At 52.2% G+C, this 62,420-nt stretch overlaps 3 protein-coding genes across 3 annotated transcripts; all 3 read right to left on the bottom strand.

Annotated features, from left to right (window-relative positions):
* Nucleotides 1–1,791: 1,791 nt before the first annotated feature.
* On the bottom strand, nucleotides 1,792–9,479 carry DEDD (death effector domain containing). The gene is made up of 5 exons (XM_075283317.1): nucleotides 9,350–9,479; nucleotides 4,358–4,764; nucleotides 3,796–3,903; nucleotides 3,559–3,705; nucleotides 1,792–3,453 (listed from the first exon to the last, which is right to left on the bottom strand). The coding sequence occupies exons 2-5, from the start codon at nucleotides 4,680–4,682 to the stop codon at nucleotides 3,077–3,079; spliced, it is 957 nt and encodes a 318-aa protein (XP_075139418.1). The 5' UTR covers nucleotides 4,683–4,764; nucleotides 9,350–9,479; the 3' UTR covers nucleotides 1,792–3,076.
* Nucleotides 9,480–37,139: 27,660 nt separating this feature from the next.
* FCER1G (Fc epsilon receptor Ig) lies at nucleotides 37,140–41,985 on the bottom strand. The gene is made up of 6 exons (XM_075283322.1): nucleotides 41,890–41,985; nucleotides 40,211–40,305; nucleotides 40,055–40,105; nucleotides 39,911–39,979; nucleotides 39,051–39,071; nucleotides 37,140–37,752 (listed from the first exon to the last, which is right to left on the bottom strand). The coding sequence occupies exons 2-6, from the start codon at nucleotides 40,295–40,297 to the stop codon at nucleotides 37,696–37,698; spliced, it is 285 nt and encodes a 94-aa protein (XP_075139423.1). The 5' UTR covers nucleotides 40,298–40,305; nucleotides 41,890–41,985; the 3' UTR covers nucleotides 37,140–37,695.
* A 382-nt stretch (nucleotides 41,986–42,367) lies between these two features.
* NDUFS2 (NADH:ubiquinone oxidoreductase core subunit S2) lies at nucleotides 42,368–54,036 on the bottom strand. Its single transcript, XM_075283316.1, has 14 exons — nucleotides 53,892–54,036; nucleotides 51,607–51,710; nucleotides 50,860–51,050; nucleotides 45,173–45,293; nucleotides 44,967–45,079; nucleotides 44,792–44,866; nucleotides 44,631–44,708; nucleotides 44,020–44,105; nucleotides 43,408–43,527; nucleotides 43,199–43,328; nucleotides 42,889–42,984; nucleotides 42,733–42,816; nucleotides 42,599–42,656; nucleotides 42,368–42,524 (listed from the first exon to the last, which is right to left on the bottom strand). Exons 1-14 carry the CDS (start codon nucleotides 53,975–53,977, stop codon nucleotides 42,487–42,489), a joined length of 1,380 nt encoding a protein of 459 aa, XP_075139417.1. The 5' UTR covers nucleotides 53,978–54,036; the 3' UTR covers nucleotides 42,368–42,486.
* Between the last annotated feature and the right edge of the window lie 8,384 nt (nucleotides 54,037–62,420).

The raw sequence follows: 62,420 nt of genomic DNA, 5'->3' as shown, positions 1-62,420 counted from the left end.
GTACAAGAATATAACTACTATAATACTGCTCCTATGTACAAGAATATAACTACTATAATACTGCTCCTATGTACAAGAATATAACTACTATAATACTACTCCAATGTACAAGAATATAACTACTATAATACTGCTCCTATGTACAAGAATATAACTACTATAATACTGCTCCTATGTACAAGAATATAACTACTATAATACTACTCCAATGTATAAGAATATAACTACTATAATACTGCTCCTATGTACAAGAATATAACTACTATAATACTACTCCTATGTACAAGAATATAACTACTATAATACTGCTCCTATGTACAAGAATATAACTACTATAATACTACTCCTATATACAAGAATATAACTACTATAATACTACTCCTATGTACAAGAATATAACTACTATAATACTACCTCCTATGTATAAGAATATAACTACTATAATACTACTCCTATGTACAAGAATATAACTACTATAATACTACCGCCTATGTACAAGAATATAACTACTATAATACTATTCCTATGTACAAGAATATAACTACTATAATACTACCTCCTATGTACAAGAATATAACTACTATAATACTGCTCCTATGTACAAGAATATAACTACTATAATACTATTCCTATGTACAAGAATATAACTACTATAATACTACCTCCTATGTACAAGAATATAACTACTATAATACTGCTCCTATGTACAAGAATATAACTACTATAATACTATTCCTATGTACAAGAATATAACTACTATAATACTGTTCCTATGTACAAGAATATAACTACTATAATACTGCTCCTATGTACAAGAATATAACTACTATAATACTACTCCAATGTACAAGAATATAACTACTATAATACTGCTCCTATGTACAAGAATATAACTACTATAATACTGCTCCTATGTACAAGAATATAACTACTATAATACTGCTCCTATGTACAAGAATATAACTACTATAATATACTGCTCCTATGTACAAGAATATAACTACTATAATACTACTCCTATGTACAAGAATATAACTACTATAATACTGCTCCTATGTACAAGAATATAACTACTATAATACTACCTCCTATGTACAAGAATATAACTACTATAATACTGCTCCTATGTACAAGAATATAACTACTATAATACTATTCCTATGTACAAGAATATAACTACTATAATACTACTCCTATATACAAGAATATAACTACTATAATACTACTCCTATATACAAGAATATAACTACTATAATACTACTCCTATATACAAGAATATAACTACTATAATACTGCTCCTATGTACAAGAATATAACTACTATAATACTGCTCCTATGTACAAGAATATAACTACTATAATACTGCTCCTATGTACAGGAATATAACTACTATAATACTACTCCTATGTACAAGAATATAACTACTATAATACTGCTACTATGTACAAGAATATAACTACTATAATACTACTCCTATGTACAAGAATATAACTACTATAATACTACCTCCTATGTACAAGAATATAACTACTATAATACTACCTCCTATGTACAAGAATATAACTACTATAATACTACCTCCTATGTACAAGAATATAACTACTATAATACTACCTCCTATGTACAAGAATATAACTACTATAATACTACTCCTATGTACAAGAATATAACTACTATAATACTACCCCTATGTACAAGAATATAACTACTATAATACCGCCCCCCATATACGATTCCCTACAGGATAAACCAGGACACAATTATACAGGTTCTGGGGATCAGTGACCCGCCTGTTGCGATGTTTTATTTGCAGTAGAAATAGTCGCCGTTCCTTCGGCCGTTGTCCGTTGAGGGTTCTCAGGAGATAAATAACATTTCTTATTATTTATAATTTTTCCTTTTCCAAAAATTTCAAAAAAAACCCCCAAAACTCGATAACACTGCGGAGACAGATCATGACATACAGAGAACGGCGCCATTTCTAGGTAAGGTTTATTGTGCGCTCACACGGTACAATCAGATCTTGATTGAGGAGGTCCCGGGTGGGATCATCGGGGTGGCAGCCGCACCCCCACAGTCTCACATGCTGCCAATTATAAGTGCCCAAAGTTTCGAAGATGGGGGGAGGAGGGGGGGGGGGTTAGAAACCAAAATGGCAGCTTCTTCTTTGTCCATTTGGAGTCAGGTAAACACATGATAGAACATTTATAGTCACGACACAGGTGAGGACATGAAGAATATGTAAACTTTACCTCATAAAAACAAAAAAAATTTAGAATTTTTTTTGCATCGAATCCGATCTACAGGAGGGAAAAAAAAAAGAATTTGTTTTTAGGTCGTGCGTGGTCGCCCGGGATCTCGCCCTGACACCCGCAGATGACATCAACATGGATGATTTCCGCCCCGTGGGTGCGGCGGAGGGGGGTTACACACGAGGTGATGATGGTCACAGATTATTAAGGCCGCGCTTTTTGCTACAAAATATGCTGGAAAAATTTGCTTTACGAAAAAAAAAAAAAAAAAAATGGCGGACACCCGGCGACCACACACGACCTCTCCTCCGCAAGAGGGCGAGAATTTTAACATCTTTTGACCCCGCCCTAAACAAAAAAAATTGCACAAAAGATACAAATACACGACACAGTGTCCGGGAGGAGGGGCCAGTTCAGGTGACCTGTAGGGGGCGATGCCAAAGGGAAGGGAGGGGGGGGGGAGGGGGTGTAAATTGCGCTTTCGATGCCAGTACTCGTGTATAGTCCTTTATGGGGACGGCGGCGTCCGCTTTATATATATATATCTATATACGTACATAAATATATATACCGTTAGGATATAGGCGCAGTATTCGCAGCTCGCCACCGCCACACAGTGCTCACCTCATATCTCATACATTTATACAGCTCAGTTTTTTTGTTTTTTTTTTTCCATAATTTTTAATTATATATAAAAAAAAAAAAAAAAACCATAATGGGGTCGGGACGAGGGGGGTCCATGATGATCGGTCGCCATGTTTCCGAAACACAACCTGAAGAGGTTTTTTTTGTGTGTGTGTGTGTTTTATCTCCGGTCCCTCCCGTCACAGGGAGCTCTGCACTATTAAGTTTCGTAGCAGTTTCTGGCGTCCGATTTCATAGTCTTCCTCGTCCACGTTGACCAGTAGTTTGATGGCCTCGTGGCCGACCGCCTGCTTGAGCGAGTCCGTGATGAAGACGCCTTTGAGCGCTTCCAGCAGCGAGCCGTTGATGTAGTCGCGCCAGAAGGCGTCCAGGTAGGTGAGCTCGGAGAACTTAATGTCGCAGATTATGGAGCCAAGGTCTCTGGATTTTAAGATGGTGTTGGCCTGGTTGAAGCGCTCGAACTGTCGCTCTAAAGGGTCCTGCTTGTTGGAGAAGACGTTTCCTTGCAGGGCTGTCTCGTGCTGGCAGTACTCCGCTCGGACCCGCAGCCGGATGTCTAGGGGGAGGAGGAAAGGGGCGGAGTCAGTAGGGGTGAACCAATCACAAACAAGCCCATCGTCCGTGCAGAATTAGGAATGCAGCTCTGGAGGTCAGGACTCACCGCACGTCTGTTTCTCCTTAGGGTCCGGTGTGATGGATTTCCTCCTCTTCCTCTGACTGCTGAGGGGTGGTCGCCCCCGGCCGGGCCTCTTTGTGCAGATCTGGGGTCCGGAGGGGGAGGAGCAGACCATGGGATGATGCGGCGTTGCTGGGTAGGAAAGAGATGAGAAAGAAAGTTAAGAAAATCAGGTATGAAATGCCGAAATGGGCGACAGCGGGGGTGGATGCGGCGTCATACCGGCTGTGCGGGACTGTTCTGTGCCCGGCTCCGAGCTGCTGTGCGTTCGCGGCGTGACGTAGTGAATGGAGGTCTCCTCGAGGTATTTATCTACAAGGTCCGGGCAAACTGCAAGACACAAGGGGGCAGCACAAGTCACAAAGATGTCTCCAGTACAGATACGGGACCCAGGAGGAGGATACCCCCAAAAAATGCAATAGAATACGGTCGAGCCCGCCGATTTGGGGCTGCAGATGTCTAGGAAAACTGCAGCACCACCTGGTGACATGTTTGGGTACTACAAGCTGAGCCAAGGTTACGACCATCATTAGGGCGTCTCTACGAATAGGACACCCCTCTCCCCAGGACTATAGCTGGGATCGGGTCAGGACACACAGTCCGTGTATTTGCCATATTAACTGTCCCGACCGCGGCTCCGGCCAGTAAACGCGACCTAAGGACCTGCACAAGAGGAGAAGACAGAGATCACCCCCATCTCATAATTGGATTGACCCATTTCTAGTACCATGGAAGAAAATAGGACAGCGCCATTATGAAAATAGGGGGGAACGGGAGCACTCACCGGCCTTCCTCCTCTTCAGCGTTACGTAGGGGAGCAGGTCGTGCCGGGTAATGATCCTCAATAGCTGTAGCACCTGGCGGAAGTTGGTCTCGTCGCAGCGGCCCTGTCTCTCCAGAGCAAGCAGGAAGTCCCGGCCGCTGCGGATCATGCCCCTCTCATAGTCATCAATAACGTCCACAAAGAGAAAGGAGAGGACCCGCACGTCCCGGTGCGTCAGGTGAGTGCCCACTATGTCAAACATCCGGTGCAGGCTGTACAGTCCATGCTCCCGATCCCACTCCTCCTCCGACCAGGCCTCCTCCCAGCTCCGCTTCAGGTGGGCCATGGCTGGAACGTCAAGGGCTGGGGCTGCTCCTCCTCCTCCTCCGCGCCGCCTGCCTCCAACACAAGGAAATATCAATGTCCTCCTGCAGGGGGAGGAAGAGAGAAAAATCAGATAAAAGACCCCAGTGATATAGGTCACATCTATACGGTCAAATGTAATAGTAGGTGAGAAACACGGCCCGAGAAAAGATACCACATTGTAAGGTCCTTCCTGCGGGACCCGACAGAATATACCACATTGTAAGGTCCTTCCTGCGGGACCCGACAGAATATACCACATTATAAGGTCCTTCCTGCGGGACCCGACAGAATATACCACATTGTAAGGTCCATCCTGCGGGACCCGACAGAATATACCACATTGTAAGGTCCTTCCTGCGGGACCCGACAGAATATACCACATTGTAAGGTCCTTCCTGCAGGACCCGACAGAATGTACCACATTGTAAGGTCCTTCCTGCAGGACCCGACAGAATGTACCACATTGTAAGGTCCTTGCTGCAGGTCCTGACAGAATATACCACATTGTAAGGTCCTTCCTGCGGGACCCAACAGAATATACCACATTGTAAGGTCCTAGCTGCGGGGCCCGACAGAATATACCACATTGTAAGGTCCTTACTGCAGGTCCTGACAGAATATACCACATTGTAAGGTCCTTCCTGCAGGGCCCCACAGAATATACCACATTGTAAGGTCCTTACTGCAGGTCCTGACAGAATATACCACATTGTAAGGTCCTTCCTGCAGGACCCGACAGAATGTACCACATTGTAAGGTCCTTGCTGCAGGACTCGACAGAATATACCACATTGTAAGGTCCTAGCTGCGGGGCCCGACAGAATATACCACATTGTAAGGTCCTTCGTGCGGGGCCCGACAGAATATACCACATTGTAAGGTCCTTCCTGCAGGACCCGACAGAATATACCACATTGTAAGGTCCTTCCTGCGGGACCTGACAGAATATACCACATTGTAAGGTCCTTCCTGCAGGCCCCGACAGAATATACCACATTGTAAGGTCCTTGCTGCAGGTCCTGACATAATATACCACATTGTAAGGTCCTTCCTGCAGGGCCCCACAGAATATACCACATTGTAAGGTCCTTGCTGCGGGACCCAACAGAATATACCACATTGTAAGGTCCTTCCTGCGGGACCTGACAGAATATACCACATTGTAAGGTCCTTCCTGCAGGCCCCGACAGAATATACCACATTGTAAGGTCCTTGCTGCAGGTCCTGACATAATATACCACATTGTAAGGTCCTTCCTGCAGGGCCCCACAGAATATACCACATTGTAAGGTCCTTCCTGCGGGACCCAACAGAATATACCATATTGTAAGGTCCTTCCTACGGGACCCAACAGAATATACCACATTGTAAGGTCCTTCCTGCAGGGCCCCACAGAATATACCACATTGTAAGGTCCTTGCTGTGGGACCCGACAGAATATACCACATTGTAAGGTCCTTCCTGCAGGTCCTGACAGAATATACCACATTGTAAGATCCTTCCTGCGGGACCCAACAGAATATACCACATTGTAAGGTCCTTCCTGCGGGTCCTGACAGAATATACCACATTGTAAGGTCCTTCCTACGGGACCCAACAGAATATACCACATTGTAAGGTCCTTCCTGCAGGCCCCGACAGAATATACCACATTGTAAGGTCCTTCCTGCAGGCCCCGACAGAATATACCACATTGTAAGGTCCTTCCTGCAGGGCCTGACAGAATATACCACCCTGTAAGGTCCTTCCTGCGGGACCCAACAGAATATACCACATTGTAAGGTCCTTCCTGCGGGACCAAACAGAATATACCACATTGTAAGGTCCTTCCTGCGGGACCAAACAGAATATACCACATTGTAAGGTCCTTCCTGCGGGACCAAACAGAATATACCACATTGTAAGGTCCTTCCTGCGGGACCCAACAGAATATACCACATTGTAAGGTCCTTCCTGCGGGACCAAACAGAATATACCACATTGTAAGGTCCTTCCTGCGGGACCCAACAGAATATACCACATTGTAAGGTCCTTCCTGCAGGACCCAACAGAATATACCACATTGTAAGGTCCTTCCTGCAGGGCCTGACAGAATATACCACATTGTAAGGTCCTTCCTGCAGGGCCCGACAGAATATACCACATTGTAAGGTCCTTCCTGCGGGACCCAACAGAATATACCACATTGTAAGGTCCTTCCTGCGGGACCTGACATAATATACCACATTGTAAGGTCCTTCCTGCAGGGCCCGACAGAATATACCACATTGTAAGGTCCTTCCTGCAGGGCCCGACAGAATATACCACATTGTAAGGTCCTTCCTGCAGGGCCCGACAGAATATACCACATTGTAAGGTCCTTCCTGCAGGGCCTGACAGAATATACCACATTGTAAGGTCCTTCCTGCAGGGCCTGACAGAATATACCACATTGTAAGGTCCTTCCTGCAGGCCCCGACATAATATACCACATTGTAAGGTCCTTCCTGCGGGACCCAACAGAATATACCACATTGTAAGGTCCTTCCTGCGGGACCTGACATAATATACCACATTGTAAGGTCCTTCCTGCAGGGCCCGACAGAATATACCACATTGTAAGGTCCTTCCTGCAGGGCCCGACAGAATATACCACATTGTAAGGTCCTTCCTGCAGGGCCCGACAGAATATACCACATTGTAAGGTCCTTCCTGCAGGGCCTGACAGAATATACCACATTGTAAGGTCCTTCCTGCAGGGCCTGACAGAATATACCACATTGTAAGGTCCTTCCTGCAGGCCCCGACATAATATACCACATTGTAAGGTCCTTCCTGCGGGACCCAACAGAATATACCACATTGTAAGGTCCTTCCTGCGGGACCTGACATAATATACCACCCTGTAAGGTCCTTCCTACAGGGCCCGACAGAATATACCACATTGTAAGGTCCTTCCTGCAGGGCCCAACAGAATATACCACCCTGTAAGGTCCTTCTTGGGGGTCCTGACAGAATATACCACCCTGTAAGGTCCTTCCTGCAGGTCCTGACAGAATATACCACCCTGTAAGGTCCTTCCTGCAGGTCCTGACAGAATATACCACCCTGTAAGGTCCTTCTTGGGGGTCCTGACAGAATATACCACCCTGTAAGGTCCTTCTTGGGGGTCCTGACAGAATATACCACCCTGTAAGGTCCTTCTTGGGGGTCACACAAGAAAATGCCGCCATCATATTACTGTAATTGACATGTATTTAGTTATGCCAGCTGCAGTACCATCTTTGACCACTGCAAGAAGCAAATGGTCTAATGGAACAGCGCCACCACTACATCAACAATGGCAGCGCACTCATCTCCTGAAACACTCTGTGCTGCCGAGGACCCTGCTCCTTCCCTATCAGCACACTCTTCTCCTGAAATACTCTGTACTGCTGGAGACCTTGTTGTTTCCAGGAGCAGTGAGGGCCATGCTGGATGGGGCCCCTCTTCCGGGGAGACACCCCCACATATCCCCCTTCTTACACCCTCCAGGTCTCCCCTCTCGCTCAGTGAATGGGAATATCCTGCACTTGTCACAGCTGAGGGTTTGTTACATGGTTCCAGTCTGGACAACCCTGCGAGCACTGCAGACTGATACACTGTAACAAACATGTGCTGCGGATGTGTTACCTCACAGAGGATGGCCTGCACTGATACACTGTAACAACCCTTCAGCTGTGGCCTGTGGATGTCAGCATGTCACCGGCAGAGACCTGGAAAACAGTGAAGAAGTGAAAGAAGAGTGACAGCAGCGGGAGCGGGCACCGGGGTATATACAAGGGTGGGGCAGAACTGGGGTGACTACACATGGTGGGGAGAGGCTGCCCTGAGGGGGGGCACAGAAAGGTATGGGCAGCGATCCGGGCTCTGCTATATGGGGGCACAGAAAGGAGGCAATGAGGGCACTTGGGCAAGGTTTGTAGGGTTCAGTACCCCTGGATCCAGGATGATGGGCAGGGAGTAGCAAGCACATAAGCAGGTGGTAGGGGGTAACTCATCTGGGGTGCAGTGGTGCCAAGCACCTGGGCAAGAGGTTCAGTAATATAGGGCACTGAACAAGGGATGTGGCATCACTGGGACAAGGGGGGCACCAGGCAGGAGAAGGCGGGTACTGAACACATAGTAAGGGGTACAGTTGTGGGGTGGCACTGGAGAAGGGATACTAGGCTCCGGGGCAGGGGGCACAGGGGTGCCAGGCTCCGGGGCAGGGGGCACAGGGGTGCCAGGCTCCGGGGCAGGGGGCACAGGGGTGCCAGGCTCCGGGGCAGGGGGCACAGGGGTGCCAGGCTCCGGGGCAGGGGGCACAGGGGTGCCAGGCTCCAGGGCAGGGGGCACAGGGGTGCCAGGCTCCAGGGCAGGGGGCACAGGGGTGCCAGGCTCCAGGGCAGGGGGCACAGGGGTGCCAGGCTCCAGGGCAGGGGGCACAGTCACTCCAGGCCCCTGCACAGTCACTGTACACAGAGGTGGAGGGCACAGGCAGTCAGGCTACCCCTGGGCACACACATAGTAGGGCAGAGCCAGGCATGCAGGGGAGGCCGGGCACCAGGCTGCTATGGCAGGGAGTATACACGGGGCCCGGGGAGGAGGAGGGGAGCACCAGGCCCGGACATGGCCGCTGTCTCTTACCCGCAGGCGCTGCCACACAATGACACCCCACCGCCGCCTCCTCTCCGCGCTCTCAGGACGGAGCAGCCATTACGGAGCCGTCAGCTTCTCTATCAGCAGCAGCTCAGGGAGACGGGAACATCCGGGCACCGCTGCCGTTGGAAGAGGCGGAGCTCAGCCGGGGATTGGTCCTCACTACGTTCCGTAAGCTCGGCTTCAGTCCCATAGCGAACAATGACAGCCAGTAAGACATCTTAACTGAGGGCGACGTTAAGGCACGCACAGGGAGTGAGTATGCGGCTTCACTGCCATTAGTGTACATAGAGCGGCGGCCATCTTGAAATTGGGCAACCTGGCACCATAAGAGCTGTGTCAGGGGAATACGTGCGAGAGATAGAATGACAAACTGAGATTACTGACAGCTATGTCCGCACCGGGCTTCCGTAGTAACCTCTGACCTCCCTGCAAAACACTGCTGTTACCTATAGCAACCTGCATATACCCACTCCCTTGAGTGTTACACTTATTACTGTCCCCTCATCTCCCCTGTGTCACAGTCATTACTGTCCCCTCATCTCCCCTGTGTCACAGTCATTAGTGTCCCCTCATCTCCCCCTGTGTCACAGTCATTAGTGTCCCCTCATCTCCCCCTGTGTCACAGTCATTAGTGTCCCCTCATCTCCCCTGTGTCACAGTCATTAGTGTCCCCTCATCTCCCCCTGTGTCACAGTCATTACTGTCCCCTCATCTCCCCTGTGTCACAGTCATTAGTGTCCCCTCATCTCCCCTGTGTCACAGTCATTAGTGTCCCCTCATCTCCTCCTGTGTCACAGTCATTAGTGTCCCCTCATCTCCTGTGTCACAGTCATTAGTGTCCCCTCATCTCCCCCTGTGTCACAGTCATTAGTGTCCCCTCATCTCCCCCTGTGTCACAGTCATTAGTGTCCCCTCATCTCCTCCTGTGTCACAGTCATTAGTGTCCCCTCATCTCCTCCTGTGTCACAGTCATTAGTGTCCCCTCATCTCCCCCTGTGTCACAGTCATTAGTGTCCCCTCATCTCCCCCTGTGTCACAGTCATTAGTGTCCCCTCATCTCCTCCTGTGTCACAGTCATTAGTGTCCCCTCATCTCCCCCTGTGTCACAGTCATTAGTGTCCCCTCATCTCCCCCTGTGTCACAGTCATTAGTGTCCCCTCATCTCCTCCTGTGTCACAGTCATTAGTGTCCCCTCATCTCCTCCTGTGTCACAGTCATTAGTGTCCCCTCATCTCCTCCTGTGTCACAGTCATTAGTGTCCCCTCATCTCTATGTGTCACAGTCATTAGTGTCCCCTCATCTCCTCCTGTGTCACAGTCATTAGTGTCCCCTCATCTCCCCCTGTGTCACAGTCATTAGTGTCCCCTCATCTCCTCCTGTGTCACAGTCATTAGTGTCCCCTCATCTCCCCCTGTGTCACAGTCATTAGTGTCCCCTCATCTCCTCCTGTGTCACAGTCATTAGTGTCCCCTCATCTCCTCCTGTGTCACAGTCATTAGTGTCCCCTCATCTCCTCCTGTGTCACAGTCATTAGTGTCCCCTCATCTCCTCCTGTGTCACAGTCATTAGTGTCCCCTCATCTCCCCCTGTGTCACAGTCATTAGTGTCCCCTCATCTCCCCCTGTCACAGTCATTAGTGTCCCCTCATCTCCTGTGTCACAGTCATTAGTGTCCCCTCATCTCCCCCTGTGTCACAGTCATTAGTGTCCCCTCATCTCTATGTGTCACAGTCATTAGTGTCCCCTCATCTCCTGTGTCACAGTCATTAGTGTCCCCTCATCTCCTGTGTCACAGTCATTAGTGTCCCCTCATCTCCCCCTGTGTCACAGTCATTAGTGTCCCCTCATCTCCCCCTGTGTCACAGTCATTAGTGTCCCCTCATCTCCTGTGTCACAGTCAGTAGTGTCCCCCCATCTCCCCCTGTGTCACAGTCATTAGTGTCCCATCATCTCCTCCTGTGTCACAGTCATTAGTGTCCCCTCATCTCTATGTGTCACAGTCATTAGTGTCCCCTCATCTCCCCCTGTGTCACAGTCATTAGTGTCCCCTCATCTCCCCTGTGTCACAGTCATTAGTGTCCCCTCATCTCCTCCTGTGTCACAGTCATTAGTGTCCCCCCATCTCCCCCTGTGTCACAGTCATTAGTGTCCCCTCATCATCTCCTCCTGTGTCACAGTCATTAGTGTCCCCTCATCTCCCCCTGTGTCACAGTCATTAGTGTCCCCTCATCTCCCCCTGTGTCACAGTCATTAGTGTCCCCTCATCTCCCCTGTGTCACAGTCATTAGTGTCCCTTCATCTCCCCCTGTGTCACAGTCATTAGTGTCCCCTCATCTCCCCTGTGTCACAGTCATTAGTGTCCCCTCATCTCCCCCTGTGTCACAGTCATTAGTGTCCCCTCATCTCCCCCTGTGTCACAGTCATTAGTGTCCCCTCATCTCCTCCTGTGTCACAGTCATTAGTGTCCCCTCATCTCCCCCTGTGTCACAGTCATTAGTGTCCCCTCAGCTCCCCTGTGTTACAGTCATTAGTGTCCCCTCATCTCCCCCTGTGTCACAGTCATTAGTGTCCCCTCATCTCCCCTGTGTCACAGTCATTAGTGTCCCCTCATCTCCCCTGTGTCACAGTCATTAGTGTCCCCTCATCTCACCTGTGTCACAGTCATTAGTGTCCCCTCATCTCCCCCTGTGTCACAGTCATTAGTGTCCCCTCATCTCCCCTGTGTCAAAGTCATTAGTGTCCCCTCATCTCCCCTGTGTCACAGTCATTAGTGTCCCCTCATCTCCCCCTGTGTCACAGTCATTAGTGTCCCCTCATCTCCCCCTGTGTCACAGTCATTAGTGTCCCCTCATCTCCTCCTGTGTCACAGTCATTAGTGTCCCCTCATCTCCCCCTGTGTCACAGTCATTAGTGTCCCCTCATCTCCTGTGTCACAGTCATTAGTGTCCCCTCATCTCCTCCTGTGTCACAGTCATTAGTGTCCCCTCATCTCCTGTGTCACAGTCATTAGTGTCCCCTCATCTCCTCCTGTGTCACAGTCATTAGTGTCCCCTCATCATCTCCCCCTGTGTCACAGTCATTAGTGTCCCCTCATCTCCCCCTGTGTCACAGTCATTAGTGTCCCCTCATCATCTCCCCCTGTGTCACAGTCATTAGTGTCCCCTCATCTCCTCCTGTGTCACAGTCATTAGTGTCCCCTCATCTCCCCCTGTGTCACAGTCATTAGTGTCCCCTCATCTCCCCCTGTGTCACAGTCATTAGTGTCCCCTCATCTCCCCTGTGTCACAGTCATTAGTGTCCCCTCATCTCCCCCTGTGTCACAGTCATTAGTGTCCCCTCATCTCCCCCTGTGTCACAGTCATTATTGTCCCCTCATCTCCCCCTGTGTCACAGTCATTAGTGTCCCCTCAGCTCCCCTGTGTCACAGTCATTAGTGTCCCCTCATATCCCCCTGTGTCACAGTCATTAGTGTCCCCTCATCTCCCCTGTGTCACAGTCATTAGTGTCCCCTCATCTCCCCTGTGTCACAGTCGTTAGTGTCCCCTCATCTCCCCTGTGTCACAGTCATTAGTGTCCCCTCATCTCCCCCTGTGTCACAGTCATTAGTGTCCCCTCATCTCCCCCGTGTCACAGTCATTAGTGTCCCCTCATCTCCCCCTGTGTCAGTCATTAGTGTCCCCTCATCTCCTCCTGTGTCACAGTCATTAGTGTCCCCTCATCTCCCCCTGTGTCACAGTCAATAGTGTCCCCTCATCTCCCCCTGTGTCACAGTCATTAGTGTCCCCTCATCTCTATGTGTCACAGTCATTAGTGTCCCCTCATCTCCTCCTGTGTCACAGTCATTAGTGTCCACTCATCTCCCCCTGTGTCACAGTCATTAGTGTCCCCTCATCTCCCCCTGTGTCACAGTCATTAGTGTCCCCTCATCTCCTCCTGTGTCACAGTCATTAGTGTCCCCTCATCTCCCCCTGTGTCACAGTCATTAGTGTCCCCTCATCTCCTCCTGTGTCACAGTCATTAGTGTCCCCTCATCTCCCCCTGTGTCACAGTCATTAGTGTCCCCTCATCTCCCCCTGTGTCACAGTCATTAGTGTCCCCTCATCTCCTCCTGTGTCACAGTCATTAGTGTCCCCTCATCTCCCCCTGTGTCACAGTCATTAGTGTCCCCTCATCTCCTCCTGTGTCACAGTCATTAGTGTCCCCTCATCTCCCCCTGTGTCACAGTCATTAGTGTCCCATCATCTCCTCCTGTGTCACAGTCATTAGTGTCCCCTCATCTCTATGTGTCACAGTCATTAGTGTCCCCTCATCTCCTCCTGTGTCACAGTCATTAGTGTCCCCTCATCTCCCCCTGTGTCACAGTCATTAGTGTCCCCTCATCTCCTCCTGTGTCACAGTCATTAGTGTCCCCCCATCTCCCCCTGTGTCACAGTCATTAGTGTCCCCTCATCATCTCCTCCTGTGTCACAGTCATTAGTGTCCCCTCATCATCTCCCCCTCTGTCACAGTCATTAGTGTCCCCTCATCATCTCCTCCTGTGTCACAGTCATTAGTGTCCCCTCATCATCTCCCCCTGTGTCACAGTCATTAGTGTCCCCTCATCTCCCCCTGTGTCACAGTCATTAGTGTCCCCTCATCTCCCCCTGTGTCACAGTCATTAGTGTCCCCTCATCTCTATGTGTCACAGTCATTAGTGTCCCCTCATCTCCCCTGTGTCACAGTCATTAGTGTCCCCTCATCTCCTCCTGTGTCACAGTCATTAGTGTCCCCCCATCTCCCCCTGTGTCACAGTCATTAGTGTCCCCTCATCTCCCCCTGTGTCACAGTCATTAGTGTCCCCTCATCTCCCCCGTGTCACAGTCATTAGTGTCCCCTCATCTCCCCGTGTCACAGTCATTAGTGTCCCCTCATCTCCCCCTGTGTCAGTCATTAGTGTCCCCTCATCTCCTCCTGTGTCACAGTCATTAGTGTCCCCTCATCTCCCCCTGTGTCACAGTCATTAGTGTCCCCTCATCTCCCCCTGTATCACAGTCATTAGTGTCCCCTCATCTCTATGTGTCACAGTCATTAGTGTCCCCTCATCTCCTCCTGTGTCACAGTCATTAGTGTCCCCTCATCTCCCCCTGTGTCACAGTCATTAGTGTCCCCTCATCTCCCCCTGTGTCACAGTCATTAGTGTCCCCTCATCTCCTCCTGTGTCACAGTCATTAGTGTCCCCTCATCTCCCCCTGTGTCACAGTCATTAGTGTCCCCTCATCTCCTCCTGTGTCACAGTCATTAGTGTCCCCTCATCTCCCCCTGTGTCACAGTCATTAGTGTCCCATCATCTCCTCCTGTGTCACAGTCATTAGTGTCCCCTCATCTCTATGTGTCACAGTCATTAGTGTCCCCTGATCTCCCCCTGTGTCACAGTCATTAGTGTCCCCTCATCTCCCCTGTGTCACAGTCATTAGTGTCCCCTCATCTCCCCCTGTGTCACAGTCATTAGTGTCCCCTCATCTCCCCCTGTGTCACAGTCATTATTGTCCCCTCATCTCCCCCTGTGTCACAGTCATTAGTGTCCCCTCAGCTCCCCTGTGTCACAGTCATTAGTGTCCCCTCATATCCCCCTGTGTCACAGTCATTAGTGTCCCCTCATCTCCCCTGTGTCACAGTCATTAGTGTCCCCTCATCTCCCCTGTGTCACAGTCGTTAGTGTCCCCTCATCTCCCCTGTGTCACAGTCATTAGTGTCCCCTCATCTCCCCCTGTGTCACAGTCATTAGTGTCCCCTCATCTCCCCCGTGTCACAGTCATTAGTGTCCCCTCATCTCCCCGTGTCACAGTCATTAGTGTCCCCTCATCTCCCCCTGTGTCAGTCATTAGTGTCCCCTCATCTCCTCCTGTGTCACAGTCATTAGTGTCCCCTCATCTCCCCCTGTGTCACAGTCAACAGTGTCCCCTCATCTCCCCCTGTGTCACAGTCATTAGTGTCCCCTCATCTCTATGTGTCACAGTCATTAGTGTCCCCTCATCTCCTCCTGTGTCACAGTCATTAGTGTCCCCTCATCTCCCCCTGTGTCACAGTCATTAGTGTCCCCTCATCTCCCCCTGTGTCACAGTCATTAGTGTCCCCTCATCTCCTCCTGTGTCACAGTCATTAGTGTCCCCTCATCTCCCCCTGTGTCACAGTCATTAGTGTCCCCTCATCTCCTCCTGTGTCACAGTCATTAGTGTCCCCTCATCTCCCCCTGTGTCACAGTCATTAGTGTCCCATCATCTCCTCCTGTGTCACAGTCATTAGTGTCCCCTCATCTCTATGTGTCACAGTCATTAGTGTCCCCTCATCTCCTCCTGTGTCACAGTCATTAGTGTCCCCTCATCTCCCCCTGTGTCACAGTCATTAGTGTCCCCTCATCTCCTCCTGTGTCACAGTCATTAGTGTCCCCCCATCTCCCCCTGTGTCACAGTCATTAGTGTCCCCTCATCATCTCCTCCTGTGTCACAGTCATTAGTGTCCCCTCATCATCTCCCCCTCTGTCACAGTCATTAGTGTCCCCTCATCATCTCCCCCTCTGTCACAGTCATTAGTGTCCCCTCATCATCTCCTCCTGTGTCACAGTCATTAGTGTCCCCTCATCATCTCCCCCTGTGTCACAGTCATTAGTGTCCCCTCATCTCCCCCTGTGTCACAGTCATTAGTGTCCCCTCATCTCCCCCTGTGTCACAGTCATTAGTGTCCCCTCATCTCTATGTGTCACAGTCATTAGTGTCCCCTCATCTCCTCCTGTGTCACAGTCATTAGTGTCCCCTCATCTCCCCCTGTGTCACAGTAATTAGTGTCCCCTCATCTCCTCCTGTGTCACAGTCATTAGTGTCCCCTCATCTCTATGTGTCACAGTCATTAGTGTCCCCTCATCTCCCCTGTGTCACAGTCATTAGTGTCCCCTCATCTCCTCCTGTGTCACAGTCATTAGTGTCCCCCCATCTCCCCCTGTGTCACAGTCATTAGTGTCCCCTCATCTCCCCCTGTGTCACAGTCATTAGTGTCCCCTCATCTCCCCCGTGTCACAGTCATTAGTGTCCCCTCATCTCCCCGTGTCACAGTCATTAGTGTCCCCTCATCTCCCCCTGTGTCACAGTCAACAGTGTCCCCTCATCTCCCCCTGTGTCACAGTCATTAGTGTCCCCTCATCTCTATGTGTCACAGTCATTAGTGTCCCCTCATCTCCTCCTGTGTCACAGTCATTAGTGTCCCCTCATCTCCTGTGTCACAGTCATTAGTGTCCCCTCATCTCCCCCTGTGTCACAGTCATTAGTGTCCCCTCATCTCCCCCTGTGTCACAGTCATTAGTGTCCCCTCATCTCCTCCTGTGTCACAGTCATTAGTGTCCCCTCATCTCCCCCTGTGTCACAGTCATTAGTGTCCCCTCATCTCCTCCTGTGTCACAGTCATTAGTGTCCCCTCATCTCCCCCTGTGTCACAGTCATTAGTGTCCCATCATCTCCTCCTGTGTCACAGTCATTAGTGTCCCCTCATCTCTATGTGTCACAGTCATTAGTGTCCCCTCATCTCCTCCTGTGTCACAGTCATTAGTGTCCCCTCATCTCCCCCTGTGTCACAGTCATTAGTGTCCCCTCATCTCCTCCTGTGTCACAGTCATTAGTGTCCCCCCATCTCCCCCTGTGTCACAGTCATTAGTGTCCCCTCATCATCTCCTCCTGTGTCACAGTCATTAGTGTCCCCTCATCATCTCCCCCTCTGTCACAGTCATTAGTGTCCCCTCATCATCTCCCCCTCTGTCACAGTCATTAGTGTCCCCTCATCATCTCCTCCTGTGTCACAGTCATTAGTGTCCCCTCATCATCTCCCCCTGTGTCACAGTCATTAGTGTCCCCTCATCTCCCCCTGTGTCACAGTCATTAGTGTCCCCTCATCTCCCCCTGTGTCACAGTCATTAGTGTCCCCTCATCTCTATGTGTCACAGTCATTAGTGTCCCCTCATCTCCTCCTGTGTCACAGTCATTAGTGTCCCCTCATCTCCCCCTGTGTCACAGTAATTAGTGTCCCCTCATCTCCTCCTGTGTCACAGTCATTAGTGTCCCCTCATCTCTATGTGTCACAGTCATTAGTGTCCCCTCATCTCCCCTGTGTCACAGTCATTAGTGTCCCCTCATCTCCTCCTGTGTCACAGTCATTAGTGTCCCCCCATCTCCCCCTGTGTCACAGTCATTAGTGTCCCCTCATCTCCCCCTGTGTCACAGTCATTAGTGTCCCCTCATCTCCCCCGTGTCACAGTCATTAGTGTCCCCTCATCTCCCCGTGTCACAGTCATTAGTGTCCCCTCATCTCCCCCTGTGTCAGTCATTAGTGTCCCCTCATCTCCTCCTGTGTCACAGTCATTAGTGTCCCCTCATCTCCCCCTGTGTCACAGTCATTAGTGTCCCCTCATCTCCCCCTGTGTCACAGTCATTAGTGTCCCATCATCTCCTCCTGTGTCACAGTCATTAGTGTCCCCTCATCTCTATGTGTCACAGTCATTAGTGTCCCCTCATCTCCCCCTGTGTCACAGTCATTAGTGTCCCCTCATCTCCCCTGTGTCACAGTCATTAGTGTCCCCTCATCTCCTCCTGTGTCACAGTCATTAGTGTCCCCCCATCTCCCCCTGTGTCACAGTCATTAGTGTCCCCTCATCATCTCCTCCTGTGTCACAGTCATTAGTGTCCCCTCATCTCCCCCTGTGTCACAGTCATTAGTGTCCCCTCATCTCCCCCTGTGTCACAGTCATTAGTGTCCCCTCATCTCCTCCTGTGTCACAGTCATTAGTGTCCCCTCATCTCCCCCTGTGTCACAGTCATTAGTGTCCCCTCATCTCCTCCTGTGTCACAGTCATTAGTGTCCCCCCCATCTCCCCCTGTGTCACAGTCATTAGTGTCCCCTCATCATCTCCTCCTGTGTCACAGTCATTAGTGTCCCCTCATTTCCCCTGTGTCACAGTCATTAGTGTCCCTTCATCTCCCCCTGTGTCACAGTCATTAGTGTCCCCTCATCTCCCCCTGTGTCACAGTCATTAGTGTCCCCTCATCTCCCCCTGTGTCACAGTCATTAGTGTCCCCTCATCTCCCCCTGTGTCACAGTCATTAGTGTCCCCTCAGCTCCCCTGTGTCACAGTCATTAGTGTCCCCTCATCTCCCCCTGTGTCACAGTCATTAGTGTCCCCTCATCTCCCCTGTGTCACAGTCAGTAGTGTCCCCTCATCTCCCCTGTGTCACAGTCATTAGTGTCCCCTCATCTCCCCTGTGTCACAGTCATTAGTGTCCCCTCATCTCCCCCTGTGTCACAGTCATTAGTGTCCCCTCATCTCCCCTGTGTCACAGTCATTAGTGTCCCCTCATCTCCCCTGTGTCACAGTCATTAGTGTCCCCTCATCTCCCCCTGTGTCACAGTCATTAGTGTCCCCTCATCTCCTCCTGTGTCACAGTCATTAGTGTCCCCTCATCTCCTGTGTCACAGTCATTAGTGTCCCCTCATCTCCTCCTGTGTCACAGTCATTAGTGTCCCCTCATCTCCCCCTGTGTCACAGTCATTAGTGTCCCCTCATCATCTCCCCGTGTGTCACAGTCATTAGTGTCCCCTCATCTCCTCCTGTGTCACAGTCATTAGGGTCCCCTCATCTCCTCCTGTGTCACAGTCATTAGTGTCCCCTCATCTCCTGTGTCACAGTCATTAGTGTCCCCTCATCTCCCCCTGTGTCACAGTCATTAGTGTCCCCTCATCTCCCCTGTGTCACAGTCATTAGTGTCCCCTCATCTCCCCCTGTGTCACAGTCATTAGTGTCCCCTCATCTCCCCCTGTGTCACAGTCATTAGTGTCCCCTCATCTCTATGTGTCACAGTCATTAGTGTCCCCTCATCTCCTCCTGTGTCACAGTCATTAGTGTCCCCTCATCTCCCCCTGTGTCACAGTCATTAGTGTCCCCTCATCTCCTCCTGTGTCACAGTCATTAGTGTCCCCCCATCTTCCCCTGTGTCACAGTCATTAGTGTCCCCTCATCATCTCCCCCTCTGTCACAGTCATTAGTGTCCCCTCATCATCTCCTCCTGTGTCACAGTCATTAGTGTCCCCTCATCATCTCCCCCTGTGTCACAGTCATTAGTGTCCCCTCATCTCCTCCTGTGTCACAGTCATTAGTGTCCCCTCATCTCCTGTGTCACAGTCATTAGTGTCCCCTCATCTCCTCCTGTGTCACAGTCGTTAGTGTCCCCTCATCTCCCCTGTGTCACAGTCATTAGTGTCCCCTCATCTCCTCCTGTGTCACAGTCATTAGTGTCCCCTCATCTCCTGTGTCACAGTCATTAGTGTCCCCTCATCTCCTCCTGTGTCACAGTCATTAGTGTCCCCTCATCTCCTCCTGTGTCACAGTCGTTAGTGTCCCCTCATCTCCCCTGTGTCACAGTCATTAGTGTCCCCTCATCTCCTCCTGTGTCACAGTCATTAGTGTCCCCTCATCTCCTGTGTCACAGTCATTAGTGTCCCCTCATCTCCCCCTGTGTCACAGTCATTAGTGTCCCCTCATCTCCCCTGTGTCACAGTCATTAGTGTCCCCTCATCTCCCCCTGTGTCACAGTCATTAGTGTCCCCTCATCTCCCCCTGTGTCACAGTCATTAGTGTCCCCTCATCTCTATGTGTCACAGTCATTAGTGTCCCCTCATCTCCTCCTGTGTCACAGTCATTAGTGTCCCCTCATCTCCCCCTGTGTCACAGTAATTAGTGTCCCCTCATCTCCTCCTGTGTCACAGTCATTAGTGTCCCCTCATCTCTATGTGTCACAGTCATTAGTGTCCCCTCATCTCCCCTGTGTCACAGTCATTAGTGTCCCCTCATCTCCTCCTGTGTCACAGTCATTAGTGTCCCCCCATCTCCCCCTGTGTCACAGTCATTAGTGTCCCCTCATCTCCCCCTGTGTCACAGTCATTAGTGTCCCCTCATCTCCCCCTGTGTCACAGTCATTAGTGTCCCCTCATCTCCCCCTGTGCCACAGTCATTATTGTCCCCTCATCTCCCCCGTGTCACAGTCATTAGTGTCCCCTCATCTCCCCCGTGTCACAGTCATTAGTGTCCCCTCATCTCCCCGTGTCACAGTCATTAGTGTCCCCTCATCTCCCCCTGTGTCAGTCATTAGTGTCCCCTCATCTCCTCCTGTGTCACAGTCATTAGTGTCCCCTCATCTCCCCCTGTGTCACAGTCATTAGTGTCCCCTCATCTCCCCCTGTGTCACAGTCATTAGTGTCCCCTCATCTCTATGTGTCACAGTCATTAGTGTCCCCTCATCTCCTCCTGTGTCACAGTCATTAGTGTCCCCTCATCTCCCCCTGTGTCACAGTCATTAGTGTCCCCTCATCTCCCCCTGTGTCACAGTCATTAGTGTCCCCTCATCTCCTCCTGTGTCACAGTCATTAGTGTCCCCTCATCTCTATGTGTCACAGTCATTAGTGTCCCCTCATCTCCCCCTGTGTCACAGTCATTAGTGTCCCCTCATCTCCCCTGTGTCACAGTCATTAGTGTCCCCTCATCTCCTCCTGTGTCACAGTCATTAGTGTCCCCTCATCTCCCCCTGTGTCACAGTCATTAGTGTCCCCTCATCATCTCCCCCTGTGTCACAGTCATTAGTGTCCCCTCATCTCCTCCTGTGTCACAGTCATTAGTGTCCCCTCATCTCCTCCTGTGTCACAGTCATTAGTGTCCCCTCATCTCCTGTGTCACAGTCATTAGTGTCCCCTCATCTCCCCCTGTGTCACAGTCATTAGTGTCCCCTCATCTCCCCTGTGTCACAGTCATTAGTGTCCCCTCATCTCCCCCTGTGTCACAGTCATTAGTGTCCCCTCATCTCCCCCTGTGTCACAGTCATTAGTGTCCCCTCATCTCTATGTGTCACAGTCATTAGTGTCCCCTCATCTCCTCCTGTGTCACAGTCATTAGTGTCCCCTCATCTCCCCCTGTGTCACAGTCATTAGTGTCCCCTCATCTCCTCCTGTGTCACAGTCATTAGTGTCCCCCCATCTCCCCCTGTGTCACAGTCATTAGTGTCCCCTCATCATCTCCTCCTGTGTCACAGTCATTAGTGTCCCCTCATCATCACCCCCTGTGTCACAGTCATTAGTGTCCCCTCATCATCTCCTCCTGTGTCACAGTCATTAGTGTCCCCTCATCATCTCCCCCTGTGTCACAGTCATTAGTGTCCCCTCATCTCCTCCTGTGTCACAGTCATTAGTGTCCCCTCATCTCCTGTGTCACAGTCATTAGTGTCCCCTCATCTCCCCCTGTGTCACAGTCATTAGTGTCCCCTCATCATCTCCCCCTGTGTCACAGTCATTAGTGTCCCCTCATCTCCTCCTGTGTCACAGTCATTAGTGTCCCCTCATCTCCTCCTGTGTCACAGTCATTAGTGTCCCCTCATCTCCTCCTGTGTCACAGTCATTAGTGTCCCCTCATCTCCCCTGTGTCACAGTCATTAGTGTCCCCTCATCTCCCCCTGTGTCACAGTCATTAGTGTCCCCTCATCTCCTCCTGTGTCACAGTCATTAGTGTCCCCTCATCTCCTGTGTCACAGTCATTAGTGTCCCCTCATCTCCTCCTGTGTCACAGTCATTATTGTCCCCTCATCTCCCCCTGTGTCACAGTCATTAGTGTCCCCTCATCATCTCCCCCTGTGTCACAGTCATTAGTGTCCCCTCATCTCCTCCTGTGTCACAGTCATTAGGGTCCCCTCATCTCCTCCTGTGTCACAGTCATTAGTGTCCCCTCATCTCCTGTGTCACAGTCATTAGTGTCCCCTCATCTCCCCCTGTGTCACAGTCATTAGTGTCCCCTCATCTCCCCTGTGTCACAGTCATTAGTGTCCCCTCATCTCCCCCTGTGTCACAGTCATTAGTGTCCCCTCATCTCCCCCTGTGTCACAGTCATTAGTGTCCCCTCATCTCTATGTGTCACAGTCATTAGTGTCCCCTCATCTCCTCCTGTGTCACAGTCATTAGTGTCCCCTCATCTCCCCCTGTGTCACAGTCATTAGTGTCCCCTCATCTCCTCCTGTGTCACAGTCATTAGTGTCCCCCCATCTTCCCCTGTGTCACAGTCATTAGTGTCCCCTCATCATCTCCTCCTGTGTCACAGTCATTAGTGTCCCCTCATCATCTCCCCCTCTGTCACAGTCATTAGTGTCCCCTCATCATCTCCTCCTGTGTCACAGTCATTAGTGTCCCCTCATCATCTCCCCCTGTGTCACAGTCATTAGTGTCCCCTCATCTCCTCCTGTGTCACAGTCATTAGTGTCCCCTCATCTCCTGTGTCACAGTCATTAGTGTCCCCTCATCTCCTCCTGTGTCACAGTCGTTAGTGTCCCCTCATCTCCCCTGTGTCACAGTCATTAGTGTCCCCTCATCTCCTCCTGTGTCACAGTCATTAGTGTCCCCTCATCTCCTGTGTCACAGTCATTAGTGTCCCCTCATCTCCTCCTGTGTCACAGTCATTAGTGTCCCCTCATCTCCTCCTGTGTCACAGTCGTTAGTGTCCCCTCATCTCCCCTGTGTCACAGTCATTAGTGTCCCCTCATCTCCTCCTGTGTCACAGTCATTAGTGTCCCCTCATCTCCTGTGTCACAGTCATTAGTGTCCCCTCATCTCCCCCTGTGTCACAGTCATTAGTGTCCCCTCATCTCCCCTGTGTCACAGTCATTAGTGTCCCCTCATCTCCCCCTGTGTCACAGTCATTAGTGTCCCCTCATCTCCCCCTGTGTCACAGTCATTAGTGTCCCCTCATCTCCCCCTGTGTCACAGTCATTAGTGTCCCCTCATCTCTATGTGTCACAGTCATTAGTGTCCCCTCATCTCCTCCTGTGTCACAGTCATTAGTGTCCCCTCATCTCCCCCTGTGTCACAGTAATTAGTGTCCCCTCATCTCCTCCTGTGTCACAGTCATTAGTGTCCCCTCATCTCTATGTGTCACAGTCATTAGTGTCCCCTCATCTCCCCTGTGTCACAGTCATTAGTGTCCCCCCATCTCCCCCTGTGTCACAGTCATTAGTGTCCCCTCATCTCCCCCTGTGTCACAGTCATTAGTGTCCCCTCATCTCCCCCTGTGTCACAGTCATTAGTGTCCCCTCATCTCCCCCTGTGCCACAGTCATTATTGTCCCCTCATCTCCCCCGTGTCACAGTCATTAGTGTCCCCTCATCTCCCCCGTGTCACAGTCATTAGTGTCCCCTCATCTCCCCCTGTGTCAGTCATTAGTGTCCCCTCATCTCCTCCTGTGTCACAGTCATTAGTGTCCCCTCATCTCCCCGTGTCACAGTCATTAGTGTCCCCTCATCTCCCCCTGTGTCAGTCATTAGTGTCCCCTCATCTCCTCCTGTGTCACAGTCATTAGTGTCCCCTCATCTCCCCCTGTGTCACAGTCATTAGTGTCCCCTCATCTCCCCCTGTGTCACAGTCATTAGTGTCCCCTCATCTCTATGTGTCACAGTCATTAGTGTCCCCTCATCTCCTCCTGTGTCACAGTCATTAGTGTCCCCTCATCTCCCCCTGTGTCACAGTCATTAGTGTCCCCTCATCTCCCCCTGTGTCACAGTCATTAGTGTCCCCTCATCTCCTCCTGTGTCACAGTCATTAGTGTCCCCTCATCTCCCCCTGTGTCACAGTCATTAGTGTCCCCTCATCTCCTCCTGTGTCACAGTCATTAGTGTCCCCTCATCTCCCCCTGTGTCACAGTCATTAGTGTCCCCTCATCTCCCCCTGTGTCACAGTCATTAGTGTCCCCTCATCTCTATGTGTCACAGTCATTAGTGTCCCCTCATCTCCTCCTGTGTCACAGTCATTAGTGTCCCCTCATCTCCCCCTGTGTCACAGTCATTAGTGTCCCCTCATCTCCCCCTGTGTCACAGTCATTAGTGTCCCCTCATCTCCTCCTGTGTCACAGTCATCAGTGTCCCCCCATCTCCCCCTGTGTCACAGTCATTAGTGTCCCCTCATCATCTCCTCCTGTGTCACAGTCATTAGTGTCCCCTCATCTCCCCCTGTGTCACAGTCATTAGTGTCCCCTCATCTCCCCCTGTGTCACAGTCATTAGTGTCCCCTCATCTCCTCCTGTGTCACAGTCATTAGTGTCCCCCCCATCTCCCCCTGTGTCACAGTCATTAGTGTCCCCTCATCATCTCCTCCTGTGTCACAGTCATTAGTGTCCCCTCATTTCCCGTGTCACAGTCATTAGTGTCCCTTCATCTCCCCCTGTGTCACAGTCATTAGTGTCCCCTCATCTCCCCCTGTGTCACAGTCATTAGTGTCCCCTCATCTCCTCCTGTGTCACAGTCATTAGTGTCCCCTCATCTCCCCCTGTGTCACAGTCATTAGTGTCCCCTCAGCTCCCCTGTGTCACAGTCATTAGTGTCCCCTCATCTCCCCCTGTGTCACAGTCATTAGTGTCCCCTCATCTCCCCTGTGTCACAGTCAGTAGTGTCCCCTCATCTCCCCTGTGTCACAGTCATTAGTGTCCCCTCATCTCCCCTGTGTCACAGTCATTAGTGTCCCCTCATCTCCCCCTGTGTCACAGTCATTAGTGTCCCCTCATCTCCCCTGTGTCACAGTCATTAGTGTCCCCTCATCTCCCCTGTGTCACAGTCATTAGTGTCCCCTCATCTCCCCCTGTGTCACAGTCATTAGTGTCCCCTCATCTCCCCCTGTGTCACAGTCATTAGTGTCCCCTCATCTCCTCCTGTGTCACAGTCATTAGTGTCCCCTCATCTCCCCCTGTGTCACAGTCATTAGTGTCCCCTCATCATCTCCCCCTGTGTCACAGTCATTAGTGTCCCCTCATCTCCTCCTGTGTCACAGTCATTAGTGTCCCCTCATCTCCTCCTGTGTCACAGTCATTAGTGTCCCCTCATCTCCTGTGTCACAGTCATTAGTGTCCCCTCATCTCCCCCTGTGTCACAGTCATTAGTGTCCCCTCATCTCCCCTGTGTCACAGTCATTAGTGTCCCCTCATCTCCCCCTGTGTCACAGTCATTAGTGTCCCCTCATCTCCCCCTGTGTCACAGTCATTAGTGTCCCCTCATCTCTATGTGTCACAGTCATTAGTGTCCCCTCATCTCCTCCTGTGTCACAGTCATTAGTGTCCCCTCATCTCCCCCTGTGTCACAGTCATTAGTGTCCCCTCATCTCCTCCTGTGTCACAGTCATTAGTGTCCCCCCATCTCCCCCTGTGTCACAGTCATTAGTGTCCCCTCATCATCTCCTCCTGTGTCACAGTCATTAGTGTCCCCTCATCATCACCCCCTGTGTCACAGTCATTAGTGTCCCCTCATCATCTCCTCCTGTGTCACAGTCATTAGTGTCCCCTCATCATCTCCCCCTGTGTCACAGTCATTAGTGTCCCCTCATCTCCTCCTGTGTCACAGTCATTAGTGTCCCCTCATCTCCTGTGTCACAGTCATTAGTGTCCCCTCATCTCCCCCTGTGTCACAGTCATTAGTGTCCCCTCATCATCTCCCCCTGTGTCACAGTCATTAGTGTCCCCTCATCTCCTCCTGTGTCACAGTCATTAGTGTCCCCTCATCTCCTCCTGTGTCACAGTCATTAGTGTCCCCTCATCTCCTGTGTCACAGTCATTAGTGTCCCCTCATCTCCCCCTGTGTCACAGTCTTTAGTGTCCCCTCATCTCCCCCTGTGTCACAGTCATTAGTGTCCCCTCATCTCCCCCTGTGTCACAGTCATTATTGTCCCCTCATCTCCCCCTGTGTCACAGTCATTAGTGTCCCCTCATCTCCCCCTGTGTCACAGTCATTAGTGTCCCCTCATCTCCTCCTGTGTCACAGTCATTAGTGTCCCCTCATCTCCCCCTGTGTCACAGTCATTAGTGTCCCCCCATCTCCCCCTGTGTCACAGTCATTAGTGTCCCCTCATCATCTCCTCCTGTGTCACAGTCATTAGTGTCCCCTCATCTCCCCTGTGTCATGGTCATTAGTGTCCCCTCATCTCCCCTGTGTCACAGTCATTAGTGTCCCCTCATCTCCCCCTGTGTCACAGTCATTAGTGTCCCCTCATCTCCCCCTGTGTCACAGTCATTAGTGTCCCCTCATCTCCCCCTGTGTCACAGTCATTAGTGTCCCCTCATCTCCTCCTGTGTCACAGTCATTAGTGTCCCCTCATCTCCTCCTGTGTCACAGTCATTAGTGTCCCCTCATCTCCCCTGTGTCACAGTCATTAGTGTCCCCTCATCATGTCCTCCTGTGTCACAGTCATTAGTGTCCCCTCATCTCCCCTGTGTCACAGTCATTAGTGTCCCCTCATCATCTCCTCCTGTGTCACAGTCATTAGTACATATATCACAACTTTTGAAGAACCGAAAGAGGGATAAAATGTGCGGCGCGCGTAGCAAATTTAGCCCCGCCCACTTTGTGTTGACTCCGCCCACTCGTTAATTTTTCAGGTGCCCCCACACAGTATAATCCTCCTACAATCACCCGTAAATTATATGTCCCCCCTCTATCTCTCCCCCAGTTTCATATACACCCTTCATCTGCCCAAGATTCATGTCCCCTCCATCTCTGTCCCCAGTTTCATGTCCTCTCCATCTCTTCCCCCAGATTCATGTCTCCTCCCTCTCTGCCCCCAGATTCATGTCCCCCCACCTCTGCTCCCAGATTCATGTCCCCCACCTCTGCCCCCAGATTCATGTCCCCCCACCTCTGCCCCCAGATTCATGTCCCTTCCATCTCTGCCCCCAGATTCATGTCTCCACATCTCTGCCCTCAGATTCATGTCCTCTCTATCTCCGCCCCCAGATTCATGTCCCTCCATCTCTGCCCCCAGATTCATGTCCTCTCCATCTCTGCCCCCAGATTCATGTCCCCCCATCTCTGCCCCCAGATTCATGTCCCCCATCTCTCCCCAGATTCATGTCCCTCCATCTCTGCCCCCAGATTCATGTCCCCACATCTCTGCCCCAGATTCATGTCCCTCCATCTCTGCCCCAGATTCATGTCCCTCCACATCTGCCCCCAGATTCATGTCCCCCCACCTCTGCCCCCAGATTCATGTCCCCTCCATCTCTGCCCCCAGATTCATGTCCCCCCATCTCTGCCCCCAGATTCATGTCCCCCCACCTCTGCCCCCAGATTCATGTCCCCCCATCTCTGCACTCACATTCATTTCCCTCCATCTCTGACCCCAGATTCATGTCCCCCCACCTCTGCCCCCAGATTCATGTCCCCCCACCTCTGCCCCCAGATTCATGTCCCCTCCATCTCTGCCCCCAGATTCATGTCCCTCCATCTCTGCCCCCAGATTCATGTCTCCACATCTCTGCCCCCAGATTCATGTCCCCCCATCTCTGCACCCAGATTCATTTCCCTCCATCTCTGCCCCCAGATTCATGTCCCTCCACATCTGCCCCCAGATTCATGTCCCCCCACCTCGGCCCCCAGATTCATGTCCCCTCCATCTCTGCCCCCAGATTCATGTCCCCCTCCATCTCTGCCCCCAGATTAATGTCCCTCCATCTCTGCCCCCAGATTCATGTGTCCACATCTCTGCCCCCAGATTCATGTCCTCTCTATCTCCGCCCCCAGATTCATGTCCCTCCATCTCTGCCCCCAGATTCATGTCCCCTCCATCTCTGCCCCCAGATTCATGTCCCCTCATCTCTGCCCCCAGATTCATGTCCCCCCATCTCTGCACTCACATTCATTTCCCTCCATCTCTGACCCCAGATTCATGTCCCCCCACCTCTGCCCCCAGATTCATGTCCCCCCACCTCTGCCCCCAGATTCATGTCCCCCCACCTCTGCCCCCAGATTCATGTCCCCTCCATCTCTGCCCCCAGATTCATGTCCCCCCATCTCTGCCCCCAGATTCATGTCCCCCCATCTCTGCACTCACATTCATTTCCCTCCATCTCTGACCCCAGATTCATGTCCCCCCACCTCTGCCCCCAGATTCATGTCCCCCCACCTCTGCCCCCAGATTCATGTCCCCTCCATCTCTGCCCCCAGATTCATGTCCCTCCATCTCTGCCCCCAGATTCATGTCTCCACATCTCTGCCCCCAGATTCATGTCCCCCCATCTCTGCACCCAGATTCATTTCCCTCCATCTCTGCCCCCAGATTCATGTCCCTCCACATCTGCCCCCAGATTCATGTCCCCCCACCTCGGCCCCCAGATTCATGTCCCCTCCATCTCTGCCCCCAGATTCATGTCCCCCTCCATCTCTGCCCCCAGATTAATGTCCCTCCATCTCTGCCCCCAGATTCATGTGTCCACATCTCTGCCCCCAGATTCATGTCCTCTCTATCTCCGCCCCCAGATTCATGTCCCTCCATCTCTGCCCCCAGATTCATGTCCCCCCATCTCTGCCCCAGATTCATGTCCCCCATCTCTGCCCCCAGATTCATGTTCCCACATCTCTGCCCCAGATTCATGTCCCTCCATCTCTGCCCCCAGATTCATGTCCTCTCCATCTCTGCCCCCAGATTCATGTCCCTCCATCTCTGCCTCCAGATTCATGTCCCCCATCTCTGCCCCCAGATTCATGTCCCCCCATCTCTGCACCCAGATTCATGTCCCCTCCATCTCTGCCCCCAGATTCATGTCCCTCCATCTCTGCCCCCAGATTCATGTCCTCTCCATCTCTGCCCCCAGATTCATGTCCCCTCCATCTCTGCCCCCAGATTCATGTCCCTCCATCTGTGCCCCCAGATTCATGTCCTCTCCATCTCTGCCCCCAGATTCATGTCCCCCATCTCTGCCCCCAGATTCATGTTCCCACATCTCTGCCCCAGATTCATGTCCCTCCATCTCTGCCCCCAGATTCATGTCCTCTCCATCTCTGCCCCCAGATTCATGTCCCTCCATCTCTGCCTCCAGATTCATGTCCCCCATCTCTGCCCCCAGATTCATGTCCCCCCATCTCTGCACCCAGATTCATGTCCCCTCCATCTCTGCCCCCAGATTCATGTCCCTCCATCTCTGCCCCCAGATTCATGTCCTCTCCATCTCTGCCCCCAGATTCATGTCCCCTCCATCTCTGCCCCCAGATTCATGTCCCTCCATCTCTGCCCCCAGATTCATGTCCTCTCCATCTCTGCCCCCAGATTCATGTCCCCCCATCTCTGCACCCAGATTCATTTCCCTCCATCTCTGCCCCTAGATTCATGTCCCTCCACATCTGCCCCCAGATTCATGTCCCCCCACCTCTGCCCCCAGATTCATGTCCCCTCCATCTCTGCCCCCAGATTCATGTCCTCTCCATCTCTGCCCCCAGATTCATGTCCTCTCCATCTCTGCCCCCAGATTCATATCCCCCTCCATCTCTGCCCCCAGATTAATGTCCCTCCATCTCTGCCCCCAGATTCATGTCCTCTCCATCTCTGCCCCCAGATTCATGTCCTCTCCATCTCTGCCCCCAGATTCATGTCCTCTCCATCTCTGCCCCCAGATTCATGTCCTCTCCATCTCTGCCCCCAGATTCATGTCCTCTCCATCTCTGCCCCCAGATTCATGTCCTCTCCATCTCTGCCCCCAGATTCATGTCCTCTCCATCTCTGCCCCCAGATTAATGTCCCTCCATCTCTGCCCCCAGATTCATGTCCTCTCCATCTCTGCCCCCAGATTCATGTCCTCTCCATCTCTGCCCCCAGATTCATGTCCCCCTCCATCTCTGCCCCCAGATTAATGTCCCTCCATCTCTGCCCCTAGATTCATGTCCCCCCACCTCTGCCCCCAGATTCATGTCCCCTCCATCTCTGCCCCCAGATTCATGTCCCTCCATCTCTTCCCCCAGATTCATGTCCCCTCCATCTCTGCCCCCAGATTCATGTCCTCTCCATCTCTGCCCCCAGATTCATGTCCTCTCCATCTCTGCCCCCAGATTCATGTCCTCTCCATCTCTGCCCCCAGATTCAGTCCTCTCCATCTCTGCCCCCAGATTCATGTCCCCCTCCATCTCTGCCCCCAGATTAATGTCCCTCCATCTCTGCCCCCAGTTTCATGTCCCCCCCCATCTCTGCCCCAAGATTCATGTCCTCTCCATCTCTGCCCCCAGTGTCATGCCGTCCCCTCCTTCATCTGCCCCAGTTTCACGTTCCACCTCAGTGTACACATTACACTTACCTTCTCCTTTGCTCCCTCGCCGCTCTCTGCGCGCCTCTCTCTCTCTCGCTGACACAGTTGTAGATGCGATGTGACATCATCACATCGCGTCTACATGCCAGTAGCCGGCGGCAGTGGCGAAGCGAGGAGCTGACCTGTGACCTCCCGCCAACCGGGACCGCGGACATGTCACCGGAATCGTGAATGTCCCGCGGAAATCGGGACGGTTGGGAGGTATGCTATTAGTGTCCCCTCATCTCCCCTGTGTCACAGTCATTAGTGTCCCCTCATTACCATGATATTTGTTATTTATGTCACTTTTGTAGATTTTGAGGAAAACAGCTTTGAAGTGTTATGCAAATGAGGCCTGTGGAGCACTGGGGGCGGGCCTTTAGCTTGGGAGCACTGGGGGCGGGCCTTTAGCTTGGGAGCACTGCTCTTGCTGGGTGATGTCATAGCAGTGGGAGGATCTAAGTAGAGCAGGCAGGAGATGGGAGGGGTCTGAGCAGTGGTCCCGCCCCCAGTGCACCAACTTTACAAATCTATAAAGGTGGTGCAGATAATAGAGGTATATTATATATCAGTGTAATGTGCTTTGTAACATGGAGGGGGGGGGGATAACAGGGAGCAATAGACTTTTCACTGTACAGCAGGGTTAGGACTGGCCACTAGGTGTCAGCAGTGACACATCCATTACATTGTTATAGGTGACCTGCAGGTTGTCAGGTGTCACCTTGTGCTGCAGGTTATCAGGTCAGGGCTCAGCTTCAGAGAGACTGGAGATGTGGTGGGGGCGGGGCATAGGCTACATATTTGTATATATATATATATATATATATATACATATATATATATATATATATATATATATATATATATATATATATTCTCTCTATTTATATTAGAAGCTCACACACTTCCATAAACAGCACTATCAGGGGGACAATCTGAACAGTGCCCTATAAACTAGCAAGGAGCCAGACACACTTCATGTAGTCAGAGCACTTACCTGCAATCACCACCAGGGGGCGCTCACTACATGCATACCTATGTACAGTATATAGAGAGAGCAATAGTAAAATAGATGCAGCTAGCGCCCCCTAATGGCGACTGCTAGCAATACATACAACTGGATTTCCGTAATGTGCTTGCACCTGACTGGGGGCAGAGGTGTAATAGTCTGCAGGTTATGTCACTTCATTGGGAAGAGTATTGCACCCAGCTCTTCATCCTTGAATTCTTGGATATCCCTCAGCCCCTTTACCCCGGACTATACAATCTGGCCCCGTGTCCTGCAGGCTCCTTCGATCCAATCTAAAACTTCGGCAGATGAAGGCATTGTGGACAGTTGTTTGTAGGATCAGGTTGGGACGTCTTCTCTTCTGTTCCAGCATGGCTGTGCCCCATTGCAGAAGGTCCATAAAGTCATGGTTGGGGCACAGCCCCGCACCGAGCCCTGACCTCAGCCCCATCCAACACCCAAGGGATGAGCTAGAAGGACGATGGTGAGCCGGGATCTCCCAATGTGTCCGATCTCACTAATGTTCTGGGTGAAGGGGCAAAAATTCCCACAGACCTCCATATTGTTGTATATGGGTGTGAACAAGGTGTCAGAAAAGCTCCTTGTGGACTCCAATGGATCGCCAAAAATTGTGCAACAAGTGAGCGGCCTGACTGGTAGCCATGTTGTCTCCCCAAAAAGCAGATCTGTGGGAGTCCCAGCTGTTGAAGGAGCAGAGAGCTTGGAGAACCTCAGGTCGGTGGTCCTACCTCGGAGGAGAGGACTGCCCCTGCTGAGGCTCCGAGGGAACAGGACTTGGATGAGGAGGTTAGAAGGAGGAGGATGAGGATGAGGCCATCTCCTGAAGTCCCTCACTGTATGATACCATGGATGAGGACAATAGGAGGTGGCAAGATACAAAACGAGGGGTGCAGATTCATAAAGAAGATGACACCAGCGTCCATCCTATTGGTCTCTCCAAGCAGTATAAAGCCCTCAAGGAAGGGGAGGCTGAGGGTAAGTGTCTGGAGGGGGCGGTGGGGCTTCTGTAGGGGATGTCGAGTCTCCTCAGAGGATATAAGTGGGCGAGACTGTCTCAGAGTCTGGAGATGAGGACCACGAGTCTGCTGAGGAGGGAGCCAAGAGGGGTGGGTGCACCTTATTGAAGGCTCCTGGTAGTACACGGGGGTGGGAGGCCATGTGGAGGCTCTGGTGTGGGGAGACCACTGTTACCCTTTTTGGGCCTTTTAGTTTGGGTTTCAGTGGGCTTGTGATGGACCTGAGCCCTGTGCACAAGGGTGAAAGACGGATCACCGGCCAAAAGAGAAAAGAAATAAATGGGTAATTGAGTTTTATATATATACAGAGGATTGCAAAAGTCTTCAGCCCCCTATAGTAATACTTTGTAGAGCCGCCTTTGGCTGCAGTTCCATCTATAAGTCTTTTGGACTCGGTCTCAGCTTTGCACATCTAGAGATGAGATTTCTGCTCCTTCTTCTTATTTGCAGCCACATTGGATGGAGACGTCTGATCGGTAATTTTCATGTCTTGCCACAGATGCTCAATGGGATTTGGCTCTGGCCTGTGTCTGGGCCGATCTAACACCGGAATATTCTGTGATGTAAACCAGTCACTGGGGCTCGGGCTGGAGGTTTAGGGTCATTGCTGGAATCTCCTTCCCAGTCTCAGGGCTTTTGCAGGCTCCAGTGTCAGGTTTTCTTCCAGGATTGTCCTGTATTTAGCTCCATCTTCCCATCACCTCTGAGCAGCCTCCCTGTCCCTGCTGCCCCCCCCCCCCCCCCCCCCCCAGAATGATGCTGCCCCCTATGTGTCACAGTGGGGATGCTGGGGTGTTTAGGGGGAGGGGCAGGGTTATTTTTCCGTCTCTCATAGCACATTGCATTTAGGCCATAAAGTTCCCCTTTGGTCTCATCTGACCAGAGCAGCTTCCTCTACATGTTTGCGGTGTCTCCTATATGTCTTGTGGCCATAAACTGCAGACGCCACTTATGTCTTTCTTACAAAAATGGTTTTCTTTTTGCCCCCTCCATATTTGTGGGGTGCACAGTGACCTCTAGTTGTTCTGTGGACAGATTCTCCAGCACCTGAGGATTTCTGCGGCTCCTCCACACTGACCATGGACCTCTGGTGGCTTCTCTGACCAGCGCTCTACTTGCTCGATCTGTTAGTTTAGGTGGACGGCCATGTCTTGGTAGGTTTGCAGTTGTAGAATACTTTCTCCATTTTTGGATGCTGGATTGTACAGGGCTCCTTGGGATACACAAAGCTTGGGATATGTTTTTATAGCTTAACCCTGCTTTACACTTCTCCACAACGTTATCTCTGAGCTGTCTGGTGAGTTCCTTGATGCTGTTTGTTCACTAGTGTACTCTAACAAACCACTGAGGCCTCCACAAAGCAGATTATACATATATATATATATATATATATATATATATATATATATATATATATATATATATAATGTATGTAGACAAACAGGGTTTTATAACCGATGAACAATCGAGAGGTGAAGTTCCTGCTATACGCCGATGACCTCCTACTCCTGGCCCCCACCGAGAAAGACCTCCAAGAAAGCCTGTCAGTGCTGGAAAAATTCAGCACCACATGGGCCCTACCCATCAACCAGAAGAAGACCAAAGTCATGGTATTCCAGAAGAAGGGCCACAATAAAGCCTCCACCACCCCACAATTCACACTGAACGGCTCCACACTGGAGAAAATCAACAGCTACACCTACCTGGGGCTGGAGCTCAGCCAATCAGGAAGCTTCAAAGCAGCAATAGAAACCCTGAAAGCAAAAGCCTGCAGAACTTTCTACGCCATCAGAAGACAACTGTACCACCTCAAACCACCGGTGAGGGTCTGGCTGAAGATATTTGACGCAGTCATCTCCCCGATCCTTCTCTATGGCAGTGAGGTTTGGGGCCCAGCCACCTACCCAGACCAGTCAAAGTGGGATTCCAGCCCAACAGAGAACTTCCACCTGGAGTTCTGCAAATACCTGCTACATGTCCATCGCAACACCACCAACATAGCCTGCAGGGCAGAGCTAGGCAGACTCCCCCTATGGCTCACCATACAGAAGAGGGCGCTAGCTTTCCAGGCACACATCCAGGGGAGCAAGCCTGACTCCTACCACCACCAAGCCTGGCTAAGCCACCTGAGCAAACCAGACATTCACCAACCAAACAGCAGCCAACCACCAAACCAAAAACACCAACAGATGATAACCAAGGCCGAAATAAAGGCGACCACAGAGGCAAACAGAGAGCGGTACATTGAAGAATGGAGAAACGAAATAAATAACTCCAAGAAACTCACCGTGTACCAATCCCTACAAAGGGACTACACCATGGCCACCTACCTGGAGAGAATACGCCACCCCAAGCACAGACAGACCCTGAGCCGGTACAGACTGAGCGCCCACAACCTAGAGATAGAGACAGGGCGATACAGGCAGACGTACAAGCCACGGGAGAAGAGACTGTGCCAGCACTGTGACCAGGGGGCCCTAGAAGACGAGACCCACTTCCTGCTACACTGCACCAAATACTCAGCTGTGAGGGCCGTCTACTACCAAAGACTCTCTGCCCACATCCCAGACTTCATATCTGCAGACGAGAAGAGGAAACTCTACATCCTACTGGGAGAAGAAGAGGCCACTGGAGATCGCTGCCCAATACGTGTCCAGCTGTCACCAAATAAGAGGAAGATGAGACTCCACAGACTGTTATATTTATCCCAATACACCCGCCCCACCCCCACCTCCCCATATAGCGGTCACCAACGAAGAGGAAGATGAGACTCCATGGACTGTTATACCCCAAAACCACCCGCACCACTCACCCACCCGAGTCCAACTCCCCCCCCCCCACACACACACACTTTACTAGCTTTGGCAATGCCAAATATCTATTCGGACGTGCCACTAAAGCTTTTTTGATTTGAACCGATGAATTTCCTCATTCAGTGCACTGTGGTGACATCACAGAACATGGAGGTGACATCACAGGGCAGTGAATACAAACAAGGCGGCAGATGGGCCTGCAAATCCCAGAGTCCACATACCCCAGGTGACGTAGTTACCCCTGTCATAGGGTTAGTTGCAGGTCCAGAGATTTATGGAAGCCGTCTCTTCAGCAGGGTGTTGTTGAGGTGGGAGGGCCGATCACTGGATGACCCCCATGATGGCTCGAGGCTACTGTAAGCTCAGTCCGTGGTGGCAGGAGATGGTTAATCTTCTATTTCTGGCTCCAGGTTTTGTATTGTACGCCGGTTTTGTTATACTTCTTCTTTTCGGTGATGTTTGCCCCCTGTATACACTATAGGTATCTCTGTGCTGTGGTGACCAGGCCGGGCCATCTTCTGTAAATACATTGACCACTTCCTGAGAGCGGAACAAGATGACTTTTTTTTTCGTAATGATTTTTTTGTCCCTGAGAAGAGATGACCTGGACCTCCGTGCACTCAATGGCCGCTATACGGGGCACTCTGTGTCTGGCGCTGTCTGACATGATGAGAGTTGTAGTCTTACACCATAAACTGCTCTTCCTCTTCTGTTTTCTAGCCCCAGACTGGTACTTTGGGAGGCCACATGTGTGCCCTCTAGGGGGCAGTATTAGAGCATATGTAACATATGACTGTCATAGCCAGTGTTGCATTGGCCTGCCATAGTGACCGAGGATCTTCTGGTGGTCCAATAAGACTAGGGCTACACTGCCATTGTCACCAAAGATCGCTCAGTCACCCTCTGACATCTCCCTAATGTTAGTCGGAGGGCGACCCAGTGGTTGTGCGACCATAACTGTCTAGCCCCAGCCCAATGGTCCATCAGAAGACACCCAAATGTGGTTTATTTCCTATGGGTTATTGGAGGAACCTCAGCCCGACATTAGTCAAGGCAGACTCATCCCTTTAAATAATGGCGTCATTTCACCTTCCATGACGCAACTCTTCTCAGGAATCGACTTGATGAAATCCTTCACTTTCTTGAGAATCTTCATCAATAATCTGCTGAGATACAGTAACTTCGAAAGTCCCAGCGAAGGAACAAAAAAAGAGGAAAGAGCAGGCGCTGTGCGTGCCAAAATAATCTGATGGCGCCACCAATAGACAGCTGCACAGAAGATGGCGGTCACATGGACCACGCAGCTGCACCATAGCTATGAGGACTGAGAGCCAGTACAGACTAGGAGGCGATTTTTGGACTGCGACATCAATGTAGTCATCAGGTGACCTGCGGCATCATGCAACTTTAACAGTATGTTAAGCATACACAAATAGTGCCTGGGGCGTAGTGTCATCTGAATGTCGCAGACTGCAGCGTCTTAGCTCTCGTAAGAGCCCCATATATATGGAGGAGGGGATGCCGCAGGTCCCTCCACCCCGTGTAGTGTCCCTTTAAGACTGTGAGGACTTTAGCCTGCGGCCGCAGCTACAAAACCTCAGGCAGGAAGGAGACTCTCCCGGACGTGACTGCGCTTATAGGGATGTGAAAGCAGCGATGTCTGTACAGCCAACCTACACGGGTAAGGAACTACAACTCCCAGCATGTCCGGACAGACCTAGAATCGCAACCGCTGGGACTTGTAGTTCCTCAGCTGCCGCCAATAACCGCACACAATACCCAAGGGGTTTATAAAGGACCATTTAATAGCACAGAACAATAATACAAAATGTCAGCATGGCGAGAAGATGGCGGACGCCACGAGAATCGGCGCAAACATTAACTCCTTACTTACCAATATTATTACACTTACTATACAGACGCTGCGTAAAGAGAATATTTCTAAATGATAAATGGGGTCGTCCAGTATTTATTATAAATAAAGTTTATTGAAACAAGTGCTATGTGAGCGCCGGCTCTGTAACAATGAATGGCGCCATTTTATTATGGATACATATATAGCGTCATACAGGCCCATAGCAACCAATCAGAATCCAGCTTTCAGTTTTCCTCTACAGGAAAGAACATGAAAGCTGAAGTCTGATTGGTTGCTGTGGATATGATTTTTTTTCTCAATAAAACTTTATTTACAAAAACATGGACAATCCCTACTCTCAGCTATAGAGATTTGTAAACCACTAGACATATGGAGTATGACGACGGATACGAGGAGGATGAGACACGAGGGGTTCTCAATATCTGCTATATACAAGCGGCAGACACGGCCAGAGGCCACGGGCACCTCTATTTTTCTTGACGGTTCAGAGTCTCATAAGTCGCCTTCTCGGTTGGTCCAAGACCCTGAAAATCAGGAGAGAAATCCATGTAATACCCGAGATATGGAAGGACTACAACTCCCAGCATTATCACACACATTGTGCTGCTGAGCCGTGTATCTAATCCTATCCTGTGTGATACTGTATACTGAGCTGTGTATCTAATCCTATCCTGTGTGATACTGTATACTGAGCTGTGTATCTAATCCTATCCTGTGTGATACTGTATACTGAGCTGTGTATCTAATCCTATCCTGTGTGATACTGTATACTGAGCTGTGTATCTAATCCTATCCTGTGTGATACTGTATACTGAGCTGTGTATCTAATCCTATCCTGTGTGATACTGTATACAGAGCTGTATCTAATCCTATCCTGTGTGATACTGTATACTGAGCTGTATCTAATCCTATCCTGTGTGATACTGTATACTGAGCTGTGTATCTAATCCTATCCTGTGTGATACTGTATACTGGGCTGTGTATCTAATCCTATCCTGTGTGATACTGTATACTGAGCCGTGTATCTAATCCTATCCTGTGTGATACTGTATACTGAGCCGTGTATCTAATCCTATCCTGTGTGATACTGTATACTGAGCTGTATCTAATCCTATCCTGTGTGATACTGTATACTGAGCTGTGTATCTAATCCTATCCCGTGTGATACTGTATACTGAGCTGTGTATCTAATCCTATCCTGTGTGATACTGTATACTGAGCTGTGTATCTAATCCTATTCTGTGTGATACTGTATACTGAGCTGTATCTAATCCTATCCTGTGTGATACTGTATACTGAGCTGTATCTAATCCTATCCTGTGTGATACTGTATACTGAGCTGTGTATCTAATCCTATCCTGTGTGATACTGTATACTGAGCTGTGTATCTAATCCTATCCCGTGTGATACTGTATACTGAGCTGTGTATCTAATCCTATCCCGTGTGATACTGTATACTGAGCTGTGTATCTAATCCTATCCCGTGTGATACTGTATACTGAGCTGTGTATCTAATCCTATCCTGTGTGATACTGTATACTGAGCTGTGTATCTAATCCTATCCTGTGTGATACTGTATACTGAGCTGTGTATCTAATCCTATCCTGTGTGATACTGTATACTGAGCTGTGTATCTAATCCTATCCTGTGTGATACTGTATACTGAGCTGTGTATCTAATCCTATCCTGTGTGATACTGTATACTGAGCTGTGTATCTAATCCTATCCTGTGTGATACTGTATACTGAGCGGTGTATCTAATCCTATCCTGTGTGATACTGTATACTGAGCGGTGTATCTAATCCTCTCCTGTGATACTTACCGTGTACACTCCCTCCGCTCCCTGTAAGAGAACATATAATACAGTCAGTGACATATAACATTACACGGCTGACGCTGTCTGTACCTGTCGCCCCTCCGTTCACCCACCGGGCGGCGCTCTACCTCCTCCTCACCTGGTCAGATTTCTGCTCCCTTTAGCGTTTGGTCTCATTCACTGAGAGATCCTGAAGATGAGGAGGAGCCGAGAGCATCTACACCAGCGAGGCTCAGCAACACCTCCATCTGATCCCAGGACAGCTGGGTGAGATTCACCATTCATGGGCGGTATGTGGCCGCCATATTGGTCATCACTCAGCTTTCCCAGACATAGTACTGCACGCTGTCTCTCTGGTCAGTAGACTTTGCACATCACATTTCAGGAAGCGGCGTGTGAAGCTTGTGGTGTCGGGGGAGGCAGTCAGCAGGCGGCGGAGCCCAGGAAGCGGTCAGCAGGGTACGGACACGACTAGTAGCGCTTTCACTATGAGTCTGCTGTGACATGAGACGTCTATGTGGGGGAAGGGCATGGGCTGGAGGCTGCACGACAACTGGCTGTGACTGAGGGGGTAGATTGTCAGCTCTTAGGGTTCATCTGCCCCTCTGCATTTACCCCTTCACCTCTATATGGCCGAGACGAGATAGTCAGCTCAGACTGAAGACTACCAAATCTCACGACCACCCCAAAAAGCCCCACTTCTCCTGACATCCTGCAGCCATCTTAGAAACCGGGGCCAGATGTACGTAAATCCCATCACGGCCTACAGATGGATCAGACACAGACCACCCCCGAGGGGCGACGTAGTGGTCGCACGCTGTCAAAGGTCACAATGGCAGCACAAAAATAGCGCAAGGCGTCCTTACCTTCATGGCCATCTCGCCCTCGCCCTTTCCGATCTCGCTGTAGATCTGCTTCTCGGGGCAGTTCAGATGCTGCGGACAGAAGAGACATTAGTGCCAGGACTAGGACACGTATACAATATCCATATCGGGGGTCGTATCAGTCACCTCGTACAATCCCGCCCCTGGATTCGCCTTCTTGGCCTTGGCCGTCTTCACCTGCAGGAGATATAATAAAGATGGGGCTGATCGATACGGCTCCTGACAGCACCTACCACCCCACGACTACAGTCTCTAATGACGTCTACACGGTACTGCACTCACCTTGAGGTGGCAGTAGAGAGCGGTGAGGACAATTCCATAGAGGAAGAGGATTCCATCAAGGATATAGCAGATCTCAGGCTCCTGCATTCCAGCGGCTGCAAAACCAAGGCAGAAGATAAAGTAACGGTGCGGGCTCCTCAGGAGAAAGAAGGGGAAATCTCAGGGCTTTACCCACAGCAGCCTGACATGGAGGTGGAATCAGGTCATACTGTCTAGTGCAGGGGTCCTCAAACTGCGGCCCGCCAAGTAATTCTGTCTGGCCCAGCCGACAACGTCGGCAGGCGTGCATTTATAATGAAGCTCCTGGGGAGCTCGGGCCAGGCCATGGAGCGCACTTCACTTTACCTATTGGAGGGCACTGCTCCCGATATCTGTGCGACCTGCTCTGCCACTGTTTGAAAAGTTTGAGGACCCCTGGTCTAGTGTATCTGAAGGACTCATGGTCTACCATCAACCTAGAACATCTAAGGGCCATCTCTAGGTGGCCGGGAAGAGCTGTCCATGTGTTGGTCAAACTGACCTGCTGGGTTTAGATAAGCCACATATGGGCCGGTAAATGTAAGGCCGATGTTCTGACCCTAAAGCAGCTGAAGTGACCTACAACTTCTAAGGGCCGTTTCAGATGACCATGTCCAGGCCGGGCAGAACTCTCCACGCATTGGCCATCGTGACCTGTGGAGTTTAGTTATAACCCACCCAACGTTCGGGCCGATATCAGACCTGCGTTGTGACCATTGTACCTGGGCCAAAAGCAGATGAAGTGGGTATATGGCCAGTCGGATAGATTGGGACTGTCCACATAATCGTTCCACTGGTGGGGATCACAACTGTCTGATCCTCTTGTTCAGCAGAGGAGCCTGGCCGAGCATGCATGTGTACAGAGGAGTCAGGCGACATAACCCTCGGCCAGTTATGGTAGGCTTACACATCTCCTAAACTATAGGGGTCAGAGATCTGTTACCACTTGGGGTCCAAACTATAGGGGTAAAATCTGATACCATGTGGGGTCTAAACCATGGAGGTCAGATCTGTCACCACGTGAGGGTCCACATTATAAAGGGTCAGAGATCTGTCACTATGTGGGGTCCGATCTTTAGGAGTGAATGAGAAGTCCCCAGACGGGTCCAGCTTCACCAAACACCTCCGAACATTTGAGGTGTCGGGGACACAAGGCGACTTCAGAAGTCCCATCGATCTCACGAGGAGGTTCTTCACTGGACACCCAAATCGTACTGATCCGATCCTTCTCTAAGACCCCCCCCAAAAAAAAAACATTCATAAGGAGCCCCCAAGTGATCTCACTAAACAAACAGGACCAGTCGGAGACGGCGAAGACCAGAAACTAACCCTGACGGAGAATCCAAAGATGTTACACCTGTAGACGAGGTGCTGGAGAGTCAGACAAGAGGTCACCGGACCCCCCGGAGGGTAGAAGATATTTAACTCCGTGTTCTCCTTCACAAGTCCAAAGAAAATGCAATAAAAACCAAAAATGTAAATATATATATATATATATGAGAAAATATGAAAAATCTTGATGTAAAAAAATATTTTAAAAAAAAGACAAAAAAAAAAACAAACAAAAATTCTCTGCTCCAGACCAGGATTTAAAAAAAAGTTTAAAATTCCTTAAATAATTCCCATTATTGCCCCCCTCTCCCGGTGATGAGCCCGGTTACCTTCACGTCTCTACGGTCCGGCTGTCGTCTCTCGGCGTCGGCGCTGCAGTCCGGCCAAACCCTGCAGAGCGGAACTTTTTGGTAATAACGCCTGTGTCCAGAGCGGCAGGAAGTGACTCTCCGCCCTGCACCCGCTGCTGATAAACACAAGGGGGGGGGGGGGGGGGGGGGGGCGGGTTTTTTTCTTTCCTTTTAGGTTTTGCAATAAGAGTATTTTGAGGAATTGGAAGTTCCTTATTTTGTGAGAAATGCAGATGTGATGTGAGGGCCGGAGCTGGCGGGGGGGCTTTACTGCTACAAGCCCTATGTTATGAATATTCCGGACCTGGGAAAGCTGGGTGATCTCTATTTCTGCTTCTACTCAGCTTTCCCAGACTCCTGAGCTGGGTGACACCCCCTACAGCGGCCATATTGAGCCAGATATCAGAGTCGGCCTGGGTTAACCCTTCCTGGCAGTGACAGTAGTGACCACACAGACTTTGTCCAATAAGAAACCAGAGATTATTTTATTATCAGCGCACAAGCACAATGTTTAAATAACGTGAGGCGTCCGAATAACGTGCGCCGCGTCAGAGGGGGCGTCACGTGCACAAGCCATTATCGATCCACTTCTCCGAAGACGATATCCTGAGTTCCTGCGGGAGGAGAAGTCGCGTCAGTATCTAGCGAGACGCACAACCGGCCACGTAACTCCGCCCCCAATACTCACCGATGATGGCGACGACGTCCGCGAGCATGTGACCCTGGGCCATCATGTCCAAGCCGGCCTAGAAGAGAGAAGGAAAGTAAAAATGGCGGCCGCTACCCAGCCTGTGGAGGATCAGCGGGGGAGGGGGTCATTACCAGGTGGGCGAATCCGGGGGCCTTTATCTTACAGCGGTACGGGCGGCTCGATCCGTCAGACACGAGGTAGACGCCAAATTCACCCTGAGGGGAAAGAACAAGTTATAGGAATCCAAGTAAAGCAGTATGGCCGAGCTCGCTGTGCCCGCTCCATACCTTGGGGGCCTCGATGGCGGTGTAGGTGGCCCCGGGGGGCACTTGGTAGCCCTCTGTGTACAACTTGAAGTGATGGATCAGGGATTCCATGGAGCGCTGGAAAACAAGTATTAAGGATTAAGCGCCGGGGGGAGGGGCGTCAGCAATAAGCCCCGCCCCCTCCTGGCCGATTTACTGACACAGAACCCAAAAAAACCCCCCCCAATTTCCCCGACATCCTATTTCTGTATAAATATAGTATCAGGGGAAGTGAGCGCCGGTGACATCACACTGGACGCCAGCAGCCATTAACCCCATCATCCCCGCGTACCTTCATCTCGGACCTCTTGGGAGGAGAGATCTTGGCGTCGTCCACCTTGATCTCGCCTTCCGGCATCTTATTCAGACACTGGTGGATGATCCTCAGGGACTGGCGCATCTCCTCTACACGACACAGGTACCTGCGGGGGGCGGCATGATGGCGGGTGGTCAGATATAGCATGGGGGAGGGGTGAGATGTACATAGCTCCGCCCACTCACCTGTCATAGCAGTCTCCATTAGAACCGATAGGAACATCGAACTCCACCTGGTCGTAGACGTCGTACGGCTGAGCCTTCCGCAGGTCCCACTGGATCCCTGAGCCTCGCAGCATCACCCCGCTGTGTGGAGACAAGAACGACGAAAATTGTACCTGATAATCCCGAATAGTAGGACGGTACATGGTGGAGGGACCGCTGGGAAGTTTAGCCCAATCCAGACAATCGAAGGATAACAATGGGAACATTCGGGATGGGGGGAGGGTTATGGGATTTCCCATAGCAGTTGGTGAAGGGTTTATAGGTATCCCACTATGGAAGCTGGTCATGGTGGAGATGAGACTATAGGTTCCCCCCGGCAGCTGGTGGTGGTACAGTCCTATGGGTTCCCTGGGGTCAGTGGTGGTGCGGTTATGCGCCCTCCTATGGCAGCTGCTGGACATGATGATATAGGGTTCCCCTGTGGCGGCTAAAAGGGGGGCTATGATCTCCATGGCAGTGTGTATAGGGGCGCTATGGGTTCCCCCGTGGCAGTAGCTAATGGGGCTACGGTCTCCGTGGCAGCTACCATCTTTGTGCACCCATTAGGCCCTGCCGCAGGCACCCACATATTACCTGAATCCATAGTTGAGGGCGTCCTCGGCAGACACCACCCCGATGTCCACAGTCCTGTTCTTCCAGATCCGGTTATTTGTCAGCATCTGGGGGCCACAAGAGACCGTTATGTAACCAACACTCTAGAAGCTGCAGGGCCCCCTAGTGGTGAGCGGGTGAATACAGTGACTAGCAGATCTAGCCGTCCTCCCCCAAAGTGTTAAAGTCAGAGGAAGCGCCTGCCCTGAGCGATGGCAGAGGAAGTGACTGGGGTCGGACCTGTTAGATCTCGTATAACATGCAGTGGCCCCCGGGGCCGGGAGAGGAACAGAGGTGACAAAATGTACAAGGAGGCCTCAGAGGGCTCAGCATAGGTGTGAAAGTCCTGCCGCTGTGCGAGTCATCTCTGCCTACTGTCAGTGACCGAATCCTCTGACACACTGTGACGGACACTGCAGCACCGACAGCAAGCAGAGATACTGAGAAACAGGCACTGGACGGCTATGAGGCCCAATCTCAGCTTGTGATCAATGGGGGAGGTGTGCCCTCTACTGGGGAAATACAGTACTACAAGGATGGGCCAGAGATGGCGCCCCCTGCAGTCCACATCCCGTATAACCTGCCCCTCTCACCTCCTCCAGCTCATCCAGTCGCAGAGAGAAGTTCTTTATGAACTCGTAGATGTCATCCATCAGGCCAAGCGGCATGTCCTAGGAGAGATGGGGTGAAGAATCAGTAGGGCGCCCCCTCATGTACACAGCTGGTCAGCGTGGGGCTCAGGATGGTAGCATACCTGGTGTACACCTCCGGGGCGGACGTACGCTGCGTGCATGCGAGCCCCCGACACCCGCTCATAGAACTCAAACATCTGTAAGGACAGGCAGCAATCAATGGGTTAAATCACTGGCGAGGAGCCCCCGAATCTGGATTATTAACCCCTTCCATGACCAAGGCATTGAGGTCCTCACCTTCTCGCGCTCCTCGAATAGCCAGAAGAAGGGTGTCATGGCTCCGATGTCCAGCGCGTGGCAGGCGACCGCCATGATGTGGTTCATCAGTCGGGTAATTTCTGCAAACAGCACTGAGAACAGAGACGGGACGGAGGATTAAAGGGACGGGCACACAGTAATGGAGACCCCCGGTCACAGCAGGACCCCTGGGAGGCTCAACTTACCTCGAATCCACTGAGCTCGGAGCGGGGGGCTGATGTTCAGCAGCTTCTCTACGGCCAGCGAGTAGCACTGCTCATTGCACATCATGGACACGTAGTCCAGCCGGTCAAAGTAGGGCAAGGCCTGCAAGGAGAGGACACCGATCACATGAGGAGTATAACCCCCAGCATCAGGCGGACACCAGGAGTATAACCCCTAGCATCAGGAGACCCCCGGAGTATAACCCCCAGCATCAGGCGGACCCCAGGAGTATAACCCCCAGCATCAGGCGGACCCCAGGAGTATAACCCCCAGCATCAGGAGACCCCCGGAGTATAACCCCCAGCATCAGGCGGACACCAGGAGTATAACCCCCAGCATCAGGCGGACACCAGGAGTATAACCCCCAGCATCAGGAGACCCCCGGAGTATAACCCCCAGCATCAGGAGACCCCAGGAGTATAACCCCCAGCATCAGGAGACCCCAGGAGTATAACCCCCAGCATCAGGAGACCCCAGGAGTATAACCCCCAGCATCAGGAGACCCCAGGAGTATAACCCCCAGCATCAGGCGGACACCAGGAGTATAACCCCCAGCATCAGGCGGACACCAGGAGTATAACCCCCAGCATCAGGAGACCCCAGGAGTATAACCCCCAGCATCAGGAGACCCCAGGAGTATAACCCCCAGCATCAGGCGGACACCAGGAGTATAATCCCCAGCATCAGGCGGACACCAGGAGTATAACCCCTAGCATCAGGAGTATAACCCCCCCCAGCATCAGGAGACCCCAGGAGTATAACCCCCAGCATCAGGAGACCCCAGGAGTATAACCCCCAGCATCAGGAGACCCCAGGAGTATAACCCCCAGCATCAGGCGACCCCAGGAGTATAACCCCCAGCATCAGGCGGACACCAGGAGTATAACCCCCAGCATCAGGAGACCCCAGGAGTATAACCCCCAGCATCAGGAGACCCCAGGAGTATAACCCCCAGCATCAGGAGACCCCAGGAGTATAACCCCCAGCATCAGGCGACCCCAGGAGTATAACCCCCAGCATCAGGAGTATAACCCCCAGCATCAGGAGACCCCAGGAGTATAAACCCCAGCATCAGGCGGACACCAGGAGTATAACCCCCAGCATCAGGCGGACACCAGGAGTATAACCCCTAGCATCAGGAGTATAACCCCCCCCAGCATCAGGAGACCCCAGGAGTATAACCCCCAGCATCAGGAGACCCCAGGAGTATAACCCCCAGCATCAGGAGACCCCAGGAGTATAACCCCCAGCATCAGGAGACCCCAGGAGTATAACCCCCAGCATCAGGAGTATAACCCCCAGCATCAGGAGTATAACCCCCAGCATCAGGAGTATAACCCCCAGCATCAGGAGTATAACCCCCAGCATCAGGAGTATAACCCCCAGCATCAGGCGGACCCCAGGAGTATAACCCCCAGCATCAGGCGGACCCCAGGAGTATAACCCCCAGCATCAGGCGGACCCCAGGAGTATAACCCCCAGCATCAGGAGACCCCAGGAGTATAACCCCCAGCATCAGGAGACCCCAGGAGTATAACCCCCAGCATCAGGCGGACCCCAGGAGTATAACCCCCAGCATCAGGCGGACCCCAGGAGTATAACCCCCAGCATCAGGCGGACCCCAGGAGTATAACCCCCAGCATCAGGAGACCCCAGGAGTATAAACCCCAGCATCAGGAGACCCCAGGAGTATAACCCCCAGCATCAGGAGACCCCAGGAGTATAACCCCCAGCATCAGGAGTATAACCCCCAGCATCAGGCGACACCAGGAGTATAACCCCCAGCATCAGGAGACCCCCGGAGTATAACCCCCAGCATCAGGAGACCCCAGGAGTATAACCCCCAGCATCAGGAGACCCCAGGAGTATAACCCCCAGCATCAGGAGACCCCAGGAGTATAACCCCCAGCATCAGGAGACCCCAGGAGTATAACCCCCAGCATCAGGCGGACCCCAGGAGTATAACCCCCAGCATCAGGCGGACCCCAGGAGTATAACCCCCAGCATCAGGAGACCCCAGGAGTATAACCCCCAGCATCAGGCGGACCCCAGGAGTATAACCCCCAGCATCAGGCGGACCCCAGGAGTATAACCCCCAGCATCAGGCGGACCCCAGGAGTATAACCCCCAGCATCAGGCGGACCCCAGGAGTATAACCCCCAGCATCAGGAGACCCCAGGAGTATAACCCCCAGCATCAGGCGGACCCCAGGAGTATAACCCCCAGCATCAGGCGGACCCCAGGAGTATAACCCCCAGCATCAGGCGGACCCCAGGAGTATAACCCCCAGCATCAGGAGACCCCAGGAGTATAAACCCCAGCATCAGGAGACCCCAGGAGTATAACCCCCAGCATCAGGAGTATAACCCCCAGCATCAGGCGACACCAGGAGTATAACCCCCAGCATCAGGAGACCCCCGGAGTATAACCCCCAGCATCAGGAGACCCCAGGAGTATAACCCCCAGCATCAGGAGACCCCAGGAGTATAACCCCCAGCATCAGGAGACCCCAGGAGTATAACCCCCAGCATCAGGAGACCCCAGGAGTATAACCCCCAGCATCAGGAGACCCCAGGAGTATAACCCCCAGCATCAGGCGACCCCAGGAGTATAACCCCCAGCATCAGGAGTATAACCCCCAGCATCAGGAGTATAACCCCCAGCATCAGGAGTATAACCCCCAGCATCAGGAGTATAACCCCCAGCATCAGGAGTATAACCCCCAGCATCAGGAGTATAACCCCCAGCATCAGGAGACCCCCGGAGTATAACCCCCAGCATCAGGAGACCCCAGGAGTATAACCCCCAGCATCAGGAGACCCCAGGAGTATAACCCCCAGCATCAGGAGACCCCAGGAGTATAACCCCCAGCATCAGGAGACCCCAGGAGTATAACCCCCAGCATCAGGAGACCCCAGGAGTATAACCCCCAGCATCAGGCGACCCCAGGAGTATAACCCCCAGCATCAGGAGTATAACCCCCAGCATCAGGAGTATAACCCCCAGCATCAGGAGTATAACCCCCAGCATCAGGAGTATAACCCCCAGCATCAGGAGTATAACCCCCAGCATCAGGAGTATAACCCCCAGCATCAGGAGACCCCAGGAGTATAACCCCCAGCATCAGGAGACCCCAGGAGTATAACCCCCAGCATCAGGAGACCCCAGGAGTATAACCCCCAGCATCAGGAGACCCCAGGAGTATAACCCCCAGCATCAGGAGACCCCAGGAGTATAACCCCCAGCATCAGGAGACCCCAGGAGTATAACCCCCAGCATCAGGAGACCCCAGGAGTATAACCCCCAGCATCAGGAGACCCCAGGAGTATAACCCCCAGCATCAGGAGACCCCAGGAGTATAACCCCCAGCATCAGGAGACCCCAGGAGTATAACCCCCAGCATCAGGAGACCCCAGGAGTATAACCCCCAGCATCAGGAGACCCCAGGAGTATAACCCCCAGCATCAGGAGACCCCAGGAGTATAACCCCCAGCATCAGGAGACCCCAGGAGTATAACCCCCAGCATCAGGAGACCCCAGGAGTATAACCCCCAGCATCAGGAGACCCCAGGAGTATAACCCCCAGCATCAGGAGACCCCAGGAGTATAACCCCCAGCATCAGGAGACCCCAGGAGTATAACCCCCAGCATCAGGAGACCCCCGGAGTATAACCCCCAGCATCAGGAGACACCAGGAGTATAACCCCCAGCATCAGGAGACCCCAGGAGTATAACCCCCAGCATCAGGAGACCCCCGGAGTATAACCCCCAGCATCAGGAGACCCCAGGAGTATAACCCCCAACATCAGGCGGACCCCAGGAGTATAACCCCCAACATCAGGCGGACCCCAGGAGTATAACCCCCAGCATCAGGCGGACCCCAGGAGTATAACCCCCAGCATCAGGAGACCCCCGGAGTATAACCCCCAGCATCAGGCGGACCCCCGGAGTATAACCCCCAGCATCAGGAGACACCAGGAGTATAACCCCCAGCATCAGGCGGACCCCAGGAGTATAACCCCCAGCATCAGGAGACCCCAGGAGTATAACCCCCAGCATCAGGCGGACCCCAGGAGTATAACCCCCAGCATCAGGAGACCCCCGGAGTATAACCCCCAGCATCAGGAGACCCCCGGAGTATAACCCCCAGCATCAGGAGACCCCCGGAGTATAACCCCCAGCATCAGGCGGACCCCAGGAGTATAACCCCCAGCATCAGGAGACACCAGGAGTATAACCCCCAGCATCAGGAGTATAACCCCCAGCATCAGGAGACCCCAGGAGTATAACCCCCAGCATCAGGCGGACCCCAGGAGTATAACCCCCAGCATCAGGAGACCCCAGGAGTATAACCCCCAGCATCAGGAGACCCCAGGAGTATAACCCCCAGCATCAGGAGACACCAGGAGTATAACCCCCAGCATCAGGAGTATAACCCCCAGCATCAGGAGACCCCAGGAGTATAACCCCCAGCATCAGGCGGACCCCAGGAGTATAACCCCCAGCATCAGGAGACCCCAGGAGTATAACCCCCAGCATCAGGAGACCCCAGGAGTATAACCCCCAGCATCAGGAGACCCCAGGAGTATAACCCCCAGCATCAGGAGACCCCAGGAGTATAACCCCCAGCATCAGGCGGACACCAGGAGTATAACCCCCAGCATCAGGAGTATAACCCCCAGCATCAGGCGGACACCAGGAGTATAACCCCCAGCATCAGGCGGACCCCAGGAGTATAACCCCCAGCATCAGGCGGACCCCCGGAGTATAACCCCCAGCGTCAGGCGGACCCCAGGAGTATAACCCCCAGCATCAGGCGGACCCCCGGAGTATAACCCCCAGCATCAGGCGGCCCCAGGAGTATAACCCCCAGCATCAGGCGGACACCAGGAGTATAACCCCCAGCATCAGGAGACCCCCAGAGTATAACCCCCAGCATCAGGAGTATAACCCCCAGCATCAGGAGACCCCAGGAGTATAACCCCCAGCATCAGGAGACCCCAGGAGTATAACCCCCAGCATCAGGAGACCCCAGGAGTATAACCCCCAGCATCAGGCGGACACCAGGAGTATAACCCCCAGAATCAGGAGACCCCAGGAGTATAACCCCCAGCATCAGGAGACACCAGGAGTATAACCCCCAGCATCAGGAGTATAACCCCCAGCATCAGGAGACCCCAGGAGTATAACCCCCAGCATCAGGCGGACCCCAGGAGTATAACCCCCAGCATCAGGAGACCCCAGGAGTATAACCCCCAGCATCAGGAGACCCCAGGAGTATAACCCCCAGCATCAGGAGACCCCAGGAGTATAACCCCCAGCATCAGGCGGACACCAGGAGTATAACCCCCAGCATCAGGAGTATAACCCCCAGCATCAGGCGGACACCAGGAGTATAACCCCCAGCATCAGGCGGACCCCAGGAGTATAACCCCCAGCATCAGGCGGACCCCCGGAGTATAACCCCCAGCGTCAGGCGGACCCCAGGAGTATAACCCCCAGCATCAGGCGGACCCCCGGAGTATAACCCCCAGCATCAGGCGGCCCCAGGAGTATAACCCCCAGCATCAGGCGGACACCAGGAGTATAACCCCCAGCATCAGGAGACCCCCAGAGTATAACCCCCAGCATCAGGAGACCCCAGGAGTATAACCCCCATCACTCTTACCTGTAGGTAGGTCTTGTACTCTATGAGCTTCTCGGTGCCGCGGTGCAGGAGCCCCACGTGGGGGTCGCACTTCTTCACCGATTCGCCGCTGAGTTCCATGACAAGGCGGAGCACGCCATGAGCGGCAGGATGCTGGGGGCCGAAGTTGATGGTGAGGTTGGAGACACTTTTGTGTGCAGGGGGGTCCTTGTCTGCAGAGGAAGAGGAGGCAATAAGACAAGATCTGTAAGAAGGGAAGGGGTCAAGGCAAGTCTAATAATAGCATGACTGGAACCTCACGGGGTGCGCCCAACAAATACTCTGCACCCTTACGTACTGATCCCCGCTCCTGACTGCCTCAGCTTCCCCTTCTGCCCTGCGGGGGCGCCCCATACATCGCACATCATGTGACTGAGGGTACACCGGCCCCCTGGACAGCAGAAGGGAAACGGAGACGGCAATGAGCAGGAATTGGGGAGGGGGGGGGTAATCGGTAAGTAAATGGGCTCAGTCACCTGCTGGGGTCACTCCTGGCTGTTATCTGTACAGAGGATGAACAGTGCCCTCTACTGGTAGGAAGAAGGACTGCAGCCTGGACAGATAACAAGCCGCTCCCACAGCTCAGGCCCGGCTTACACCTGCCCAGAGACCCCGAAACAGAAGCCCGAACCCCACAGACTATAATGGGGTCCACCAGTTATGTCTGTTCAGTCTGTTCAGCGGGCACATTGTACCAGACCCTCAGCTGTATGCGGCTCCATTACTCACCGTGCCAGGGGGCGGGGAGCCATTTTGCGGTGGTGGCGTTGGGGTACATGACGGCCCCCGCGTACTGCTCCATGAACTCCACGTCCGGCTGCCATTGCTTCTCTCTGAAAGACAGAAATAACCTGTGACTGCAGAACCGATACAGCCGACGTGTCACCCAGCTTTCCAGGACCCAGAACGGCAGATATGCTGCTCCCATGTCACCGGCTAACTAGACACGGCTACCATTCAGGACTCTGGAACAGATGGGTACATGTAAGAACAGCCATATGATCACCCAGCTCGCTAAGATTCCAGAACAGCCAACAAATACAGTAATACAGTCCCATATTAGTGGACAACTAGGTGGAGTTACCATTCGGGATGCCGGAAAAGCTGGGTGACTGCTGCCATATTGTCGTCACTCTAGAATCCTAAATCTGATCATATAATGAAGAACCGGACAGATCTGCCTTTCTGGGCTGTAGAAAAGCTGGGTAATATATAGTTACATGACATCGCAGGAATCTCAGCAGCACCAGTAAGTAGATTTACCTGCCAGGGCTTTAGGAAAGTTGGGTTAGAAGTGTAACAGGGGCCGGTCACCCAGCTTTCCTACAGCTCTGCCTCAGGACTGGTCACCCAGCTTTCCTACAGCTCTGCCTCAGGGCCGGTCACCCAGCTTTCCTATAGCTCTGCCTCAGGGCCGGTCACCCAGCTTTCATACAGCTCTGCCTCAGGGCCGGTCACCCAGCTTTCCTACAGCTCTGCCTCAGGGCCGGTCACCCAGGTTTCCTACAGCTCTGCCTCAGGGCCGGTCACCCAGCTTTCCTACAGCTCTGTCTCAGGGCCGGTCACCCAGCTTTCCTACAGCTCTGCCTCAGGGCCGGTCACCCAGCTTTCCTAGAGCTCTGCCTCAGGGGCGGTCACCCAGCTTTCCTAGAGCTCTGCCTCAGGGCCGGTCACCCAGCTTTCCTACAGCTCTGCCTCAGGACCGGTCACCCAGCTTTCCTAGCTCTGCCTCAGGGCCGGTCACCCAGCTTTCCTACAGCTCTGCCTCAGGACCGGTCACCCAGCTTTCCTAGCTCTGTCTCAGGACCGGTCACCCAGCTTTCCTAGCTCTGTCTCAGGGCCGGTCACCCAGCTTTCCTAGCTCTGTCTCAGGGCCGGTCACCCAGCTTTCCTAGCTCTGTCTCAGGACCGGTCACCCAGCTTTCCTACAGCTCTGTCTCAGGGTCGGTCACCCAGCTTTCCTAGCTCTGCCTCAGGGCCGGTCACCCAGCTTTCCTACAGCTCTGTCTCAGGGCCGGTCACCCAGCTTTCCTACAGCTCTGCCTCAGGGCCGGTCACCCAGCTTTCCTACAGCTCTGCCTCAGGGCCGGTCACCCAGCTTTCCTACAGCTCTGCCTCAGGGCCGGTCACCCAGCTTTCCTACAGCTCTGTCTCAGGGCCGGTCACCCAGCTTTCCTACAGCTCTGCCTCAGGACCGGTCACCCAGCTTTCCTACAGCTCTGCCTCAGGGCCGGTCACCCAGCTTTCCTACAGCTCTGCCTCAGGGCCGGTCACCCAGCTTTCCTACAGCTCTGCCTCAGGACCGGTCACCCAGCTTTCCTAGAGCTCTGCCTCAGGGCCGGTCACCCAGCTTTCCTACAGCTCTGTCTCAGGGCCGGTCACCCAGCTTTCCTAGAGCTCTGCCTCAGGGCCGGTCACCCAGCTTTCCTACAGCTCTGCCTCAGGGGCCGGTCACCCAGCTTTCCTAGAGCTCTGCCTCAGGGCCGGTCACCCAGCTTTCCTACAGCTCTGTCTCAGGGCCGGTCACCCAGCTTTCCTACAGCTCTGCCTCAGGGCCGGTCACCCAGCTTTCCTACAGCTCTGCCTCAGGGCCGGTCACCCAGCTTTCATACAGCTCTGCCTCAGGGCCGGTCACCCAGCTTTCCTACAGCTCTGTCTCAGGGCCGGTCACCCAGCTTTCCTACAGCTCTGCCTCAGGGCCGGTCACCCAGCTTTCCTACAGCTCTGTCTCAGGGCCGGTCACCCAGCTTTCCTACAGCTCTGCCTCAGGGGCCGGTCACCCAGCTTTCCTACAGCTCTGCCTCAGGGCCGGTCACCCAGCTTTCCTAGCTCTGCCTCAGGGGCCGGTCACCCAGCTTTCCTAGAGCTCTGCCTCAGGGCCGGTCACCCAGCTTTCCCAGGTGAGGATATCCCCGTGTCCTCCTGTCAGTGTCACCCCCCAGTGACCTCCACCCCCGGGTCCCGCCGTCACCTCCCGGCTCCTGCCCCAGCCCTCACCCCGCCGCCCGCATTACCTGACCGGCTGAGCCACCCCCAGCCAGCGCCCGGCCAAAGCCCCTGAAGGTGCCCGCAGCCTCCCGAGAGCTCTGAGCGCCGCCATCTTCCCGACAGCCCGAGCCAACTGCCAGCCGGGAACTTCCGGTGTAGAGCTGAGGCTTCACCGCTGTAAGGAATGAGGCACACCAGCGCCATATTGGGAGAGGAAGGCGGCGCGGTGACGTACTTCCGGTGCTGCAGAGTCCCTGGAAGACATCTTGGATAGTGGCAGGGATGCCATCACTCCTTGTATCACAATCCCTGCAGGGGTCAATGGGGATTTATACATTATATCTAGAAGGGATCTGCGCAGAATGTGATAATAGACTTGTAGCCGCTCACAAGACATGGCGTGTAATATTCCCAGTGCTGCGCTCTGTCAGGATATTTTAGCATTAGCATCGTCTTAAAGGAATTGTTCACTTTGTCCAATAGTGACTGCTAAGTAAGGAGATCTGGAGCGGTTACGTACAGGTCCACGCTTATGGTGCTAAGCAACAACTTATAATAAGAGACAAGTGGAGAATCCGTGTCTCAGTGGTTATGGCCGCTCCTATCTGTATGCAGGGCAGTCTGTCCATACGTCACGTCCTATAGGTGTTCCTGCTGCTAATAGCTCCAATATGGCTGCAGAACATTTCACGTTTCTCTTTTGGGCAGGGGGCTTGTGCAATAAGAAGCAGTCTATCCCCTCCCCCATCCATTACTACTGGTTTCTTTACATGTAATTCTGCCAGGAGTAACTGTACAATAGCAGCGAAAAGCCATAATACAGGAGACCTAGGAAAACTGACCTGCCAATACAGGTGATGATGCAGCTACATGCCAGCCATTCACCAACAGCCTACTATATATACTTACCTCCCAATTATCATAGGACAGAAAGAGGGTCATGTGACACCTTATGTGGATCTGAACGTCCTCTATCCTTATGGTGCTAAAGGCTTGAAATGCGTCACCGCGTCCATTTTATTTATTATGTCAATTATTATAATTCGAAATAGAAAAAGATCGAAAAAAAAACCAGGGGGCGCTGACCAGAGTATTCTTATAGGGAGTCTTTTATTCCAAAAACATTCACATAAACATGGGAGAGAGGAAGCTGCGTATAAGGCGAGGCTACGAGGTGATTCACACTACATGCACTCAAACCTTAAGATGTCACTGTCACGGAGCAAAGGTATACGTCTTCCTCCGGATGGTCTTTTGAATCAACACGGACGCAAGAGGTCGGGAGACAACAGCAATTTATTGTAATCCACAAAGTTAGTAGCCGGCGGCGGTCACATCAACCGTAATAACAATAAGTCCACAGAAGTCACAATCCAATGATAGCTTTGGTTCCTTGGTCCTGTAACTATATCCTGGCTCTCTGCAGAGCTGTGCACAGGCCGGCTAACACTTACTAACTCCAGCTACAACTATATACTAAGACTGTTACACCTATATCTGTGGGGGGAAGGGCTGAGTCACAGATCCTTCCCCCCTCACCTATACCAAGGAGAGCAGACTCCCTGTCTCCTGTGGACAATGCACCGTCCAACATCTTCTTGGGGACACAATCAGATTATCTCCACTCATTGTCCTCACTAGTTAGAGGTATTTGCATACAATGTGCTAACACACTAGACCCTAATCAGCCAACTACACATTGATGTATATAACAGGTTAGAGAATACATTCCACATGAAATATATATTACACATGGCCTATAGTATAGACTCTAACCATCCCGTGACAACCCCTCCCCCTCTCAAAACATGTGCATGACACAATTGGCCTACACAGGTAAATTGGGGAATGCACATCAGTCTCTATAGCTCATATGTCCTCCTGCCGGGATAACCCATCTGCGTTCTGGTGTTGGTTCCCTCGGCGGCGCTGAATGGTAAAGTTGTAGGGTTGAAGGGCTGGCATCTGGCAGAAAATCCGGTGGATCCATGTTGGCGTCTCTCTGAGCTTGGCTTCGGGTCACTGCTCCCACAAAGTGGCACTGTAGATTTCCAACATCGTTGCCTAACAGAACATCGGCCGGCAGCCCGCTCATCACACCAATTGTGCATCGTTTTGGTCCATAACCATAGTCGAGTTCCACGGTAGCTTTAGGAATACGTTTCCGAGTACCTCCTGCCAACTCGATAGAAAGGCCAGGGCCCTCCTCTAGGGCCTCGGGTCGCACAACTCGGGGGTCCGCTACCGTTAGGAAAGCTCCCGAGTCCCGGAATCCAACAACTGTTCGGCCATCCAGTAGGACCTCCTGCAAGTGCTTCCGCTGAAGGTTTGCGGGATGTGTGGCGGAAGGCTGAATCCCATAGACCCCTGGAGGTGGAACAGATGGGTCATTCATGGAGTCATCTGGAAATGGGGCCACACTTTCTGTCCTAGGGGTGGTTCCCAGGTAGTGAATAGGCCGGGATGCCACGGTGGCCCGTGCCCCCATGTTAACAGGGCAACTAGCTTGCAAATGTCCAGGTCGCCCGCACCCAAAACATCTGCGCTCTAGCATTCTTCCAGTGGGTCGTTGTCTAGGGACAGGGTTGTTCATAGCTGGAGGCCGATGGGCTGGGGCAGGGGTAGAGGGGGAATTGTAATCCTGAGGCCGGGCACGAAAGGTGGGTGGCTGGCTGAAGGGTGTCTGGCGGACTGTGGTAGTTTTCCGCTCCTCTGCAAACAACCTCTTCCACTGCGGCTTGATGGTCAGGCCCTCATCTGCAAGAGAAGCAGCTTGCTCAACTGTGGCTGGGTTCCGTTCCAGCACCCACTCACGGATCTCAGCGGGGCACTGGGAAAAGAACTGTTCCTTAAGTATAACTTGGAGGATCTTATCGACTGTGACAGCCTCCTCTCCTTCTAGCCAGCACTTGCATGCTTGCTTCAACTTGTGGGCGAACATGTGGAAGGAGCTTCCCCCATTGTAAGACAAAGAGCGGAACTGAACTCGGTAGGACTCTGGAGTGACTGCATAATACTTCTGCACCGCTCTTTTAATGGCCTCATAGTCCCGCTGATCACTAGGGTCCATGGCTCTGAGAGCTTCCGCAGCCCCATCTCGTAGGTGCCCCACCAGATACCGGACCCAATCCTTTTCTGGGACTTCCATCAGGTGGCACTGGTGTTCGAAGTCCTGAAAATATCCATCAACATCCCCAGCCGCTTCATCAAAGGTCTTGAAGTGTTTATGGGAGACATATGGTGGTTCTCTCACTGTTGGGCTGGGGGTCGACGTTTGATTATAATTCCGCGTAGTTATCTCAGCCATTCGCATTTCATGCGCCATTCTTTCCTTTTCATGCGCCATTCTCTGTTCCTCCTTCTCCGTTTCCTGAGCCCTCTGTAATGCTCTACTCCTTTGCTCTGCAGTTGCTCCTAGCCCCAACACTGCCAACTCCTCCTCATACAAAACAACCCATCTGCTCTTTTGGGTCTGTACCTGCCACTCCCGTATCTCTACTGTCTCCTGGGGGCAGCCCTCCTCATGGTCGCTTTGCAGGGTCATCTCCTCCAGTGCCTCGATCAGTTGCTCTTTCGTTCTTCCCTGGTAACTCAGGTTTAGTTCCCGGGCCCTTACTTGTAGACTTGCCATAGTCCAGTTCTTTTATTCTGAGGTTGTGGCTCCATTAATCGCTGGGCTGCTGTAGTCCATCTCGCTATCCGCTGTTGATCCCACCGCTGCCAACCAGTTGTCACGGAGCAAAGGTATACGTCTTCCTCCGGATGGTCTTTTGAATCAACACGGACGCAAGAGGTCGGGAGACAACAGCAATTTATTGTAATCCACAAAGTTAGTAGCCGGCGGCGGTCACATCAACCGTAATAACAATAAGTCCACAGAAGTCACAATCCAATGATAGCTTTGGCTCCTTGGTCCTGTAACTAAATCCTGGCTCTCTACAGAGCTGTGCACAGGCCGGCTAACTCATACTAACTCCAGCTACAACTATATACTAAGACTGTTACACCTATATCTGTGGGGGGGAAGGGCTGAGTCACAGATCCTTCCCCCCTCACCTATACCAAGGAGAGCAGACTCCCTGTCTACTATGGACAATCCACACCGTCCAACATCTTCTTGGAGACACAATCAGATTATCTCCACCCATTGTCCTCACTATTTAGAGGTATTTGCATACAATGTGCTAACACACTAGACCCTAATCAGCCAACTACACATTGATGTATATAACAGGTTAGAGAATACATTCCACATGAAATATATATTACACATTGCCTATAGTATAGACTCTAACCATCCCGTGACAGTCACCAACAAAGAAGGAGAGACGGTATTATATACAATAATCTCATCCAATCAGGTAACAGGACTTAAAAGTGCTGGGGAGCGCAACCAATCAGATCTAGGCGAGGACTCCGGTCTGTGCCGGTCACTACAGCGAGGCCTCCGGTCTGTACCGGTCACTACAGCGAGGCCTCCGGTCTGTGCCGGTCACTACAGCGAGGCCTCCGGTCTGTGCCGGTCCCTACAGCGAGGCCTCCGGTCTGTGCCGGTCACTACAGCGAGGCCTCCGGTCTGTGCCGGTCACTACAGCGAGGCCTCCGGTCTGTGCCGGTCACTACAGCGAGGCCTCCGGTCTGTGCCGGTCACTACAGCGAGGCCTCCGGTCTGTGCCGGTCCCTACAGCGAGGCCTCCGGTCTGTGCCGGTCCCTACAGCGAGGCCTCCGGTCTGTGCCGGTCACTACAGCGAGGCCTCCGGTCTGTGCCGGTCACTACAGCGAGGCCTCCGGTCTGTGCCGGTCACTACAGCGAGGCCTCCGGTCTGTGCCGGTCACTACAGCGAGGCCTCCGGTCTGTGCCGGTCACTACAGCGAGGCCTCCGGTCTGTGCCGGTCACTACAGCGAGGCCTCCGGTCTGTGCCGGTCACTACATTTCCTCCCTCATCTCCGACTATTCCCCAACCCGTGCTCTCTGTTCATTCAATGACCTAATCCTCCATGATCAGAACCTCTCACTCCCTTATATAAGACTGGATAATATCTTGGCCTTGAAAACTCCTATACAAGGTCATGGAAACTATCGGGAAGAAAGGCGAGGCTAAGAGGCCAAAACTGATGACTAGGTGGGACTATTCTTCTTACTTGCCTTGCAGGACACCCGGTGCGCCATCTTACTTCTATGTGGTACAGAAGACCTTCAGATATGAACCCCAGGTCTCTGGATTTATCTGAGTATACAAGTCTACAATGCTCGTCCTGTATATTGGCAGACATTAGAGGGATCCGGTGGCCATACCTCGGTGTATCTGCTGCTAGCTTAGCCTCATGTGCGGGGCTTTCCTCTTGTGAATTGGCTCCTGTTATTACAGATGGGTTTTTTGTTAATACTCTGTGAGCTCCTTGGACCAATGAGGGTGCTACTTACCTCTATGGAGCCCTGGTGACCCCTCATTGCTCCAAACAGCTCATTTGCATATCGGAAAAAAGTGTCATTTTGGCAACGGAGGCTTCGATACACGAGGGGAACCCACCATATGATTCAGAGGATCCTAATCTATCTATGGGGCTGGGCTCTGGTAACAGTCCCTATAAACAAGGGACAAGCAGAAGCCCCGGAGCATTGGGTTGTAATAGGACAACAAGACCACCGGCATGGCCTGGGCGCCCACACAGTCACTACTCCATACTTGTGTCACATTGAGAAGAGCCAGAACAATCTGCAGACTCCTCCACAGGGAATGACAAGGACATAGACTTCTCCATATGTGCGAGGACTGGACGGCCATGTCACTTCTTCTTTGGATCTGTTCTACGAGGGGTTATACGGACAGTGAGAATAAGAACAGGGCACACCATTACAATGAGAGACACAACTGGATAACGTGCTAGTAAGGCTTCTCATTAGTCCTGACGGGTGAAGTCTAAGCCTCCGACTCTGCGCGGGGTCGGCCATAAGAAGTCCACAGGTAAGGTGAAGGCGCTGGTGTGACGTAGCTGGTAGACGTGCCGTGTGGAAAATATGTCCCATCCATCTGCATTTATGGACAAGGAGCCACCTGCAAATTAGCTACAAGGGAGACACCTAAAAACTTTCGGCTAAGGCCCCACGTTGCAGAAGCACAGGGCATTCTATCACTCAGCATTTTTTGTATTGCTTTTCTTCCTTTATTAAAGGGATTTTATGTCTTATATCACAGACTGACCAGTAATATGGCAGCACCCGGCGCTTCACAAGGCTCCCACCTGATAGAACTGAACGGCTCCCGGACTCCAGGATTGGAAGAAAAGTGAGAGATGAGAGAGGAGTAAAGTGCCTGAGGTCGGAGTCCTTGCTTATTACAGACACAGCCACTGCTGTGCAAAGCAACACAGACCCTTCAACTATGGCGCCCGCTAAGTGGGAGCCGGCATCCGCCATACACGGCATCAGCTGGCGACAAGAGCAGCGGCACCAGTGCAGATCCTATAAGAGGCCTTCTGGATCCCGGACGGGCATTGCCTGCTGCATCAGTCGCCTTAAGAGAAGGAGAACGGCCGGCGACATATTATAGAACGTAGACGGTAAAGATATAGAATATACCACTCTGAGGTTATACAGCGAGGGTCAGCAGAAGGAAAACGCGTAAGTGCGCTCATCCATAACACCGCCCCCCAGGGGCCTGAAGACCAAGAACATACAAGTCATATATGTGGAGTATAAGACAGTGGGAAGGAGGCAGAAGAGAGGGATGGTCAAAGGGGAAGTGCTGAAGACCTGAACGTCATATCAAAGAGCTGATCAGCAGGTGTGCCGTGGGTCGGACCCTACTAATCTGATGGCGACAAACCCTAAAGACAGATCATCAATATTATAGTCCTGCAAAATCTCTTTAAGGGATGCACTTGAGCCATGAACAAAATTTTAGTGGGAAAGGGAGGAGGGGTCCAACTCCCGGGACTCCGCTGATCAGCTGTGAGAAGAGCCTGCAGCACTTGAAAGTACCACGACCTTGTCAGAGTGTATATCACACTACATATATTTCATAGCCGCCTTGTGATGTCATTATAGTCCTGTCCTATAGTGAGTGGGAAGGCTTTAGTCATATCACATGGTCGCTACGAGAAGATCAGTGCGCAACGTAAGTAGTGAAGGGGTCACAGCCCTCATACGAGCGCAGTAAAGATCTGAAGAGAGAACAGCTCAGCACAGGAGCAGACTGCAGGACCGGCAGACAAAAGGGATTGTACAGATCGGCCTCCGCACCACTTACTTATAGTGTGATAGGAGGTAATAGAACAGACCACGCCCGGCCAGTCTCCTTCCCTCCGTCCTCCACGCCCCGCCAGTCTTCTACCCTCTGTCCTCCACGCCCCACCAGTCTCCATCCCACTGTCCTCCACGCCCCGCCAGTCTCCTTCCCTCCGTCCTCCACGCCCCGCCAGTCTCCTACCCTCTGTCCTCCACGCCCCACCAGTCTCCATCCCACTGTCCTCCACGCCCCGCCAGTCTCCATCCCACTGTCCTCCACGCCCCACCAGTCTCCATCCCACTGTCCTCCACGCCCCACCAGTCTCCATCCCACTGTCCTCCACGCCCCACCAGTCTCCATCCCACTGTCCTCCACGCCCCACCAGTCTCCATCCCACTGTCCTCCATGCTCTGCCAGTTTTCTTTCCCTCCTCCTATAGGATTAGCTGGTGTTCTTGGGTAACCATGCAGACCCGAATGACGGAGAGCAGAATGCTAGTGTGAACCTGGCACAAGCACAGCATTACTGCTATATACCATAAGGAAAATGTTTGTTCTTGTACCGTGTTAGCCAGTGGGTAGGAAATATAAAAAACAAAACACTTGATAGTCTTCAGTAGTTGATCCCTTTTTAATGGCTGACTAATAATGATGACAGATTACAACGTCTCGGCTCCTTTCTCAAGTAAATGTGATCGGTGATATTATGATCTTTATTATAGAAATGTTTTGATATGGGAAGGTCCATTCTTCGGTCTCTAATAGTATGGCGATGTGAGTTCATCCGCATTCTAAGTTGCTGGCCGGTCTCTCCAACATACAGATTATCAGTGGAACATTTGGTGCATATTATTAACTAGTATTTGAACAGCTGAGCGGGGACACAGAATGTGCACTACCAGTGTTTGCCTGCAGAGGGTGACAACACCACACTGTACAGCGGCTGCAGGGTCTGTGGATGAATCTCTCACTGGGAAAGCTGAGTGACCGTCAGTATGGCTCCTGCGGAACGCGCTGAGTTACTGAAGCCGGCCCACTGCATGTCACCAAACTTGCCCTGAATGGTAAATCTGTCTGGTTATAAATCCTCCCTATATTGGTCCTGCCCTAATATGTCACAACCGCCTCTGTAATCACCCAGCTTTCCTGGCTCCTGAATGGCAGCAGTGTGATGAGATGGAGTAGGGATGTATAACTAAGTGACTCTGTTACTCAAGGGTCCTAGAAAGCTGGGGGCTGTTCTTCACCTTATCAAGTATTGTGAGGCAGGTGACCTATATATATAGAACGTGTTATCTGCTGACCGGAGCCCGCCATGTAATACA

The sequence above is a fragment of the Leptodactylus fuscus genome, chromosome 7 (genome assembly GCF_031893055.1).
Source record: "Leptodactylus fuscus isolate aLepFus1 chromosome 7, aLepFus1.hap2, whole genome shotgun sequence".
Lineage (NCBI taxonomy): Eukaryota > Metazoa > Chordata > Amphibia > Anura > Leptodactylidae > Leptodactylus > Leptodactylus fuscus.
This window is presented reverse-complemented; position numbering and strand designations above follow the sequence as displayed.

Excerpts from the sequence above, each read along its gene's own strand:
- DEDD (XM_075283317.1), bottom strand. The coding sequence starts at position 4,682 with ATGGCCCACCTGAAGCGGAGCTGGGAGGAGGCCTGGTCGGAGGAGGAG. Across the intron at positions 3,706-3,795 it reads AGAACAGTCCCGCACAGCCG|CAACGCCGCATCATCCCATG; the intron begins GTATGACGCCGC and ends TTTCCTACCCAG. Across the intron at positions 3,454-3,558 it reads TAAGGAGAAACAGACGTGCG|ACATCCGGCTGCGGGTCCGA; the intron begins GTGAGTCCTGAC and ends TCCTCCCCCTAG.
- FCER1G (XM_075283322.1), bottom strand. The coding sequence starts at position 40,297 with ATGCAGGAGCCTGAGATCTGCTATATCCTTGATGGAATCCTCTTCCTC. Across the intron at positions 40,106-40,210 it reads CTCTCTACTGCCACCTCAAG|GTGAAGACGGCCAAGGCCAA; the intron begins GTGAGTGCAGTA and ends TATCTCCTGCAG. Across the intron at positions 39,980-40,054 it reads CAGGGGCGGGATTGTACGAG|CATCTGAACTGCCCCGAGAA; the intron begins GTGACTGATACG and ends TTCTGTCCGCAG.
- NDUFS2 (XM_075283316.1), bottom strand. The coding sequence starts at position 53,977 with ATGGCGGCGCTCAGAGCTCTCGGGAGGCTGCGGGCACCTTCAGGGGCT. Across the intron at positions 42,657-42,732 it reads CCCCCGGATTCGCCCACCTG|GCCGGCTTGGACATGATGGC; the intron begins GTAATGACCCCC and ends TCTCTCTTCTAG. Across the intron at positions 42,525-42,598 it reads GGACGTCGTCGCCATCATCG|GAACTCAGGATATCGTCTTC; the intron begins GTGAGTATTGGG and ends CTCCTCCCGCAG.